The sequence below is a fragment of the Nelumbo nucifera genome, chromosome 2, assembly GCF_055504915.1.
Source record: "Nelumbo nucifera cultivar China Antique chromosome 2, China Antique-T2T, whole genome shotgun sequence".
NCBI classification, from domain to species: domain Eukaryota; kingdom Viridiplantae; phylum Streptophyta; class Magnoliopsida; order Proteales; family Nelumbonaceae; genus Nelumbo; species Nelumbo nucifera.
Genome location: NC_142650.1, coordinates 64,376,828 through 64,448,916, shown reverse-complemented (window position 1 = coordinate 64,448,916; position 72,089 = coordinate 64,376,828). Strand labels below are relative to the sequence as shown.

At 37.3% G+C, this 72,089-nt stretch overlaps 2 protein-coding genes and 2 long non-coding RNA genes across 4 annotated transcripts; 3 read left to right on the top strand and 1 right to left on the bottom strand.

Moving 5' to 3' along the window:
* The first annotated feature begins 29,590 nt into the window (after nucleotides 1-29,590).
* On the top strand, nucleotides 29,591-33,143 carry LOC148802281 (small ribosomal subunit protein eS21). The gene is made up of 4 exons (XM_088897078.1): nucleotides 29,591-29,715; nucleotides 30,123-30,216; nucleotides 30,343-30,475; nucleotides 32,850-33,143. The coding sequence occupies exons 2-4, from the start codon at nucleotides 30,167-30,169 to the stop codon at nucleotides 32,913-32,915; spliced, it is 249 nt and encodes an 82-aa protein (XP_088753204.1). The 5' UTR covers nucleotides 29,591-29,715; nucleotides 30,123-30,166; the 3' UTR covers nucleotides 32,916-33,143.
* A 13,021-nt stretch (nucleotides 33,144-46,164) lies between these two features.
* LOC148802280 (uncharacterized) lies at nucleotides 46,165-47,234 on the top strand. Its single transcript, XR_016082185.1, has 2 exons — nucleotides 46,165-46,289; nucleotides 46,696-47,234. It is a non-coding gene; the product is annotated as an uncharacterized LOC148802280 (long non-coding RNA).
* Nucleotides 47,235-49,699: 2,465 nt separating this feature from the next.
* Nucleotides 49,700-51,411, top strand: LOC148802279 (uncharacterized). The gene is made up of 2 exons (XR_016082893.1): nucleotides 49,700-50,693; nucleotides 50,828-51,411. It is a non-coding gene; the product is annotated as an uncharacterized LOC148802279 (long non-coding RNA).
* A 3,879-nt stretch (nucleotides 51,412-55,290) lies between these two features.
* Nucleotides 55,291-55,734, bottom strand: LOC104607732 (uncharacterized). The gene has a single exon (XM_010273433.1). It carries the CDS (start codon nucleotides 55,732-55,734, stop codon nucleotides 55,291-55,293), a length of 444 nt encoding a protein of 147 aa, XP_010271735.1.
* Between the last annotated feature and the right edge of the window lie 16,355 nt (nucleotides 55,735-72,089).

Here is a 72,089-nt window from a genome sequence, read left to right as displayed (position 1 = left end):
ATCCCAATCACTGTCCATGAGACTGGGTCCTGAATTACATAGAAGGAAGGAAAGAAAATAACAATGCACTAGAGCTGTTTTTGTTAGTCTTTTAACTAAAATAAGGTTGCAATGAAAGGGAGGCATATATAACACATTGTGAATATGAAGTTTAGGACCAAGAACCACAGTTCCATGTTGAATTGCATAAGTGATGGTTCCATTTGGCAAGTAAATTGTCTTAGTGGTTTCCAATGAATAGGAGCTATTGTAAGCATTCTGAGTGGAGATCTTATGATCAGATGCTCCACTATCAATAATCCAATCAAGGTGTGAGCCAAATAGCTTACCAGATACATTGGTCGCAGTAGGGGATGTCTAATTCTTTGCTGAGCAAGAAGCTGGACGTATTGATGAGAATTCAGACCAGCAATTGGTGAGGGGCTTGTGGTGGCTAGTGATTCAGCATTTGCACACATGTAGTGGACCATTATATTGTCCAAATCTGGATTGATTCCCACGATTTGTTTCGTCTTTGATATTGGGGTAGCCGACCAACTCATAACAGCGATCTCTAGTGTGTCCTTGCTTTTTGCAGTGGTCACAAAAATATTTACTTCTATTTGTTGATTGCGTAGTGGTTGGTTTTGATGTCGTAGCCAATGCCGTTGCTTCTGGTGCAATTGGCCCACGAAGAGAAGCATTAAGTAAATGACATTCTTCTTGGGTTATCAAAGCAAATGCTCTATTCAGGCTTGGGAGTGGTTCAGAACCAAGAACACAAGATCTTATGGCATTATAAAAGTCGTTGAGACCCATCAAGAACTGATGAAGCTTATCTTTTTCTCTTTCAGCAATGAAAAGCTTCATGGCTCCGCCACAATTCCAATTGGGAAGGGTTGTGAGAGAACCAAATTCATCCCACAGGGCCTTCAACTTTGTGAAATATCCGGTTATAGAGAGGTTACCTCGTTGGAGCATGGATAGATCTTGTTTCAATTGATGCAAGCGAGGGATGTTACTTTGCGAATAGTGTTCTTCCCATTCATGCCAGATTTCTGATGTTGTTTCAATAAATCCCACGCTTTCATGTAGTTCCTTGGTCAGGGAGTTTATCAACCAAGAAATCACCATTGCATTAAATTGAAACCAATTTCTTTCTCTAGTGTTGACTTTGCTAGTCGTAGAAGAGAGCCATCGACAAAGATGTACTTGTTCTTCACCATTAATGCATTTTTCTTGGCCCTTTGCCACATCGGAAAATTTTCTCTAGTGAGAGGAGATGAAACAAGGATCGAACTAGGATTGTCTGAAGGATAAAGATAGAACGACGATTCTGGATCTATCTCCGTTCCAGTTCCAGTAGTCGGAAGACGCGAATTTGATTGCATCACAATGATCGATACCTTTTAGGAGAAAGGAGGAACAATGACGCAGAGCCTGCACTCTGATACCATGTAAACAAAAAGAACAACTGAATGGCAGAAGAGAAAAGTACATTTCATTTAGGAATGTTTGATATTTATAGATACAGTGAGAAACTAAATTAAACATTTGGCTATGTATTGCCAGCTGGAAGACTTCTACAATTCTTGAATTTGTTATAGCCGTTTGAAATGGAATGTTCTAGACTATCAGACATTCGCTGTCTAGCTTTGCCCTTTGCCCTTTCTCAGAGAATCTTTTTCATCTGATATTTTTGCTCAAGAACAAGGTTCAAACACTGAGGATACTTCTTCCGATTGAGACGAAGCAAGGCTACTTCTTTCGAATGGTATCTATACTAGGAATACTTATTGCCATGGGAAGATGGGTGGAATCCATCCAAAGTTGAGTAAAACCAATATAATCAATAATTTTATGGTGTTTTTTGTTGTGCTTGTTTCCTTTCTGGGCTAATCATCCCAATCATACTGCTTTGTTTTTCTTTTACGGGTCTTTGGCGCTATCACTCAATGCCACGACACCCACCCCACATGGATACTAGACTCTTGAGGTAGCATTTTTTGGATGAACTAGACAAGGAGTTTGACCCTGGTTTTAAAAAATGACCCAAAAATGAACTGTTCTAGCCATTAATTTTTGGGTTGATGGTTCGACCATCTGGTTTGAATGGATAGCCCGTTCTACCAACACAAATTAAAAAATAAAAAAACGGCCAAAAATTGTTGAATGGGTCGACGGTTTGACCGCCCAAGTCAATGGGTCGTTGACCGATTCAACAGTTTTTTGCCAGGGATTGGATTTGGGGTAAAACAGAACCAGTTGTCTGGACAGTTCTCGAGCCGAACAATCCGACCGTCCAGGTCAATGACAGTTCGAAAATCATGAGCTTGATACATTTCCAGCAACCCAAAGTGCTAAGATTGTACGAATGAGGTATGACTAGATGAGGAGTGTGGCTGGGAGAATACAAACAGTTGCGGCATTGTGGGTGATTTGGAAATTCAAGGCGAACTCTTCCGCCAGCCACTTCCAACTAGTAATAGAGGTGGTGCTCATTTCCGAGTAGACATTACTGAAAACACTCTAGCACCGAAAAAGGTTTTAACGATAAATCAATAACTTGTAATGAAAAGGATATTATTGCCATTTTCTCATAATATAACAAACACATGGTGTGGCATGTGAGCAGATTGTGACAAAGTGTGACAAACCCTAACGACTAGGGAATAATTAATCAATTGTTAAAAATAATAAAGATACCTTAAGACTATATAAACAGTAACAATAGATTTTGCAAATTATCTAATAACAATAAGGATAGTTTAAGAAATTTTTCCTTTTAAATATTTTAGAAGAAAAACTAATACCTTGTTCTGGGTCCATATTTCTACCATTATACTAACAATTAACAAACCCCTACAATTTTGTGGCCAAACCGGGTATAAGTTAGGTATCAGGGTGGATGTGTCTTTTCCACATGTGCGCTATGTACAATCTTGACCCTATGTCAGACCTAGCGCCAGCCCACGGTTCTAATCTTCCAACGCAACTCCTTACCATGGTGCAATGATGCATATTAATTGGATAATGCAATGTTGTAAATTCGGATAAATCACAATCCTAAAAATGCTACTGAATCATAGATCAAAATGGTCTGACCGAGGTTAAAATATCAATACGATCGATACATCACAAAGTGTATTAAGCATGATTTTAGAGACACCGATACCCACGGAGTATGATATGTATTGCATTGTATTGTATCATATAGATGAATTGAATATGTATTGATAGAAATGGATAAGGGTAAGTGGATACTATGAATCAGATTGCAGAATCTGCATGTAACTTTGGACTTTTTAGATTTTTGTCTATTCAATGTTTGTCCTAATATGAGTTGGAACTATTCTTTCATTCAACATAAGAAGTTATATTCTTCATTCCTAAGTCTCAACCGGTAAAACAAAGTGACAAGAGTAGTTTATGAGGTGAGAGCTAGACCTATGAAGTTTTAGGCTTTATTGGTAAGTTTATGGGTATTTCCAAAAAAATTATAAAAATAGTTTATTTTATGCCTTAATTAAATTAATGATTTTCATGGTAATAAAAAACTATAAGATGAAAGCTCAAACATTGTTATTAATTTGCTATATTAATAGTTTGTACAATATGATATCTACATATTCTATATTCCTGATACAATTAAGGTGTATATTTCTTATATGTTTATATCTTATTCATAGTTATTTTAACCTTAAATTTGACATTATTGATGTACTTGCGGGATTTATAAGATTTCCCTAATCTATACTATATATAAAAGTGAAAATGCAATGTGAAACTTTTTTGGATTAAAATTACCCTCTACTTCTTTATTTGAGAAAGGTATAAATGACATTTATTATAGCTTTAGTGCTTTGATTACTACTAAAATGCCCATAATTTTGTACTTAGTCCATCTCTAATGGTAAGGGTTGAAAATGTAAATTCAATTATTACTTCCCACCTCATTTAATCATCTCTCATTAAGTCTTATACTTATGTATTAATTCTCATTTTCTTTTACTAAATCCTATATTTAAGTTATCTTCACTAATAAATACTATTAATTAGCACCCGAGAGGTCGAACTGTCGACCCGAACAACAGTTTTTGGCCATTTTTATTATTTTTTATTTTTTTGTTAGAACCGGTTATTCATTCAAACCATTCGACCCAAGAACCAGCCCCTAGAACGGTTCCCTATCCAATCTGATTTTAAAAACCTTGTTAATTAGATCTATGTCAATATTTTTAACAATATAAACCCATATATTTTAAAACTAACTAAAAAATAAAAATCATTCTTTATTCAAGTGGTGGCTAAGAAATTCAACCATCCATATCAAAGTGATCAACCTATGAAGTCATATTTAGGCTAAGCAATAATCGTTGATTGGGCTCATCTCTTGCTAGCATGGCCAGCCCACCCCAAGCTGCAAAACTAGTGTAATGTAAGCTTTAACATTAATGAAATGTTACTGAACTGCCCTTGTAATAATGGGGAGTAGATATAGAGCACTCATTATGACCCCATTGTTTTCTAATCTCTTGTTCTATGGTTATTATGTAGAATCTAGGTAATTATTCTTTTTGATTCCCTACTGATTGAGATTAAGCCTAGGTTTATGTGGCCATAGACTTTACATTTAAACAGAAAATGTGAAATATAAAGTGTAGACAAACTTATAACTTTTTGGACAATTTTCCATTAATTTATTTCAAGTCTTTGGATACTTTTCTATGCACTCAGTCACCCACCAAAAGCAATTCAATTTTCTTTGGTGTATTTTTTTTTTTTTTGTTAATTTGATGGTGAACCTTTGATGGATTAGTTTTCTATGTCATGTTCTGCTAATTTAGAAGAATTGGGGAATGAATTTTGATTGATTTTTGTTTTTTTTTTCAAAGTGATTGACTGATTATTTATTTTTCAAATGTATTTCTGTTGTATTCTTTTCAAAAGTTAAAGTTAGAATTTACTCTGATCTATCCCCTATAAGTGGAATTTCCCTCTTATTTTGCTAATAAGATACTGAAATTATTTTTCTCTACCTTTGTTTTTGTTGAGGTTGTCTAGATTTTCAAATTATTGGAGAAAAACTAATAATTAGGATTACTTTTCTCTTGGGTTCTTAACAGATATGCTTCAATTCAAGCCATGGAGAATGGTTTGAAGCCAAATAATCGATAATGTTTCACATATTGGATTCTGTTTTCTCTTATTACACTCTTGGAAATTACACTTGCAGGAACTCTCAAGAGGTAATTGTTTCTTTCTTAACACTAAGATAAATTGATTGTTCTTTATACAGAATCCTATGTTTCACTTTTTCACCTTAATTAGAATCTGGCAATTCAAATTGTAGTTTATTATGTGAGATTTTTTGCTTTTGAAACAGAATGTCAGTTGGAACAGAATATATGTATGAATAAATTAGAGGTGGAGATATTCCTGGTTAATGATAAAGTATTTAAATGATTGGGTCTCTTCATTTTGAGAAAAAAAAATTAAATGGTTTCTCTTGGACTAGGTGGGCTGCTCCGTGATCACAAGGGTAACCCCATTTGTGCCTATCTCACCAAGGCCCCCAGAGATGGGATTTTCTCATTGGAACTGCTGACCATTTGGAGGGGCCTCGTTCTTGCTATGGGTTGGGGTGGATTCGAGCTGAGCCAAATAGTACCAGGTTCGAGATTATTCTACAAGGTTCGAGCTCGAGTTCGGCTCAAGTCAAGAGTTCATAAGCTTGAGCTTGGCTCGGCTCGGCTCAGCTCGACTCGTTTTATATTTTATTATATTTTATAAATATTTTATTATAAAAATAAAAATTATATATAATTTTTTATTTTATATTTAAAAAAATAAGAATTATAATAATTAATAATTATAATATTTTTATTATATATATATATATTATTTTATATAATTTTATTATATATATATATATATATATATATATATATATATTCGAACCGGCTCACAAACCTCACAAGTCGAGCTCTAGTAGGCTCGAACTCGGCTCGTTTAATAATCGAGCCACTGAATTGGGCTCGTGCTCAACTAAAACCGAGCCAAACCGACTTAAACAACTCGTAAAAAACTCGGTTCATTGCCACCCCTAACTGTAGGTTAGGGAATACAAGCTATCTGGATTGATTTTGATTAATTGAGTGTTGTGAGTGCCTGTACCACTACGCCATCCTTCTCTTCAGTGATTGGGATACCAAAAATCAACCAAAGAAAGGAATTCAACTCTCTTGGTTTTGGTTTATAGTGCTTACTCTATGTAGGGCTATATCAATAGCCGATACACAGGGTCTAGCATGAGCTTGAAATATGCAATCAACATATGTATAGTACCAAGTAACGCCTATTTTATTTCTGACTACCTTATTTAGAAAAGTTGATTGACGTATTAGATAACTAGTTTATCTTAGAAAAATGCACCATAATACATTGATCATTGCCTAAGATTGAGCCTGAGTGGGCCCATTTTAATATTTTGTGTAGCTGATACATTTTTCTATTAATATTTCATTTATTTTATATTTTCTAACAATTTATATGTTATTAACTGCAGGTTTGACCATTATGTTAAGTGGATTTACATTAGAAGATGTGCTATATTATTCGACAAATTGATTTTTTTTGAAGTCCTTGTAATTTTTATGCCAATTGAATATTGTATTTGAATAATTTGTTTTTGATATAATAAAAATTGATTAATTTTGTTTTAAATTACATTTTTATTTGAGTTGTTTTTGTATATCAATTGTCATGAGATTTGTAATAAGTAGGTATTAAAGTGATGAATTAATAAAAGTGCAGTTGCAAAAAGATGCTAGTATTAACCCGGTATAAATAAAAATAGAAAAAAAAAATCTAAGGCAGCAATCATATATTATCTAAGTCGGCGGTTCAGACCGCCACTTTAGAATACAAGAGAGTTTGGAAGAAATTGACAGTGGCGGTCTTTTGGTACCTAAGCTGATGGTCATAACCACTGCCTTATTAGTTCTAAGACGGCAGTTCTGATTGACCACCTCTTTACAGGAATGCAACCCACAAAGGTATAGTAGCCATTGATAGACTTTCTGTCATCCAATTATCTTGCACAATATGCATTAGTATACACTTCAACTTTCAAATGTTCGTACTTTTGGAACAATAAACCGGCGCTTGGAAATTTCATGCTTGAGGGCATGCATGAATTGACTAAGAACACCCACTACATAAACAATGTCTGGCCGAGTCATGGAGAGATATAGACATCTTCTACAAGCCTCTGAAATTGCTTCACATCTTTGATGAATTCACCTGGACAATCACTTAATTTATGGTTAGGATCAATAGGAGAATCAACGGGTTTCACTCCTAATTTTCCTATATCCTATAACAGATATAGGACATACTTTCTCTGAGAAATGAAGATACCCTTTTGTTAGCGGGCAACTTCAATTCCAAGGAAGCATTTCGAAGGACCTAGATCTTTTAGATCAAGCTTAGTAGCAACAAATCCCTTCAATCTTTGAATTTCATCTTTCCAGTCACTAGTGATAACTATATCATCAACGTACACTACTAGGGTTGCAAGTTTCCCTTCCCCTCTTTTCACAAACAATGTATGATCAGATTGACATTACTTGTATCATTTTTGTTGTATAGCTACCTAGAATCTACTGAACCAAGCTCTTGGCGATTATTTTAAACTAACTATTTTAACATGCATACCTTTTGTTCATTTCCTTGAACCCGAAAACTAGGGGGTTCTACAAATTACACTTCTTCTTCAAGATCACCATTTAGAAATACATTCTTGATATCCAATTGGTGAAGGTCCCAATCGAAGTTAGCAGATAAAGAGAAGAGGACCCTAATAGAGTTCATCTTAGCAGCTGGTGCAAAAGTTTCTGCATAATCCACCCCATACATTTGAGTGAACCCTTTTTCCACTAGACGGGATTTATACCTTTCTACTGTACCATCTGCCCTATGTTTCACTATAAATAACCATTTACATCCAACTGGTTCCTTTCCCTCAGGAAGATCCACCAATTTCCTTGTACCATTTTTAAGTGATGCATTAATTTCTTTCTTCATTAAATCTATCCATTCAGGCACTGGGAGAGCTTCTGCCACATTCATAAGAATATGAACACTATTAATAGAATAGAGGAATGCCCGAAAGGAAGGTGAAAGGTTTTCATAGGAAACAAAATGAGAAATGTGGTGCTTAGTGGTGCAAGACCTAACACCCTTCCAGTGAGCAATAGGAAGGTCAAGATCATCAGCATTGGAGGTATCAATAGCAATAGGGTTAGGAATATCAATGGGAACTAAGGTACTTGACTGGATAGGATTTGTCATTGGAGAATTTGATGGCATTAGTGGTATTTGTCCTCATGCCTACACTCCCTTGAGGAGAAACATGAAAGAAAGGTTTACTCTCAAAAAAGGAGGCATCCATGGAAACATGATATTTTCATGAGATGGGATCAAAGCATTGGTACCACTTCTGATTTGTAGGGTACTCCAAGAACAATTTCCCACCAGTGGGTGATAGGTTTTGAACAAAGTAACGATAACCAAAAATACAGAGACGAATAGACGAAAAAGGTGCTTTGGGAAACAGAATGTGATGTGGGTCTTTTTACTCTAACCATCAAGAGGGCATGAAGTTAATGAGATAAGCATAACAAAGGGTAGCTTCAAGCCAAAAACGTTTAGGGACATTCATATGAATCGATAATCCCCAAGCTACTTCAAGAATATGGTAGTTCTTTCTTTAAGCAGCACCTTTTTGTTGTGGTGTTCGAGTATAGGAGTTATGGTGGAGTGATCAACGTGAAGCAAAGAACTCCATAAGATCATTATGGAAATATTCTTTGGCATTATCAGATTGAAAGATTTGCATTTCGGTTTAAAATTGGGTGAAAATCATTCTTTGGAAATCTTGGATAATTTTTGCTACTTCATCCCTAGTTCGCCTGGGATATATCTATGTGTACCTGGAATTGTCTTTAATAAAGGTAATAAAATACTTCTAGCCACTTTCAGATGGTAAAGTAACTGGGCCCTAAAGTGAACAATATGAAAAGGGAAATTCAGATTTATTATTCTTTAAAAATGATGAGTTCTTTAATGTTTACTCAACTAACAAGTTTGACATATCAACTCTGAAATTAACACTAACTTAAACAACTTTGGAAACACAGTCTTTGAAGAATCAAAGGATAAATGACCAAGACGACTATGTCATAAATAGACCTGACTCTTACTATATTGACTCTTAGACTCTGTGACTGCAAGACCAGCCTTATTCTTCAGCAAGTAAACACCACACACCATACGCCCTGTACCAATCATCTTCCCTGAGGCCAAATCTTGAATCACACAATAGGAAGGGAAGACGATTACTGAATAGTATAAAAAATTGGTTATACTACTAATAGAAAACAAATTAATAGAGAATTAAGGAACATGTAAAATATTAGAAAGGGTAGGACCAAAAGGAAGAGAAATGGTTATGGTAGAGAGTGAACCATCAGCCAATTTCACTTTGTCTCTTCCAGAGAGGAGATGATAGGTCTGAAAGTTGGTAGACTTACTAGTCATATGTTTTGACGCTCTAGAATAATTATTTAAGAAGAGTCAAAGGAATGAGACGATACATGGAGAGTTGTGGCAAAATTACCTGATGTAGACACATATGAAGTTGATGGAGGATGAGCATCCATCTGACAAATAGCCCTACCATAAAGTTCTAAATGATCATGGAAAGAATTAATAATATCTTCCCTAGGGTCAGAACCAGAGGTGTATATCTAAACTATAGTTGTAGTCATGTTTGTTGTAGTGAATTTTCTTGAATCTTCTGCCCTAACTTCTTATTTAGATCTAAACCCTATTTCTTACTAAATTCCTGAGCCCATTTCAGCTTCCCATGAAGGTCTCAACATGTGTTATGAGTGTGTCGAGGCTTCTGACAATGGGTGCATTATAATTTTCCTTTGTCATCCACCCTTTTTTGAGAGTCTCCCTTCTTAAAGGGATTTCCCCCACTTGTAACAACACTTCCTTCTGCTGCCAAGATAATTACATCTCCCCCAGAATTATTCATCAGATTTCTTCTACTTTCTTGTAACTACACTAGAGCATATACCTCTTGGACAGATGGGAGATCCTTGAAGCAAGGATATGTACTCTAATGGATTCATATGTAGGGTTCAGGCCAAGGAAGAAGGCATATTCTCAGCTTTGAAACAAGAGACTTATACGCTTTGGCATCTTCATAACACTTCTAATCTCCACTCTGATAGTGATCCAACTCTTTCCAGATGGAAGACAAGTCTGAGTAGTACACAGAGAGACTCCTCTTCCCCATGTTTGCAGGTAGATGATTATGCCTGTAACTGATAGATTTTTGATAGTGTCCCAATTTAGAATAGGTTGACTTGGCTTGTTCCCAAATCTCATAAGTTGTTTCAGCCCTCATAAAATTTCTTCTCACATGAGGTTGCATAGACACCAAGAGCCATGACATTACCATGTTCTCTCGGTTCCATCTATCATGCTCAACACTCTCAGAATTAGGTTCTTTAATTCTTCCATTTATATACCCTATCTTTCCTCTTGCAGTAATGTATAACCTAATCCCCTTCAACCATTCTGCATTGAGGAAATACTAAAAGTGGCTAAATCTTCACTAAAAAGAACACAGTTCGACCTGTTTCCCCTTTCGCACACTATATTATTTTTGAAAAAAATCCGCACAAGGAAACTATAGGCAGCCACCTTCTAGATCTACCACAGTACTTCAGTCGCCAAAAAAAAAAATTACTACTGTTACACCAGCTACGTAGAGGTCGTCACCGACCTACAAACTACCCATTGCACTACTGTCACAACACACCGGTCATCTCTGACTTACAAGCACTCCACAAAGCTGTTGTCGCAGCACATACAGGTCACCTCTGACCTACAACCACCACAAGGATCACTCGATCCTACAAAAAAAGGAAGGCATTGGTGTTGATCACCTCACATCAATTGATTTATCCCTATCTTTTTGCGTTTGTCTTGATACATGATTAGGAAAAAAAATAAAAAAAGGGAGAAAGAAGCTTTTGAGATCAGTCCAAAGATCTACCTTGGTTCTTCAAAGAAAAAAAATCAGTAGCACGATGGGGGAGAAGACAAAGGGGGCCTTTCTCGATCTCCTTTTAGATCGAATGAACCTACTATGATACAATCTTGCCAGAAGCTGAAGTGAAGAGAAGAGAAAAGAGAGAAAGAGAAAGGAGAAAAGAGAGATATGAGAGCAACTTATATTAGGGTGATCAAAACATATCATAAAGAGAGGGGAATTACAATAGTACCCTTGCAACACTAACATATCATAAAGAGAGGGGAATTACAATAGTACCCCTGCAACACTAACAAAAATAAAAACAAAGAAAACAACTTATAAACAACCTTTTAACATTATTCTTTCTTTGGTTCTACCCACTTGCTCATAGGGCTAGAAATTTTGACCCCAACCTATTTGAACCACTCAACCTACCCACCTTGGAACCCATCCATACCCAGCCAATCTATTAGCGGGTCAATATGGGTCGATAGGGCTGTTCATAAGAAGGCCCAACCCAACCAAACCGACCAACCCGGACCGACCCAACCCGAGTCGTCTGGGTTTTCATCAGCACGCAATTTCGGGTTGTGCAAATTTCTAAACCGATGATTTGGGTCGGTTTCGGTTTTCTTGTGTGAAAATCGAAACCGACCCGAACCGAACCGACTTAGTTCGTAGTTCAAACATGAAGTTCCAAAGCCCATTAGGCCACCTAGATTTTGAATGGTTGCAAGAAACTTTGGATTAGTGAATAGTGATTAATGAACAACTTTTATGATTAACTTTTCATTTAAATTTTATCATAGGAGATGGTTGAAATGATGTTCAATTTATGACTGTTTTTAAAATTAGCAAGATTTTATCACAGGGATGAACTTAGAACCAAAACCGACCCAACCCGACTCACACAGATCAGATCGGTTTTGCTTAACACTGGGTCGATTTCGGTTTCTATGTCAGGCAACCCGACCAGGTCAAGTCGGTTGGAAAAACCGCAGTAAACCGACCCAACCCGACCCGTGAATAGCCCTATGGGTCGAGTAACCCATTAGGGTCAGTGGAAAAGAGTTAGGGTGGGTTGGGTCGAGGGTACCCATTAGGGTCAGGTTGGGTTGGAACGCACGGGTTAGGATATGTTGGGTCAAAGTTAGCTATCTATCCTCGCCAAATCTCAAAAACAGCAGCAGTTGAAGTGATTCAAACTCAACCTCCTAACGCGTCTATTTCTCAAATTTAACTATTAATTTAGTTGAAATTATGAATGTTCACAGGTTATTTAGGTTGTACATTGTTGGCCATCCAAATTGGCTTGGTCAGGTTGGGGGAGTTGTCACCTGAAACCGACTGACCGACCATTAGTGAAAACTGGTCAATTCGGGTTGTATCAATTTAGGTCGGTTTCTGGTTTGGTTGGTCAATTCAAAAGATTTAAACTTAAAAAATTTAATCGGTCTGGATTTGAAAACCATGCCCACAATGGTGTTTTGTAGGCGTGGACTGGTCAAGTCCACACCACATTTTTTGATTTCATGTATCTCATATGTAGTTTATGAAGTAATCTACCTAATCAATCATAAATAGCTAATTTTTACAATTTATATGATAAATAAATTGGAAAAAAGGCATTGGCAATTGAATATTAACTAAAAAATGTTAATTTCAACAAAAATGGTAATAAAATCATTTTAAAAAATAAAAATTATTATTTTATTGATAAAAATATTAAAAAATAATATTTAATCAAATGAAATATCAAATTATTGCAAGACAAGCATAGCATTAAAATATTTATGCAAAATAATAATCCATTGGATCTCGTACTAGTTGGTGGAAAAAACCACCTATATTACAACTAGTATTTAAATAGAAATAACAAAACCAATATTGTAAAACAAGCATAGCATCAAAATATTGGTCCACTAGTTTCTTGAACTCCTTGATAGGATCATGAAGTGCAGTGACCAAAGAGAAAAGTCGTTCTTACTATAACTTTTGGGTTCCTTTTTTGCCCAAAAATATTGGAATTTCTTTCAAACTATTGCCAAAGGCACAACTTATTAGGAGCTTTTAATTTTCTTGTTCAAACCAAAAACAAAGAGAGAAAAAAAAAGAAAATCTAAATGCGCAAAGATTTTTTCAATATATGGTTCAGAAACACTTAACTCAATAGGCAATTAGGCATGATATAATCTGTGCAACTGAGCTATTTATACAAGTGATTTGTTGATTTTCTCTTGGTATCTGTAAATGTTGTGGCTTATCCTATCCATTCCAGTTAATAATTCTATTATATTTTCTTACTTTTTGTCATGGTGATTTTACTCTTGTGCTTTAAACATTAATATAAAATGGTTCAGTTGCTCAGTTGCTCTTTTATCTTCTCAAGTTGGCGACAAACTGGGGACTTTTCTATCTTCTTCTACACATTTGTACTATCTGTTGCCTTACTCAATTTCTTTACACCCATTTTGTGTTGTTATATCTTTTCGTTCTTTATTTGTTTTGATGAGATTAACATTTTCTTAACATGTAGGTTCAAGCAATGGGTGTAAATGGTCGAGGAGAAAACACATTCAAACAGTAATCACTGAAAAGTGTTCTCTTCAAGGGTTTTAGCTCTTGCAGCAATGGAGGTTTAAGGGAAGAACGAAGGTTGGAATTAACGAAACAGAACACATTCAAATGAAAACACACATATACACACAAATCCGAAGGGAGAACTTCATCAGAGAAGTGATAGTTTAAGCTGCAGTCCCGATGACTGAATTAAACCACGATAAAAAAGTATTGACGAGATATTTAACCGCGGATGGGGCTGGTCCACGATATATTGTGGACCAGTCCTGTTCACACCAAACCGAGCTCTCTATTTCTTTCATGGCATGATCTGAAATGGTCCATCCATAAGATAAACACTCTTCCAAGTGCCACCTAATTGAAGGGAGTATTTGTCTCTTTTTTTCAAAAAGTTAAGGGAGGTTTTTGTTAAATTCAAAACACAAGGGAAGTTTATATATTTGTCAGAAAACCCAAGGGAGGATTTTATATTTTTGTGGAGTACATCAGAAAAAAAAATATATCTCTTGAAAATGAGTTAATAGTGGCAACAACTTTTGAGACACTTTACAATGAATGCAACCTCAATGCAATGTGAACATGCCAAAATTTTAAACCAAACTTCTCTGCTATCACAATCGTCACAGGGAAATGCTTGTGGCCCATCACTGGTGTCACTTCATCATTTAAAGTGGGGCCACAGCAATCAATATTTGAATTTGCGGTTTTAATGGAGTTAAAATTATGTCATATATATATATCGGATTTCGTCTTCACAAACTGTGCTCAGAGTCCCTTCAACCATGGTTTTTAAAAAACGAACCGGTGATTGAACCGGTCAGGGGTTCAGTTATCGGTTTGAACGGTCTGACTGTTTGATTCGAATGGCTGATCTGTTTTGACAAAAAAATTAGAAAATTGTCAAAACTGTTTAAACAGTTCGAACAGTTAACCAACTGATTCAGTGGTTTGTTAACCAAAATCAACGGTTTTTTAAAAAAAAAAAAGCGGTTTTAGAAAATGGAATCGGTCATATGACCAGTTCTCGGTTTTTCCGGTCGGTTTTAAAAACAATGACTTCAACCTTACATTCGGAATATCTTTCCATCAGATGGAGTAGATGGACACTCCCGCTCAAAAATCGATTAATCCCTGTGGAATAGAGCTGGGCTAAAAACTGTGAAAGCCCAACGCTAGGCTACAAATAAGTTGGATCCTATCCAATTCCAATCCGAAATTGATTCGGTAAGAGCCAGATTTAACCCTTGATTTTAATAAATCGAATTGGATTGAAAAAGTAGATGGTTTAGTTAATGGATCGAATTCAAATATACCCCGATCAAATTCGTTAATGACCTGGTCGGATCTATTAGTATCTCAAATTCAAGTATCTCAAACCCTCACCTCTGCTATATTACCTCTTCAATTGTGAATTTGTGATGAATTGCCCCTACTGTCATTGTTCCCAGTTTATACAAATTCATATAATTTATGAGATGAATAGAAGAATAAAAGCCCTTATATTTATATATGTATTTTATATTACTTATATATTTAAATAAAATATGATAAGATATTTGAATTTAAATTCGAATTCTAATCATACTTTTGAAAATCAAATAGATTCTTATCTAATTGGAATCAATCAGATTTCTAATGGCATCGGGTCAAATATACCTTTTTTGTCGAATCCGATCCAATCCATTTTGCAGTCCTAGCCCAACGAGCGTTATTTCTTCTAGACACTCCTCTCCCGTACTGATGTAATCATTTAATCATTTAACACGAATTGTCCACTTCTATTACGGCTGTTCATAAGAATGTCCAACTTGACTAAATCGACCAATCTGGACCGATCCAATTCGAGTCGGCTGGGTTTTCATTAGTACCGGTCGGTTTCGGGTTGGACAAATATATAAACCGATATATCGGGTCGGTTTCAGTTTTCTTATGTGAAAACCGAAACCAACCTGACCCGAATCGAACTAGTCTTCTACTAGTTTGGCAGTTCCTAGTTTGAATAGTTTCCTACTTAACTATAACTAATCTTCTACTAAAACTAGAAGGCCCATTAGGCAATTACAATTAGAATAGACAATCTATCATAATTTATAACTTTCTATAATCTTTTACACCAAATAAGCAACCTATTAGGCAATTACAATTAGAATTCAATTAAGTGTCCTTTTGTACAGGAGCAAAACCGAAACCGACCCAACCCGACTCAAACTGACCAGGTCAATTTGGCTTATCAGTGGATCGGTTTCGGTTTCCACCTCAGGTAATCCGACCAGGTCGGGTTGGTTGGAAAAACCCCAATAAACCGACCCAACCCAACCCGTAAACACCCCTGACTTCTATAGAGAGTTGATTATATAAAATCGGAGTCATCTATATACCATTGTGCAGAACTAGAGGCCAAGGTTTTCAAACCGCCGTTGATCTGGATGGTCGGACCGTTTGACTTGGGAATCATTCAAACAACTAATTCTGTTTCACCCCAAACTTGATTTTTGGCCAAAAACCGTTGAAAAAGTTAATAATTCATTAATTCGGACGGTTAAACTGTCGATCTATTTAACGATTTTGACCGTTTTTATTTTTAATTATTTTTTTATTTTTTAATTTGTATGTCAAAATGACCGATCCATTTGAACCGAACGATCGAACCATTAACCCGAAAACTAATGACGAGAACGATTCTATTTACATGTCGTTTTTTAAAACGTTGCTGGAGGCTTTTTTAAAACGATTCATTAATTCGGACTCTGCTGTTTGTGAAGGCTGGTGGCTTTTTGTCTATGATAGTTATGACGGACTGTGATGGTAGCGGCTTTATCTGCTGATTGTTGGAACCTTTCTTAGCAATGTTTGTTTTTGGTGGATAAAATCATTTTGCTTCTTAAAACTTTTCAATTTGCTAAAGTTATGCTTGTAACTATTCCTGCTCATAGGGAGGCTAAATTTTTTAATAGGAGGTCACTCCCCCTAACTTTTTGGTAGTTGTGAATATTATTTTATAACGATAATGTTTATTTAGTGATAAAAAAGATCTATTTACTTTTATAAATATTAAGTATGAAATTCTGTCAAACGATCAAATCTTCGTTTGATATACTTTAAATCTAAAATAATATTCAGCCTAGAACCAAATCCTACCAGTTGGATTTTATGTTGATTAGACTCAGATTGAACTCGGGTATTTTATATTTTTAAAATATATGAACAATGACCTGAATTAATGTTGTTAAAAGTTTTTTGTCCACTCAATCCTCCCTCTCCGACCTTGATGTAGGTGGGAATCAATCCCAAGTCTCCATTACAACCAGTAAGAGATGTTAGCAAGTGGCCAGTTCACACATTGTATTCTTTTAAATACTAGTTGAGTACACGTGAGTGGTGCAAGAAAAGAAACTAAGAGAGAGAGAGAGTAACTTGGGTTGGCCCATATTGACATTTTATACTATTTCGGGCTCAGGCCTTCAGGTTGGGTCTATTCATTCAAATTTTGACAAAATCCCAACTTAAACCTGCACAAGTTGCACCCCTAGAGAGAGATGGACACACTGTTGGAGATAATAAAATAAATGGAGAGGGGGATATGAAAATAAATGGATTAGATTTTTCACATGGTGGTCTGGATGTAAAGACAAGGCAAGTATTGTCATTATTTGGTAAAGAAGTATATAAAAAAAGGCAAAAGCCAAAAGAACATACCAATTAAATGGTGTCAATAAATGGGTTTCAGCCCTCTATCCACCACATACACACTTAAGGTTGTGCTTGGTTTTATAAAAAATAGAAAAGAAATAGAAAGTTAAGAAAATGTTATTAGAAAGTTCATAAACTTTGTTAAAGAACTAATATCCCACAATTTTCTCTCTCTCTCTCTTCAAACCAAATGCAGCTGGTTTAAGGGAACATAAAATGTGACCTTGACCTTTTTAGTTTATCCTCAACTAGTTTCTTAAGAATTTCTTTTCTCTATCCAAAATTTGTGAGATTATCAATAGGTCTGTCAATAGGCTCCAAAAAATCCCATACCTAATCGCATTTGATTTGATTATCTTGGATTAGAAGATCTATCTGCATAATTCGGACTTGGGTTTTACGATTTTCATCTAATTAAATAATTGGATTGGATGTAGGTTTAACTAAAGGAAGGTTAGGATCCATCATATGGATGGCTAGGCGAAATTTTAAAAAGTTTCTTTAACCTTATGGGAATCGTATTCCCTGTTTTTTGAAAAACTGCATTTTTTCTAGGATCAATCTTGCATTAAAATCGGATCAAATTTGAAACCAAACAAGAGGGAAATGTATACCTAATACAGATTCTACAAATGTAGCTCCCAAGGTGGTAGTTCATGCCCAAATCAGTCCCTAAAACTCGCTTCCACTAAAGATGGCGCAGCTTGAAGTGAAGTCAATTCAGCAACGTAGTTTTTAGCAAAATTGCAATCCAACACCTTGGATTGAACTGGGGAGGTGAGCACGATTTTCCTCTATATTTTTCTTGCAAAAATCAGAGAAAGAACTGATCAAGATCAGTCCCAAAAGGTGAGATTGAATTGGGGTTTCTTGGGCAACAAGAGGAGAAGAGAGAATGCTGAATTGCAGAGTGATTTGGAGCAATTCGATCTCTTCTTCTTTTGTCTTTTATGGAGCACCTCTCCTAATCGAATTAAGAGGTTTATTCAAATCTTTATTTGGATCTAGACTCTATCAAGAGATAAGTCTTATCCTCTTAAGAGAATGGGTGCTCCATACCTATATCCAAACCCAAGTTCGTCCATGTCACATGACAACTTAAGCAGTCATGCGACATCTTGATTAATCATATTAATCATGGGCTTTAGGCCCATTAGTTATATGGCTCACGACCCAAGAGTGTTGCTGGCTTATTTAGGTTTGATTTGTATGGCGTGGGACCCCACAATGACGTCACAAAAACCCACATGGGTTAGGCCCAGCCTCTGTGAAAGGGCCTAGACGAATTCACTACCAAATGCAGTAAACCCCTGAGCTCATCACTATAGGCTCAAAATGGGCCCAACATTTATAGTTAAATGACTCTTGAATCCAGCCATCCTGTGAAGACCCAAGGATAATGAGCTTAAGTAAGATATAGCCCATTAGGTAATCAGTTCTGGTCTCTTACACTTAACCTCTTAGCCCGTAATGATCAAACACTGCCCGACAGGGAAATACCTCTCCCCTAACTGCAAGGTGCAGTGTCACACTCTCTGCTCGTATGGATCCCGGGAATTAAAACATTTTGCAAACACTTTTCTTAAAACATAATAATATATATATATATCATATAAATATATTTTGCAAAACCAAATCTCAAACACATTTGAAATCCATTGCTGGTAGTTTAGATTTCCATCAGAAAGTGTAGTCCTAATCATTCACTTTGTCCGACAAAGGGGTCGATCCTATCACTATGATCACCAACTTAAGTGAATTATCAGATTGCCCCAACATACCTGGGTTTTGACCCACAAAGGATCTCATTGATTGGCATATCAAAAACAACTTGATCCGACACCCAATGCAGTACCATAATCAAGTCTAAGGGTTATGAGTAACTTTCTAGTTTTGCCCATCAATCTCCAAGGTCTAGGGCATAACTGAAAAATGGTTCGGATTCAATGTTTCAATCAAACACACACTACATGTGCTTCGGGTCTAACCCTAGCAGCTGAGACAAATTGCTCCAACTTCTTTGGTAGCACATCAGTGTCAACCTTGGCAGGATAAAACTCCCCAAGTCTATCCAACGGTTGAGAACATTATAAACTAATACAAGTCTCATAAGTGTCCAGTTTAAGGGGTAATTTCACAGAAGCACACCAATAACAACATGAAACAATAATGTACTTTTATTCATTTACAACAAATGTATATGTACATCAATACAATTGGAGTTAAGGGCATACACTATCTAACATTAACGCCATCTGATTCCATTGAAATACAAGCCTGGTTATTTTATAATACATATTAATTTAATATATAAAATCCATATAATTATATATAAATATAAAAATATATAATTTTATTATTATATACTATGTATAAATTAATAATAGTTTTCTTCATTTTTTTGTGTTCTTTGTAATTCTAGCTATATTTTTGCATTTTTAATTATCTTCCATATTTATATTCTCCTTATTTTTTTGCATGTTCTATGTTTTCTAATTTCTATATTTTCTACAACTTATGCTTGTATTGTTTAATAAGTAAAAGATTGATGGGTTGGGTTAAGGTGGGTTTGGGTTCAACCCAATCCATTTAGTTTTACATAAATGGGTCATTAATGGGTTGGCGGGTTAGATGGGTTGGTTTGAAGCTTGACCCAAACCCAACCCACCCAAAATGCCAGTTTACATGGAGGCGATTTACCCAAAATTCTATTGGATAAAATTGTTTATTAATGCCCAACTATTTATTTATTGTTGAGCTTATGTGACACCTAATGGCCTCTAATGACACCTAATTATCAAACAACACCAAATAAACGTTTATTAACTACTTTCTCATTTTTCAACATAAAAATAGCACAAAACTTTTATTAAATAAACGCCCATAGTACTAAACAGCCACATTGTTACATATAATTATTTAGGGTAAATTGCTGAAACCTCCCCCGAACTTTCTGACCAGTGCTGAAACCTCCCCTAAAGTTTGATAATTGCAATCACCTCCCCTGAAACTTTGTGAAATAGTTGGAAGTAGACCCCCTTTTGTTAATAAAATCTTTTAAAAATAAGCATCAAAATGTCCAAAAATACCCATGTAGTTACTTTTCATCAAAATGTTTGCTTGCAAATATGTCCAAAGTTTAGGGAAGGTGATTGCAATTATCAAACTTCATGGGAGGTTTCAACAATGGTCAGAAAGTCAAAGTGAGGTTTCAGCAATTTACCCAATTATTTAATATCATGTTCCATATATTATATAGTTTCAATACCATAAAATATGTTTTTGTTTTAAAAAACCATTGTTTAGGTTGTTTAAAAAATATGTATTGCTTTTTCTTAAATAAAGTGTAATTTATTTTCTCTTTTCCAGACAGAAAACACGATTCAATGATGTGTTTTTGTTTTGTTGCTGATGCCACAATTTAAAAAACAAATGAAAACAAAAAATATTGGGAAAATCAATGGTAACGGAAAGACATGATATTAAAAGAGCTTTGACCAATCAAAGCATACCATGAATTTTGATTAATACCACCTGATTGGTCATGATACCAGTTGATTGGCTGTGGGTTTTTCAGATATAATGCCTTTCTGGTATCATAGTCGTACCCAAAAACAGTTATGTAAAACACCTGATAAATTTTGTTTTCATGCTGTTTTAAGAAGGAAAAGAAGCAAATGGGTATTTTCCTACTATACAGATTTGTTCTTGAAACAATGACAGATAAAATTTGTTATTGGTTGTATGTGTTTTCTCAAAAACGAAACAAAATTGTATTCTCAAATTTCTGATTTAAAAAACATGTTTTCAATTTGCAGGCTTCATATCAAGTCTTATTCATCATATAGCAAAAAGCAAAATCCAACTTATTTTTGGTACAGTTCAATAATGCTTTTCAGTTTTGTTGCTTATGTGTAAATTTTAAAAACATCAAACAAAAATATTCAAAATTATAGGTAAAGTTGTTCATGGGCCGGATTTGGATTTGGCTTTTGACAAAAATTGAATGCACCCAGCCTGAAGGCCGAGATGGAAATAGTGTCAAATGATCATGGGCCGAAACTGAAGCCCGGCCTATGAAGGCCTAGGCCGAGCTTTTAGGGCAAGAACAGGGCCCATTGTAAACCAGGTCAAGGGCCAGATTGTCATTAAAATAAGATGGAAGGGTATTTGTGTCTTTGAAATCTTTTCAGAACAACCCTATTCTTTCGAAGAAATTAAGGTTTTGCTGAATGCTTTTAAAGGCTCCCTTGGAATCTCGTTCCTTCTTCTCAACTCTCGCAGTACTCTTTGGAAGTAGACCCCCTTTTGTTAATAAAATCTTTTAAAAATAAGCATCAAAATGTTCAAAATACCCATATAGTTACTTTTCACCAAAATGTTTGCTTGCAAATATGTCCAAAGTTTAGGGAAGGTGATTGCAATTATCAAACTTCATGGGAGGTTTCAACAATGGTCAAAAAGTCAAGGTGAGGTTTCAGCAATTTACCCAATTATTTAATATCATGTTCCGTATATTATATAGTTTCAATACCATAAAATATGTTTTTGTTTTAAAAGACCATTGTTTAGGTTGTTTAAAAAATATGTATTGCTTTTTCTTAAATAAAGTGTAATTTATTTTCTCTTTTCCAAACAGAAAACACGATTCAAGGATGTGTTTTTGTTTTGTTGCTGATGCCACAATTTAAAAAACAAATGAAAACAATGGGAAAATCAATGATAACCGAAAGACATGATATTAAAAGAGCTTTGACCAATCAAAGCATACCATGAATTTTGATTAATACCACCTGATCCAAAAACAGTTATATAAAACACCTGATAAATTTTGTTTTCATGCTGTTTTAAGAAGGAAAAGAAGCAAATGGGTATTTTCCTACTATACAGATTTGTTCTTGAAACAATGACAGATAAAATTTGTTATTGGTTGTATGTGTTTTCTCAAAAAACGAAACAAAATTGTATTCTCAAATTTCTGATTTAAAAAACATGTTTTCAATTTGGGGGCTTCATATCATGTCTTATTGATCATATAGAAAAAAGCAATTCAATAATGCTTTTCAGTTTTGTTGCTTAGGCTCCATTTGGAAAGAGTACAAATACAAATATGTAGAGCGCAAAACCTTTTATTTTGTATGTATTTGTACTGTGCATATTTGTATTTGTACTCCCTCCAAACTGAGCCTTATGTGTCAATTTTAAAAACATCAAACAAAAACATTCAAAATCACAGGTAAACCTGTTCATGGGCCGGATTTGGACTTGGCTTTTGACAAAAATTGAATGGACCCAGCCTGTAGGTGTGCTCACGGTTCGGTTTCGGTTAACCGAACCGTGGGGTAATTTTTTGAACCGAACCAACATGTTCGGTTTTTAAACTAACTGAACCGAAACTGAACCGATAACCGATTAACCACGGTTTGGTTTTTCGGTTTTTTTATGCACTCAAAATAAAAAAAAAAGGGAAAAAACCTTCCCTCTTGCAGAATTTGTTCAAGGGAAGCCTGTAAGCCTTGAGGTTGCAAAGAACACAGACTCTCCAGTTCTGCCCATGGATAATATTGGTGTTTACTCATAGATGATTAAAATGAGAAAGTATTGAAAGGATCGAAACAATATAGAAACAAAAGGTAGAATTTTGACTAATGCCAGTATCAAGGTGAAAAGGAGAACAAAAGAACCTGCATTTCTTCAAGAGGAATGTATTTGACAAAGCCACTAACAACAGTTCTTGGTGATCCTTCACCCACATCAATCTCTTTCACATAAAGGGAATCAACATTTGGATGTTTCTGAACCTTTTTTATGAGGCCAACACGGATATCAAGCCTACTGATGGAAGTTTCTACTTCAGCAGTTGCCTTTGGTTTGGCTACAACTGTAGATTTGTTTGGTCTTTTCTTGTCATCACCATCTGTTAGAAAAACGTTGAAACTTCATCCAAGTACCCAAAATAAAAGCTGAAAACAAACTGTCAAAGCTTTTTTCCCAGAGGAAGTTTCTGTATTTATGTATGTGGCTGCTCATTACATGTACCTTAAACATCTACCACATATACTGATTAATAACGGTTGTCATGAAACAAACTATTAGAGTAGAAATTTTAGCCTTATTGGCTTATTGCAGGGATATTTGGAGTAGTGTAGTCATTGGCCTCTGGGGGCCCGAAACAGGAGATTTACAGTGAATAGTTCGAGGTGAAATCAGCTACTCCTGTGGTTTTAGCCCAAGGCTACGCTAATGGGCATAGTGGATTTTTCTTGCAATGGTTCTTTCACTTGGATCAGGTCTGTTATTAAAATTTGGTATGGATAGAACAGAGTTATAACATCCAATCCATGGTTTCTTATGTATTTTTAAAGGATTTAATTTTTCAGGGTAGTAGTTTTTTTTTTCTACAATGATTGGGGTTTAGGTCTACAGAAGGGGTCATGTTTGTGTTTTAACATTATTTCACTTTTCTTGATCAAGAAAGTTTTTTATACTGATTTGAAAAAAAAAATCATTGTCTTTGTTGTCCTACTTAATATATAGCATGGATCTTTTTTTATCAATAACAAAAATTTTATGAAGAAAGAACAATAATAACAACATCCAAGAGGAGAGGTAAACTCTCTTAGCCCTCCCCAAAGACAAGAGCACAAAAGATTACAAACAAGCCCACATAGATTGAACCCTTCCAACCCCCTGTTTGGTTAACCCATAAATCTCACTTCCATGCCTCTAGAAAACCATTTTAATTTTTTCCTTTCATTTGCAAATTCCCAGTCCATTATCTTCTTTTTCTAACCAGCCAATAGCTAACTAGGAATTCCCTTCAATGATCAGTTTGTGACTATTTAATTCTTTTGCTCTTTTTAACCTTTCCAAAGCAGCCAAAATTTTATCTTTGAGAGAATTTCCTACATCAATTGACTCAAAGGATAGAGCCAAGACCTGTCCTTCCTGATTCCTGGATACACTTCCCATACTTAGAAGGCCTAGGGTTGCCTTCACTGCTTCATCAAAGTTTAATTTTGTGAACTCTTCAGCTGGTGGAGACCACATTGGATTAGTGACAGATTACTGAAGGCCATTACTATTCATGCATGTCAATATAATACATAGCTCTCACTATTCTGCCCATGCATTGCCTTCTTTTACATAAAGAACTAGTTCAAATCATGAAATTTGAACTGGTTCAAATCCCTTTTACTCGCTCATCCTAGATCCTTTACTTCTGTAATATGTTTGTGAATAACTATGCTCTTTTCTAATTTTAGGCATGAAACCTAATGTATCACTAAATCTTCTAATGATGTAATCATTATGCAGAAAATAATTTTCAAACATTGCAAATACACGATATTTCAACATGGGTATCCGTATCTGGTCACATTGTAAGATTATCAGATCCTAATGGAAAGCATGCAATGTTAATTAACACCTAGAGCTTACCTAGAACATGATAAGATCATCTGGAAAAGAACCTAACCAGAAAGATCTATTAATCTTAGATTCTTAGGTGTAGAACCTAACCAGAAAGCACATACAAGAAATGGTTAAGTGAGATGGTGTTTTCAAATCAATTTCTTGAAAAAAAAAAGAACACAAGAAAAAGCCAGCAGGTCATCAGATCAAATTCCCCTATTCTTTCCAAAGCTACCAAATAGTCATGATCATCAACATTGAGCCTGAGTAGTTAAGTAAATGGCCTTACATTCAGATTGAGATGTAATGGCATAACTGAGAACTAAGAAGCTGAGTGGTGTAATTTTTAATGGCCCTAGTTACACACCTTCTGCTCCCTTCTCTCCATTTTCATACTTGCAGTCTCCTCTCTTGAACATTGTCACCAACATTGTCAAATTGAGATGGTCATTCCGCATCAAAACTAGCAAGCCATGACAGAGTATATAACAGAGTCAATAACAAAACAGTCAAATATTAATATTAAAAATAAAGAAACAAATCATAGATGAAATAAACCAAGGTTGCTACAAGTTATACCTAAATTTGACATGGTCTGACCATGAGTACAAAGACTTCTACAAGTGATACTAATTTCTTCACCTGTCATGTTCTCACTAATTAAAAGCAAAAAGCAACTTAATCATTCCATGGAGCAGCATAGTAATACCTTTGAAGCCTACTATTCGCCTGTTTCAAGCCCTTCCCTCTCCATCTCTCATCAAAATTTCTTAGCTAATGGTTCTAACTTTGGAGGGAAAAACTTAATAGAGCTAGAACCAAGCACAAGTATAGCTGTCAAAGAATTAAAATAAATAAACAAACTTGTATAGCTGATTGGTTGTCAAATAATTAACCAAGACAACAAGTCCATAACCACAAAAACCACAACTACAAGTCCATAAGCATAATCCATAAAAACCACAACCACAACAATGCAATTTGCATCATAAGAACCACAACTACAAGTCTATAACCATAAAATAATTAAAAAAACCACAAGGTTCACAACCACAAGCCTACAATGACCACAACTATAAAAAAACAAATTCATAGTTTCACACTTCACAACCACAAACACAAGTTCTACAACCACTCAACCACTTAATCATCAATGTTGACAAGCTCCTTGATTAAGGATATCATTTCTGCAATAAAAAGACAAATGCAAATTAGAATTACTATAACAAAATAAACATGAACAATAAAAACAAAATTGAAAAACACAAACTTTACCTGATTCCATATTTTCGAGCTCATTTAAGCTCTCCTCTATATAAAGATAACCATGTGACATTCGTAATCAATCTTGTCCACAAATGATAGCTTTTATCATTCTCAGAGTTAGAGAACTACGAAATGAATCAAGTACACGACCTCCGGGGCTAAAAGCCGACTCAAATGCAACTGTAGACACATGCATAGCTAATAAATCCCGAGCCATCAAAGAAAGCACTCGATATTTAGAGGAACTAGTTTTCCACTAAGGCAATATGTCAAATGATTTACTTTTAGGATCTTCACATTCCTCTCCTAAAAATTTATCCAATTCTATTTTGTTTTCTACACTTCCTTGACCCGCTTTTTGCTTGTTAAATAATGAATTCATGAAATCAGCAACATCCTCCACATTCTTAACTCCCATATCATTTGGATCCTAAAATTGATTACTTGAGTGAATATTAGGAGATGACTAGGTTGAATTATAAATCTCATACATAAAAGTCAAAACTTGTTTCACCTTTTCTTTTAGCACTTTAGCAGTATTAACATCATATAACTCACTAATAACCCAATCCAATACTCCAATTTACATCGGGGATCAAGAATAACTGCAATGAATAACATGGTGTTGATATTATTGACATTTCCCCAATACTTGTCACACTTCCTCTCCATCTTGTAAGCCATAAAACTAATAGAGGAATCATCACTCTTACACCTCCAAGAAAAGAACAATTCCAATACCATAAATATCTTTCATGTATTCATTTCTAGTTACATAAAGTGAGCTAGACAATTTCAATGTAGTTTCATAGAAAATTTTAAGAAAATGTAGCAAACCACAAGCATATTCCCAATCTCCATCAGTAAGCAAACCTTGTTTTTAACATGAGTAAGATCATTTGCATACCTACTATCAACACTCCAGCAAATCAAATGCCTTTTGAAATTTCAAAGCAGATTTCAGCATTAAATAAGTAGAGTTCCACCTAGTTTCAACATCTAGGCAAACAAGACCCCCACTTACTATCTTTTCTTTCTCCACACAATCCTTAAATCTTTGCAACCTTGTTGGTGAAGATCCTACATATTTCACTACAAAACGAATCTTGAAAATAGAATCATCTACCTTTGACAACCCTTCTTTGACAATTAAGCTCAAAATATGTGCTCCACATCTCATGTGCAAGAACTCACTTTTTAAGACACTTTCATTCCAATTATTTTGTCTTTTTTCCAAATATCGAATCCCTACATCATTTGAACTTGCATTGTCCACCGTCACAGTGAATACTCTTTCACTGCAAAACGAATCTTGAAAATAGAACCATCTACCTTTGACAACCCTTCTTTAACAATTAAGCTCAAAATATGTGCACCACATCTCATGTGCAAGAACTTATTTTTAAAGACACTTCCCTTCCAATTATTATGTCTTTTCATCAAATATTGAATCCTTACATCATTTGAACTTGCATTGTCCACTGTTACAGTTAACACTCTTTCAATGGCCCAATTAAGTAAACACCTCTCAATGGCCTTGCCAATTATCTCTCTTGGATGACCAGAAATTAGACAAAAATTTATTTATTTTTTGTGCAATTTTCACTCATCATCAATGAAATGAACAGTGAGACACATGTAACTAAGGTTTTGAGATGATGTCCATGTGTCTGTAGTGAGGCAAACCCTTGATGATAGTTTTTTAAAAAATTGTTATAACATTTTCTTCTCCTCCACATGAAAACTATAACAATCTCTAGCTATTATGTGACGTAAAGGAACTACAAATCTTGGTTGCATCTTACCACAAGCCACAAAACCCCTCTCGTTCCACATGCTTAAAAGGTAATTGATCTATAATAATCATCCTAGCAAGTTCTTTTTCTACATTCATCTTGATTAAACTTATAAGGCATAAGTGATGGTGTGGTGCTCCCCTCTTTAGAACTTTGAAGTGAAGTTTCCAAAGCCTTTTGCCACTTGTCTATATTATTAAGGGGATATTGTTTACATCTAGACAAGTGATTACTTAAGGAACTAGTATCACTTGCAGATGGACAAACAAGGCCTTACCACAATAATTACACTCTACCCTTTGTTCACTTTCGTCCTTACAGTCAAGTTTAGTAAAATGAACCCACTCCCAAAGAGTTTATTCAAATATATTAATGGATTCGTTGGTTTTGCAAGTCTAGAATAGAAGATCTAGTAGAGCGGTTTATAAGTAGGTTTTCATTAACTTTGTAGTTTGTACCAAATAATGGGCCTACACAATCTGTTGGAGATTTGCTACTTGTCATAAGCTTTGTTGTTTGTGTATTTGCAGTTTTTGTTTTGAAATCATTCGCATTTCTTCAAATCAGAATTAATGGACATGGGTCTTTATACACACCTTAGTACATTAGCTGTGTGCCTTGATGGAAATTCACCTCCAAACACAGAAAGCCTCTGGCCTGTGGTAACATCCCACAAAACACACGTTTGATCACCAGAATTGGTTATTAAGTGAGTATCTTCATCTGGAACATACTGACATGAAGATACATAACCCTTATGCATGCCGCTTAACATCCTTGATATTGGTAAATTCCCATCCTTGTCAACTGAAGAGTTCAGATTGATCAACATTACCACATGCACCAGATTGATCATTTGGAGAATGGGTTTTCTGGCTTGTTAGAGCTAGCATTTCACACAATTAACCTCCGAATCTTGTCATGCAATGACAATTCAATTCTTTTCAGGAGTCCAACCCAATGAATAAACTTGGCAGATTTACCAAGAAATTAGTCTTACTATCAAATGGAGAGTCTGTCATGGCATGAAGGAACACGGGAAAGGGGAGGAAAGATGAATAGTTCGAAGTATATAAAAAGTTAAGTGATTTCATAAATTAAAAAAAAAGGGTTGTTTGGGTATTTAAAAATTTTAAAACAGTGGGACATTAATCTTTTTCAAAGTTAATTCACCGAATGCGGAAAGAAGAGGGTCTTTGTCAAACGGCTAAAGTTCAGGGGTGTCTTTATTGCAAAGAAAAGTAAAAGTACAGGAGGTCTTTATCACTGACCCTATAGTACAAGGGGGGTTTTTGTAATTTATCCTATAATATATAACATATATATATATATATATATATATATATATATATATTATAAGTATATACCAGTTGGTTTGATTAACTGCCGATTTTTTAATAAATTAATCGAAACCAAACCGAAATTAATGGTTTTTAATAATATTAAACCAAAACCGAACCGACCAATTCGGTTAACCATTTTTCGGTTCGGATTCGGTCCGCTTTTCGGTCAATTCGGTTTTTAGGTTCCTTTTGCTCACTCGTACCAGCCTGAAGACCGAGATGAAAATAGTGTCAAATGGTCATGGGCCGAAATTGAATCCCGGTCTGTGAACATGTGCCTAATTGTGGGCCTCCAGGCCTGTACTACGTCAAGGCCTAGGACGAGCTTTTGGAGCAAGAACAGGGCCCGTTGTAAACCAGGTCAAGGGCCAGATTGTCATTAAAGCAAGATGGAAGGGTATTTATGGCATTGACATCTTTTCAGCGAAATCCTATTCTTTCGAAGAAATTAGGGTTATAGGGTTTTGCTGAACGCTTTTAAAGGCTCCCTCGTTCCGTCTTCTCAACATTCGCAGGACTCTCATTGCCTCTGGTACGCTCTCTAACTTGGATGAATCGATATTCCCTATCATCTTGCTTGGAAATCTCTGCTTTTTCTTAGGCTTTATTGCGTTTTTCTTTAATGTTCTGTTGCGATTGATGAGATTGAAATCGGATATCTGTATTGCGGGTTTTATGGGAATTTCATTTTTAACTATTGTTTTCTTTTTATCGATTAATTAATTGGTCATTGATCTTTTCTCTTACCTCTGGATGGTGTTTGTTTCGAATCAACTGTCCGTTTTATTAGGGTTTGTTAAACTACCGAATACGGTTTCTTTGAGATCTCAATTGTAAACTTAAACTGAACGTGTCCCCAAATTGTACCTTCTCAATTGTATTTTCCTTTATAATACAAAAATTGTATCCATAATTACTCAACGCATTTGCTTTATTCAGTTCTGTCAGTCTGGTTTCTCCGAGCCGTTGAAACAACCACCAAAATGCAGAACGAAGAGGGTCAAAACATGGATCTGTACATCCCCAGGAAATGGTATATACAACCGTGTCTCATATTTTCTATCACCCTTAAGAGCTTGCTTATTCTTGCTGTTTTCGTCTATGTTAATTAGATTTTGAAGTTTTTATTTATTTACTACCTATGGTTTATGATTTGCAGCTCTGCCACAAATAGGCTTATTACTTCGAAGGACCATGCATCTGTCCAGATAAATATTGGGCATGTGGATGAGAATGGCATATATACTGGCCACTTTACCACCTTTGCTCTGTGTGGTTTTGTCCGAGCTCAGGTTCATCTTCTGTTCACTTTATTCGTTATAAGAACCCCTCTTCTAAATTTAAATGTTTACAGTTATGCTGACCTTAGGGATAGTGCTCGTCCATGCTGTAATTGTACAATAATTCGTTATAATTTATTATTGAAGAACTTGGATTACTACAACATAGGCACAGAAAATTTGAAAATAATAATTGTACAATAAGGCAGAGCACTTGTATCGGTGGGTCTCAAAATACCATGTGCTTTGTGGTGTGACTGAACTGGTTTGAGAAAAAACTAAAGAAACAGAAAGCATCTCAGGGTAAAGACCGAGATGCCCCATCCAGTGTATTGGTCTGTATGGATATTTAGAATCTTGGGTTTAACTTTATTGTTCTCTGTATTTAAAAAGTTGAACTTGGACCTTTGTTGTCTCAGAATGGTATCTGGTCCTGGGCTCTGCCCTGGCTAGCCATTTTTGACATATCTCACCATCATCAATATTGCTCCAGCTTGTTGGGGTTTTGTCTATCTGCATCTTATTTCATCATTTTATGGTTAGTTACCCTGCTAAAGAATGGGCTGCCAAATATAGTTGTCATGATCTCAAGCTTTAAGTTCTGGCCCTTGAGTTTTGCTTTCCTCAATTTTGCATCCAAACAGTTCCCAATATTGTTGGCTATTGCCATTGGTTTTCTAATGACACTACTATACCATCTCCATTGATCCAATGTAATGTATGTTGTTGTTATGTAATAGCATGTAATAGCTAGAGGTAGACATTGTTTAGTCTGCATGAAGTGACTTTGGTGAAGAGCAATTAAGGTGTCTGTCATTTGATGATGCTATGTGCTTCTGATTTCCACAGTTTGATGAGCCTATGTGCATTTGAGATTAAGTAACATAATAAACATACTAAGTACTAACAAGTCTCTAGGAACACTTTAATCACACTATTTGGTCTGTAGGCTGTAGAATGTTCAAAATGCCATTTGAAATCTTAAATAGATGGTTTTGTTAAGGTTGTAAATGCAACCTTTTGTGTTGAATTCTGCCATGTATTATTTCTTGCTATAAGCATGATTTTTGTTGTACTGTTGAGTATAACCACCTTTTATTAAAACAAATAAATTTGCCATGTATTATTTCTAGTGATTTAAAAAGGCACTCCTAGGCGCACAGGCAAGGCGCATACCCTAAAATGCGCCTCGCCCTGGTCCTAGGTGCACCCCTTGCAAAAGCTGCATGCCTGGTGTGCCTTGCGCCTCAGCCTCAAAAGATGCAGCCCTTATTTGCTGATGTTGTTTGTCATTCATTGCAATAAGATATCTTCTTAAAAGGCAATGGAAGCTATAAAATCATTATTTTTTATATGAGAAATAAGAATTTCAGACCCTAACATAGACTTGTTCGGGCTTGCCTCGAGAGGCGTGGCACAAAGGCGACTCATAGAATCAAGAGTGAAATATGTTTTACATCACATTAGCCACTTGAAGCAATGCAATTAAGGAAAAAAAAGAGATTGTGGGTTTTACATGCTTGAAAATGCTTTATATGTTTGCTTTTATTTTTAAATTTTCATTTGAATACGCTTTACATTTTATGTTTATCTATTTAAAATTTAGATAATAGGTTTTTTAAAAACATTTATTTTAAAATTTAAGTTTATATTTTTATTAACATTTTGTTTAATATTTTTTGCATTTTTTAAAAATTTTTGGCATTTGTTTGAATTTTCTGACATTTTTTTTTATTTTTAGCTTTTTTTTTGTAATTTTGCACCTTGCTTAAAAAGGTGTGCACCTCGCCTTGTGCTTTGCGCCTCAGGCACAAATTGGCCCTTGCGCTTTGCGTTTTTAAAACACTGTTTATTTCTTGGAAGAATGGGTTACTAAAGCAAATAAATTTCAGCCCCCTGTTGGCTAGTTCGCAATCATTGGTTGTGTTCACTTCTACTCTTGAAAATGTTCTTTAGCACCATTGTTTTCCTCAACTTTTGTAGATCATTCCATTTGGGTATCTTCCGAGGATGTTTCCATAGTACCACTGGTAACCATAGACACATTTTACACTTCTCATGGGAAGGTTATCGGCATTGTCTCATCCATTGTATAATGCACACTTGAAAGGTTTATGGAGGATGAAATTAGGTGAGAGTCGTAACATCATATATTTTCCTCCAAAATAATCAAGCAAAGTTATTGTTTGGATAGTGCCATTTATTCTTGAGTGATCTGTTGTTGAAAAGGGTCACAAACGCATGTATGAACTAATGTATTTATGGTTTGCTCGAATCCTTGTGTGGTACTTCCATCTTTTTTGTGCTGTTTCTTGACTGAGGTTTTCTTGTTGCTATACACTGCAACCCTATCTAAGCTGATGAAAGAAAACCAATGGTTTTGCAGGGAGATGCTGACAGTGCACTGGATCGTCTCTGGCAAAAGAAGAAAGTCGAAGTTCGACAGCAGTAAGCAGAGATGATTGGCTGATTGCTGCTGGTGTTTTGCTCTGGTTTGGAGACTTTGATAATAGAGCCATTGAACATTTTACCAAAGGATTGAGTATGAGTTAGTTCAGTAGTTGATCTTTTTTTTTTCAGTTAATCAGTGACGTGGATTAGATGTTACTTGTTGACAAATCTGTTTGTGGAATGATGAAGAATGGTCTAGTGGTTATAGAAGACATCTATTCTTGAGTAATTTTGAGTATGACCTTTGCATTTTTTTTTGTGGTGCATGATACTCTGCTTTCTATCCTTCCTCGGGCTCCATACAAAGGTAATGTGACGATCCCACGTGACATTTTGCTGGTTAAGGTCATTTAACATGTCCTAGATAGATAGAACTCCATCCCTATCGTTGGTGAGTCCGGATCTTCTGACCAGAGACCCCGTGGATTGGTGAATGTCAAGCTCTTTCTTTGGCTTTATGGAAAATGGAATCACTAGGGAAGCAGGATTCATGTAGCTTATCCCATATAGCTAGAACAGAGCTTATCGAAGACTACTTTTTTCTTTTCATATATACATAGGAAGGCCGATATGGTAATCTAATTTACCCAAATTCATCTGCAGCCTTAGAAACTTGTTCCTATTAAAAGCAACAATTTTATTAGTTCAGCCTTTTTCAGATGTTATTGAACTGTCCCGAGTTTTATTGAATTGTCTTGAGTTTTTATATGCTTACTAGCGGGTACCTGTGCAATGCATAGGATTTATCAAAGAAAAGTGAGATAATAGAAATTAATAATTTTAGTAATTTGTTATAAAAATAATTTTGTAATTTAGATTTAATTATATTAACATTTTTTAATAAGAATAGTAAATTACTATTAATTACTTAATAATTAATTATTTTTTCATATTATCTATTAGTATTTTATTTTATTTATTTTAATTTATTAATGATTAAATGTTATAATCAAATTGATCTATAGATTAACTTTTCTATTCATAATTAAATTAATCTAAGCCTAAGCTCAAGATTTAATATTTTAGATTGGATTCCGGTTAATCTTCAACCTGACCCAACTCCCAAATGTCACCCTAAAGAGCAATGTGAAATTCGTAATTAGACTGAACCAAAATTAAGCACAACCCATGCATGCATTATTTTTGGATTTTTAACTTCTTTTAAATAAAATTTATTAATATTGAACCCGAAGGATCTATGGGGGATGAGTTACCCTCATTGTGTAGCATAATGAACCAAAAACATAAAAGATCCAAGGCTAGATTTTGATAGTGTATTAACAATTTTATAGGTTGTGTAGTTGAACCCTACCCATACTAGCATAATAATATTTGTTTGGACTTGGGATAGGCATAGGCTTGCTCGTGTTAATTATAAAACTATGACAAGTGGGCGGGGGGGGTTCACGGTGGGGACCATATTCCTTGTCCCTGATCTCGACTTTGAAACAAATCACCATCCTTGACCTTGATCTCCTCTATGGATTCTTTATCAGGAACACGGATCCTTAAAATTTTAAATTGAAATTAGGGTAAAATACAAAAAATTTCCCTTAAAGTTTCTAACAATCATAAAAACCTTCCCTATAGTTTCATTTTAAAAAATATCTCCCTTGAACTTTTGAGAAACTCAACAAAAACCTCCCTTCCTTCACCTTCCCAAACGGAAAATGTTAGATTGATGCACCCATTTTTTCTAAATACCCATTCTACCCTTTTATAAATTATTTTACATACAAAATTACTAAAATAGCCATATTTTAATTTGACAAAAACCTCCTTTAACGGTCATCTTCTAAAATTTTTGTTGAGTTAAAACAGGGCTATTTTAGTAATTTTGTAGTTAAAATAATGTATAAAAGGGTAGAATAGGCATTTGGAAAAATTGGTGCATCCGTTTAACGTTTTCCGTATGGGAAGGTGATGTAAGGGAGGTTTTTGTTGAGTTTCTCAAAAGTTTAGGGGAGGTATTTGTTAAAAAGAAATTATAGGGGAAGTTTTTATGATTGTCAAGGTTTTTGTATTTTACCCTTAAAATTATTTTTATAAAATATATTTACTTAAAATGAGGAAATTTTTTAAAATATAAAAATATTTTAAATATATTTTGATATATATATAATTGGGGTTAGGACGGGGCGATTAATTCACTCCCCCATCTTCATCCCCATCCTCGATTGGGTATCATTATCAATCATTGTCCCTGCCAGGGCAATCCCATCCCTGACCTGATATTGAGTACCCAACAAGGCGGGGAACATTGCCATCCCTATTCATATTCAAATCTTATTAATTCATTAATTGTCAGAAAACTATAATTTAAAACCTAATTACTGAAATTAATAAAAATATTAAATTTTAACAAATTTTAACTAGCAACTACTAAAAATTAAGAAATTAATAAAATTAGTAAGTCATAAATTAAAAATTAACTTGCATTTGAATTTTATCCTATAAGACATGGTTTTTAATAACAAACTGGTGACAGAACTGGTTAGGGATCCGGTTACAGGCTCGAATGGTCCAACCGTTCAACTCGAACGGCCAGCCCATTCTAACAAAAAAAATTAAAAATTTGGAAAACTATCAAAACCGTTCGAACGGTTCGAACGATTAACTAGCCGGTTCAGCGGTTTGCTGACCAAAATCAATAGTTTTGGGGGAAAAAGCAATTTTGGAGGAAAACGGAACCGGTCGGGTGACTGGTTCCTGGTTTTTCCGATTCGACCGTTCGGTCTGGTCCGGTTTTGAAAACAGTGCTATAAGATGCATCTCTAAACCACCGAAGCTAAGGAATGGCTGGGCCAATAAAAAATCATGTTCTGCCTTGTAGCAACCCAAAGAGCTCAATAACTTTTCTTACTATTTTTCTACTGGTTGTACTTTACACTCAAAGCGGCGGGTACACCTCTCCTTCCAGATCTCTGAAAGAATTAGGGCTGGAACAATTCTTTAATCAGGATTTCGATCTTCGACTATGATAGATAGGATAGGAATTTTTTTCTGTAAGGAATCAAATCTATTAGACACAATATAGTAAGTACAATCAATAAGCTCTTGTAAATATTCTAACAACTATGAAAAGTGGATTTTAATTTTTACACTGGAAGTATTTTAAGGGGCATGTGTCAAAAAATATTTTAGATATTCATTGAAGGTGCTTACAATGTTGTACCTACCTAATACCGACAGATAATAAAGAGGCTAGGAAAGAGAGGGTCTTTCACTCTTCCATTATTAATCCCAACTGAAAATCAACAATTTGTGAAAGTTTTCCTGATTAGGTCAATCCGTTGCTAACAAAAGCCAAATTTCTCCAACATAAAAGAAATAAAATCCCAGTGCAAGCGGATATAAGCTTTTATCATGTCAAGTTTAAGAAGCACATTACCTCCTTTTACTTTTCTATTGATCTCGCGTGCTAGATAATTTTTGGTGAGATGGATCCGAACCTCAAAGTGATCAATTTCTAGATAATTTTGTGATGCAAGTTGCATAAGCTAATAGGATGGAGATCTGAGAAGTCAAATCAGCCCCCCATAACACCCCACACAGCACATCCCCGTTGTGTATTATTGGGAACATCTCCCGATGTTGATATTATCATTGGGAGATGTTCCCAATACACGTGTGGTGGGGATATGCTGTGGGACGTTGTGGGGGGCAATCTTGAGGGAGGCTGATTTGATCTAGTTAGTCATTTTTGAGGTGTAACTTCTAGGCAACGTCGCACCTGTAATGAATGCTTTTAACTGCCTAAAAGACATCTTCTTTTATGATTTCCCAACACCCCAAAATGAAATAACACTCAACCCATCAGGCCCATAACACTATCCACAAGGATCGATTTACCATAACCCATACCTCCTCCTTTTACAGCAGTCTCGGTAAGGCCTCGTTGTCTTTTTCCCTAATGAGATGAGGGATAAAAGACAACAAGGAATCATGGACAACATTTGGTTCACTACTCAAAACATTTTCAAAATACCTTATTGCCTCCACCAAGATCTTGTTATTACCTTCCACTCAGTTACTATTAATTATCATATTTTATTCAACACTACTCCCCATTCTCTTTTTTTTTTTTTATCTCGAAAAGAAAAAGATGAAAAACAAAGGTTGCATTTGGTGTCATTGCCACTTATAACGTTTTATGTTGGTTAATACAAATTTTTGAGAAATTGTCTTGTCATATTATATCAGATAATCACTTCCACAAAAAAAAATATAAACATCACACTGGGTGTCAGCATTTATTGTAGAAACACCAAATGAAACAACAATAGTATCAAATGTTATATTGATAACTCAAAGCATTTGTTATAGAAAAATATATTCTCATAAATTTTGTATTCATTGACCTAAAACATTGCAAATAGAAGTGGCAATGGTACCAAACACAACCTTAGTGTTGGAGTCACCTACTCCTAGCCATTTCACCTGGGATTTTGTTTGAGAGAAAAGAACTCAAGGCATTATGGTGAGGAGGATCACCATCCTTGGGGTTTGTGTCAAGGGAGGCTCTTGTCGGCCATATTGTCATAAAAGAAAGAGGGGGGAAAATTAGAGTAATCCTTAAAAACAAGAGTTGTATCTCACTTAGTTATACACAAGTTTTCCATGATATAGATTAACATATTATAATGTATAATATTGTTATATTTATATAATAATATAAATTTTATATATTAAAAAATAATTGGGCTATGATTTTTATCTGATCAAATTGGATTAATCGTAATCTAATATGAGCATGTAAACACATCTTCCTAATCTGAGATAATCATATAGGATTTTGGATTGGGTTTTAGGTTTTGGAGGTCTTGACAACCCTATATCAATCCTGCAACCTCCTCACAATAATAAATACAAGTACAGTAGATGCTCCTAATGTGCAACAAAGACATGCTGTGAGGAGCGCTAGATTCCATTCCATTACATGGCTGATGGGCCTCACATGCCAATCCAGATTTAGCATGTGTTTGGTTCTGTTAGCGTTTAAAGATGGGATGTTTATTGCTTTAGGGGATGTTTGGAAACGTGACACCATTTTTTTGTAGGATCGAGTGATCCTTGTGGTAATTGTAGGTCAGAGGTGACTTGTATGTGCTACGACAACAGCTTTGTGGAGTGCTTGTAAGTCAGAGATGACCGGTGTGTTGTGACAGTAGTGCAATGGGTAGTTTGTAGGTCGGTGACGACCTCTACATAGGTGGAGTAACAGTAGTAATTTCTTTTCTGGGCGACTGAAGTACTGTGGTAGATTTAGAAGGTGGCTGCCTATAGTTTCCTAGTGCGGATTTTTTTTATCAGAAATAATATTGTGTGCGAAAGGGGAAATAGGTCGAACTGTGTTCTTTTTAGTGAAGATTTAGCCACTTCTAGTATTTCCTCAATGCAGAATGGATTGAGTGGGGTATGGATTTTTCCTTTCCTATAGCTGTCATACCTCTTAATGGTCTCAATTACTTAGAATGGTTGAAGGGGATTAGGTTATACATTACTGCAAGAGGAAATATAGGATATATAAATGGAAGAATTAAAGAACCTAATTCTGAGAGTGCTGAGCATGACAGATGGAACAGGGAGAACATGGTAATGTCATGGCTCTTGGTGTCTATGCAACCTCATGTGAGAAGAAATTTTATGAGGGCTGAGACAACTTATGAGATTTGGGAACAAGCCAAGTCAACCTATTCTAAATTGTGACACTATGCAAAAATCTATCAGTTATAGGCAAAATCCTCTACTTGCAAACATGGGAGAGAAGTGTCTCTCTGTGTACTACTCAGACTTGTCTTCCATCTGGAAAGAGTTGGATCACTATCAGAGTAAAGATTAGAAGTGTGATGAAGATGCCAAAGCGTATAAGTCTCTTGTTTCAAAGCTGAGAATATGCCTTCTTCCTTGGCCTGAACCCTACATATGAATCTATTAGAGTACATATCATTGCTTCAAGGATCTCCCATCTGTCCAAGAGGTATATGCTCTAGTGTAGTCACAAGAAAGTAGAAGAAATCTGATGAATAATTCTGGGGGAGATGCAATTGTCTTGGCAACAGAAGGAAGTGTTGTCACAAGTGGGGGAAATTCCTTTAAGAAGGGAGACTTTCAAAAAAGGGTGGATGACAAAGGAAAATTATGATGCACCCATTGTTAGAAGCCTCGACACACTCATAACACATGTTGGGACCTTCATGGGAAGCTGAAATGGGCTCAGGAATTTAATAAGAAATAGGGTTTAGATCTAAATAAGAAGTTAGGGCAGAAGATTCAAGAAAATTCACTACAACAAACATGACTACTACTATAGTTCAGATATACACCTCTAGTTCTTACCCTAGGGAAGATATTATTAATTCTTTCCATGATCATTTAGAACTTTATGGTAGGGCTATTTGTCAGATGGATGTTCATCCTCCATCAACTTCATATGCGTCTACATCAGGTAATTTTGCCACAACTCTCCATGTATCGTCTCGTTCCTTTGACTCTTCTTAAATAATTGTTGTAAAGCGTCAAAAGATATGACTAGTAAGTCAACCTACTTTCAGACCTATACTTTCCTCTCTGGAAGAGATAAAGTGAGACTGACTGATGGTTCATTCTCTACCATAACCATTTCTCTTCCTTTTGGTCCTACCCTTTCTAATATTTTACATGTTCCTTAATTATCTATTAATTTGTTTTCTATTAAAGTATAACAAATTTTTTATACTATTCAATAATCGCCTTCCCTTCCTATTGTGTGATTCAAGATTTGGCCTCGGGGAAGATGATTGGTACAGGGCGTATGGTGGGTGGTGTTTACTTGCAGGATAATAAGGCTGGTCTTGCAGTCATAGAGTCTAAGAATCAATATAGTAAGAGTCAAGCCTATTTATGACAGAGTCATCTTGGTCATTTATCCTTTGATTCCTTAAAATTGTGTTTCCAAAGTTGTTTAAGTCAGTGCCAGTTTCAGAATTGATATGTCAAACTTGTTAGTTGAGTAAACAATAAAGAACTCATCTTTTTAAAAAAATAATAAATCTGAATTTCCCTTTTCATATTGTTCACTCTGATGTTTAGGGCCCAGTTGCTTTACCATTTGAAATTGGCTAGAAGTATTTTATTACCTTTATTAATTACTATTCCAAGTACACATAGATATATCCCAAGCGAACTAGGGATGAAGTAGCAAAAATTATCCAAAATTTCCAAAAAATGATTTTCACCCAATTTTAAACCGAAATGAAAATCTTCCAATCTGATAATGCCAAAGAATACTTTCATAATGATCTTATGGAGTTATTTGCTTCACGTTGATCACTCCACCATAGCTCCTATACTCGAACACCACAACAAAATGGTGTTGTTAAAAGAAAGAACTACCATATTCTTGAAAAGCTTGGGGATTATCGATTCATATGAATGTCCCTAAACGTTTTTGGCCTGAAGCTACCCTTTGTGATGCTTATCTCATTAACTTCATGCCCTCTTGATGGTTAGAGTAAAAAGACCCACATCACATTCTGTTTCCCAAAGCTCCTCTTTTGTCTATTCATCTCTGTGTTTTTGGTTATTGTTACTTTGTTCAAAACCTATCACCCACTGGTGGGAAATTGTTCTTGGGGTACCCTACAAATCAGAAGGGGTACCAATGCTTTGATCCCGTCTCATGAAAATATCATGTTTCCATGGATGCCTCCTTTTTTGAAAGTAAACCATTCTTTCATGTTTCTCCTCAGGGGAGTGTAGGCATGAGGACAAATAGGTTCAGAATCCTCCTCTACCTCAGATTCAGCTCCCTCCTCTACTTGATCCTCCTCTCTTCCGTGTTTTCTATCGTCATCATAAAGTCCAACCAAGTTCAAGAGCTATGGAACATCTAGAAGTTATACCACCAATGCCAACAAATTCTCCAATAATAGATCCTATCCAGTCAGGTACCTTAGTTCCCATTGATATTCCTAACCCTATTGCAATTGATACCTCCAATGCCTATGATCTTAACCTTCCTATTGCTCACTGGAAGGGTGTTAGGTCTTGCACCACTAAGCACCACATTTCGCATTTTGTTTCCTATGAAAACCTTTCACTTTCCTTTCGGGCATTCCTCTCTTCTATTGATAATGTTCCTATTGCTAAGAATGTGGCAGAAATTCTCTCAGTGCCTGAATGGATAGATTTAATGAAGGAAGAAGTTAATGCATCACTTAAAAATGGTACAAGGGAATTGGTGGATCTTCCTGAGGGAAAGGAACATGTTGGATGTAAATGGTTATTTATAGTGAAACATATGGCTGATGGTACAGTGGAAAGGTATAAATCCCGTCTAGTGGCAAAAGGGTTCACTCAAATGTATGGGGTGGATTATGCAGAAACTTTTGCACCAGTTACTAAGATGAACTCCATTAGGGTCCTCTTCTCTTTATCTGCTAACTTCGATTAGGACCTTCACCAATTGGATATCAAGAATGTATTTCTAAATGGTGATCTTGAAGAAGAAGTGTAATTTGTACAACCCCCTAGTTTCGGCCTCAGGGAAATGAACAAAAGGTATGCATGTTAAAATAGTCATTATATAGCCCAAAACAATCACCAAGAGCTTAGTTCAGTAGATTCTAGGTAGCTATACAACAAAAATGATACAAGCAATGTCAATCTGATCATACATTGTTTGTGAGAAGAGGGGAAGGGAAACATGCAACCCTAGTAGTGTACGTTGATGATGTAGTTATCACTAGTGACTAGAAAGATGAAATTCAAAGATTGAAGGGATTTATTGCTACTAAGCTTGATCTAAAAGATCTAGGTCCTTCGAAATACTTCCTTAGAATTGAAGTTGCCCGCTAACAAAGGGGTATCTTCATTTCTCAGAGAAAGTATGTCCTATATCTGTTATAGGATACAGGAAAATTGGGAGTGAAACCTTAAATTATGTTCTATAGCATTGCTGGTGGCCGAGGTCTTAGACTGTTTTGGCCAGGCTCATCCAATCTGATATTAATTACTAATGAAATCTTAAATTTGAATCCAATCTAAAAATCCAAATGGATCGGATTGGAATTCTTTCAAAATTGATTGGGTTCAATTTTAATCTAACTATTTTTCATATTTTTTAAATAATAAATAGTTAAAATAAAAATAATTATATTCCCAAACTTTACTCCAATCGGCGGCCACCTCAAACTTTTAATAACCATTGTCAAAAATGAAATTAAAACTTACAGGGTGGACATAACCCTTGGATGGCCCAAACCAAAGGTGGGGCTATTTTATCCATTTCATTCCGATCCAAAGCACTCCACCTAGTTTATCCTATAAGACATGGTTTTTAAAAACAAACCGGTGACCGAACTGGTCAGGGGTCCGGTTACCGGCTCGAACGGTTCGACCGTTCGACCTGAATGGCCGGCCCGTTTTGACAAAAAAAATTTTTAAATTGGAAAACGATCAATACTATTCGAACGGTTCGAACGATTAACCGGCCGGTTCAGCGGTTTGTTGACCAAAATCAACGGTTTTGGGGGAAAATGCGGTTTTGGAGGAAAACGACCGTCCAGTCTAGTCCGGTTTTGAAAATGGTGCTATATGATGCATCTCTAAACCACCAAAGCTAAGGAATGGCTGGGCCAATAAAAAAACATGTTCGGCCTTGTAGCAACCCAAAGAGCTCAATAACTTTTCTTACTACTTTTCTATTGGCTGTACTTTACACTCAAAGCGGCGGGTACACCTCTCCTTCCAGATCTCGGAAAGGATTAGGGCTGGAACAATTCTTTAATCAGGACTTCGATCTTCGGTTATGATAGATAGGATTGGAATTTTTTTCTATAAGGAATCAAATCTATTGGACACAATATAGTAAGTACATTCAATAAGCTCTTGTAAATATTATAACAAATATCAAAAGTGGATTTTAATTTTTTTCAAGGGTACACTGGAAGTATTTTAAGGGACATGTGTCAAAAAATATTTTAGGTATTCATTGAAGGTGCTTACAATGTTGTACCTACCTAATCCCAACTGATAATAAAGAGGCTATGAGAGAGGGTCTTTCACTCTTCCATTATTAATCCCAACTGAAAATCAACAATTTGTGAAAGTTTTCCTGATTAGGTCAATCCATTGCTAACAAAAGCTTAATTTCTCCAACATAAAAAACATAAAATTCCAGTCCAAGCGGCCACAAGCATTTATCATGTCAAGTATAAGAAGCACATTTCCTCCTTTTACTTTTTTATTGATCTCGCGTGCTAGATAATTTTTGGTGAGATGGATCCGAACCTCAAAGTGATCAACTTCTAGATAACTTTGTGCTGCAAGTTGCATAAACTAATAGGATGAAAATCACATTACCAAACAGCATAGTGTTGCTCACTGCCTACGTGGCAGAAGCGTTTTTTGTTTTTTTTTTTTGCGAAAAACGGGTCTTGGAAGCATGGGCGTTTTTTCTTGAAAATCAGTCCCAAAAAGTGCCCACGCTTCCAAATACCGTATTAAACATTTATTTGAAAATTACTATTTTAAATGTTTATTGCTTTTGTTGTTTGGTTGGGTGTTTCAGGAGCGTTTCAGGTAACACTCCATAAAATTACTTTCCACCTCATATTAATATCTCATAAAGTATGCCACATAAGCATTTCATTTCAACAAACATTGGGGCATTGGGGAAAATGAGAATTTAAAATTTCCCCTCAATGCCTCTTACACACAAATCTAATTAAACATTTTTATTTTTCAATATTTATCTAATAAGCATTGAAATCAAGCTATGATTTTATGCACAATGCATGTATGGTGCTGATAAGTCGATGTTTTTTCAATAAATGTCCACAAAACCAAACATAATCTTAACCTCATAAAATTAGTCCTCACACCAATCTCACAACATTTTAATCGTGCATTGGGAATGTCTTACTGTGAAACTGTGAATGAGAACATACAAGGGTGAAAATACTGCCTATAATACTACACCGCTGCAAGTATTATGAGGACAGTGTGAGGACGAAATCCAATCTCCTCACATGCACCCTGCCCCACCAACTTGCACTGGCGACACTATTATAATGCCAAAAAAGGAATCAAATTGATGGGAACTTATTAGTTGGGAGATTTTTAAAACATTGGAGAATACAGTTAGTGCTGATAATGAGGTTAGTTGGGAGTTGGGACCAGGTCAGAATTGATCCGGTCTTAGCCCTATAAATTGTGCTGAAAATATGCTTGAATTTTCTAATAAAAGAAAAAGAAAGTGATGTGTTCAGTTGGTTTTATGTCAGTGGGGACTTTGAGGCTGACCACTTCCAACAATTATTTTCAAAATAAAACCAGTAATTAAAATTGGGCACACCTATAGTCTTTAATGAAAAGGAGATGATCTATTTTATCAAAAGCCAAAGTGCCCATATCAAAAGGCTTGTTATTTTAACATTTTTGAAAAACAAAATATTGTATGACAAATGAGAAGTAAAAGAAGTGCGATTGAGCAATGTTTAGATGGTCGTAGCATGCATTACTTCTAGCTACATCTTAGTAAAACACTAGTGTTAGGAAATAATTCTCTATGTTAGCATATATACAAAGCCCAAAGGCACCACATAACTAAGTTGCTTATGGGGGTATATCCAGCTGTACATGGGGAATATCTTCTGTCCATATTTTAAATTCATGGAGAGATATTCTCAATATGTGACTGAATTCCCATGCTTTTACAATATATGCAGCGTTTTGTTTGTAGGGAATCTCATCCCTCCTAAAATTAATCCTAAGCTATTTCTCTCACCTAAAATTCCTCATAAAATACCTCTTAATTTATCTTACATATCCAATTTATCCACATGGCACCACTATCCCCTATTTTCTCATAAATTATCTCTTATTATGTCTAATTCCTATTTAGCATCTCCCCTACTTTTCATCTATGTCTACTTAAAGAAGCTTTGAATTAAAATGTTTAATAATTATTAAAATATTATAACAAAATTATGTAATAACTTTAAAACACTTATTAAAAACAAAAGAAATAATTATAATAGATTTAATTATGTTTACATTATTTATTTATTTATTATATTTTTGTTATAAATTTATTTTCAATAATTGTGTATTTTCGCTATAAATTCTCAATAATTATTGGAGATTAAAGTATTGTTATTTATTAGAAATTTAACTATTAGTTTAGTTGAAATTATGAATGTTCACAAGTTAGTTAGGTTGTATATTGTTGGCCATCCAAATTGACTTGGTCAGTTTGGGGAGTTGGTCACCTGAAACCGACCGACCGACCGACCATTAGTGAAAACTGGTCAATTCGGGTTGTATCAATTTAGGTCGGTTTCTGGGTTTGGTTGGTCAGTTCAAAAGATTTAAACTTAAAAAATTTACATTTAAAAAATTACAGTAGTACTATTGAAAAAATAAATTAAAAAAATTTAAGTTTACAATATAAAATATTTTAGAATCAGAAATATGGGAGTTTTGCACTTTCTCATATTATATAGAAAAACTAAATTTAAAAAATATTATATTAACATATATCTATGGTCGGTCAGTTTGATTTTGGTCAGTTTACAAATAGCCAAACCAAAATTGACCCAACCTAATCGAGTTGGAAAATTACTGAATCAAAGCGGACCAGAAATATTAGAAAGCCGACCAATCCACTCGGATTTGGTCAGTTTGGTCAGTTTGGTCGATTCTATGAATAACCCTAACTGAAATTAATTATTATTATTTTTGTATTACAAAAAATATTAAAATTACTATATAAAATATAAATAATTATTAATTCTTTAAAAAATTACAATATAAAACAATTGCCTACTCGTATATGTTTCATTAAAAATTTACAATATAAAATATATATACTTGATATAAACCTAATTTTACATTTCAGCATCCATTAGTTTCATCAATTAAATTAGTATATACTCTATCATCAACAAAGAAATTATCACTACACATCCAAAAGCGCCATCTACTAAGATTATTGGAGATGCTGATGAAATTCCACAACAAAGGATCAAAACAACCTCCATTTATTGTTCTTGCCAAAACGAGTAACAAAAATCAGGAGTGCCCTTATCAGTTATGAAAGCTATGATGGAATATTAACACAAAAGAATCTATCCAGACATATGTGGAATGACTTGGTCAGAGTACTCTTCATATATACCAGTACTGTCTTTATAGACTGACCTACCATGCATGCATTACTCCCCTCCCGCTTCTGATATAAATACACATCATCAATGGCGATGGATAAAGATAACAAAACAAGTCAGAGAGTTCAGGAGAGCGAAAGAGATGGGATTTTCATTGATGCATTTTCTCTGCATTCTTTGTCTACTAATAGCTTCTTCAACTTTACACAAAACTTTGGTTTCGGGCATTCATCTTTTCTTTCTTTTCTTATTTTCCTCTCGTTTCAGTTCAAAGTTATCATAGCCTGCGTTTTGTTTTTGGTTTAAATATGTATCGATGTAAAAGTACATCGACGGAATTCAACACCCATCAATTTAAATGAGTGAACTGTTGTAATTTTGAAAAGTTTGATTATCCATGTAAGTATTTACAGCATCGATTTATTATATGTTGTATTTACATTGATTATTAATGTAAAACTGTACTTCCAGTGGAGTTTACATTGATTTTCGATGTAAAACTACATTCCATCCAAACAACGAACAAAAGAGACCGGAAATAAAATTTTACATCAATCCGTATTTATACCAAAAACAGATACAACCATAATTTTATTTTTGTATAAAAGTGACACTTGACTGTTATTGTAGCCTGTGAAAAGCAACCTAGTGAGGATGATGAAAGGATGCACGGCCAAGGAAATGCACGTCTTCTTTTGGCAAGTGATGATATGCCTAAAAGAAGATCAACCATTCCAATTACAGGTCTTGGTGGCGCTGCTGGTGACTTAGCCAGAGGCGGATTTGGAACGGCAACAGCTGCCGGTGCCGGTGTTGGTGCTACGGCTGCTGCCAATCATCACAGTGATGGTTCTCGCAATGGAAGCTACATTGAGCTTGCTACAACGCTGGTGGCTACCATGCTGGTCTCGCTTCTTTTACATTTGCATGGTGGTAGGATGTAAAAATTTCTCCACTCATCACCAACAGTTTGTAATAATCTACTTTCAGCAATAATCTCATCGTTAGTGTGAGTTCTTTGGAATTTCTTCCATCTAAAACCATTGGTAACAGACGTAATTTCTTTGTTTGTAATAATTTACATTCAGCAACAATCTCATCCTTAGTGTGAGTTTTTTGGAATTTCTTGCTTCTAAAGCCATTAATAACAGACATAATTTCTGTATTAATTTTTCTTAGTGCTGCAAGTGGATGGGATTGAAGATCAATAAATAGATCACATTTTGAAAAAGTAGAAATGCAAATTAGGAGAAAAAAGGTATTGGTGATATGTTATCATTAATGCACAGAAAATTTCTGACCAGAATCATGATTTGAGTCAACCCCTATCAATGTCACAGATGTTGATCCCCATGGTTGAACTCTTGACGCAGTTGATCCATTAAGTGGGTTGTCGGATTTTTTATTATTTTTACTTTTAAATTGTTTAGATTGGTCACATCATGGATTTATCTATTGACTCTAACAGTTGAACTGCTGTTCGCACAAGCCTACTGAATTATCTTAGGATCTGTCTCAGTGGATCCAATTGATCTTAGATGAAGCAAAAAGAAAAAACAAACGCATATCAAAGTGCAAATCTATATAGTCTAAGGCTATATCCAAGAGGAGATCATCTTACCATCCACTTTCCAGGATAAATTCTTACCATATAGAGTTACTATCAGGAACGGCATGACTAAATTCCTTACTAACATGGAAAGAAAGAGAGACCTATATATACAAAAGTATGGCTTACAAACATGTGGATTCCATCTAACATCTTTAACCTGACAAAAATAATGTAAAAGAAGGAAATCCTTGTGTGCTAACATGTCAAGAGCCAAGATGTCGAGGCTTCAATAAAACTTTCTGGGGGGAGATAAGATTGAACGTCTCATGAAGAGTGGAGTTTGCAATATAGAACAAACTAGTTGTAAACAAGAATGGTTTGGTGGTACTTCACTCCAGAACCTTAATTTGTCATTATATATTAGTATGAGAAGAGTTTGAGTATAATAATAAGTAGGAGACTTAAATCAGATTACAATTAATTAGATAGGATTGGAGGTTCGAAAGGATTAGAATTATCCTGCTGGAGAGACGAAGTTGTAATCCTTGTAATCTTGGTTATACATGTCAATCTTATCCTTAATACGACCCCTCAAGCAAATGGGCATAGGAATCACATGAAGCTTGTAAATCAGTGAAGAAAATCATGGTGATGGCAAGGGCTTAGTAAAAACATCCAAGATTTTAAAAACCGACCCGGAAATGGAACCGTTCTAGTTATCGGTTTCCAGGTCAGCGGTTCAACCATCCAGGTCGAACGGTTTGGACGGTTTGCATATTAGGGCAAATCTTTATATGAGATTTACCCTAATATGTAAACCTCATGTAAGAAAGAAGATGTCGGCGGAGAAAAGCCAGGTTCGACTGAGAAAGAAAAAAAGAAAGAAGAAGGAAAGAGAGGAGGGAAGGAGAGGAGGGAAGAAGAAAAATGAGGAAGAGGATTCGCTGCTCACAGGCGACAATAGCGGCGATGGCAACCGCGACGGCAATAGATGCAGATCTAAATTCTAAACACCTATAGTTCTTCTTCTTCTTCTTCTCCTTCTTGGATCGCAGATCTGAGTTCGTGCGGATCTCAGATCTGAGTTCTACAACATTATATAGAGAACCGTTGGCCGGGTCAAATGAGTCAACGGTTCGATGACCTGGGTCAATGGTTTTCTAACGAAGTCAACGGTTTTTGACCCAAGAACGGGTTAGGGGTGAAACGGAACCAGTTACTTGGACGGTTTCCGGGCCGAACAGTCCAACCGTCTGGACCAACGATGGTTCAAAAACATTGAAAACATCTGCAAGTTGATCAACTGACAAGGTGTACTGTATGTGAAGCGTCCCGAAAAAAGTGAAAATCAACTTCTATATGGCAAGTACGTGCGTTGAAGACCAGATGTGAGGCAAGAGAATGGAATTAACTTTGTAGTGGTATTGGCAAGAGAATGGAATTCAGATCTGAGAGTTTATGTTAAATTAATAAAAAAACTGAGAAAAATCTAATAACCAATGGAAAGGAGAAATGGCTTCTTTAGACTTTTATATAAGAAGAAATTTGGTTCACCCCATGTATTAGTGGGCAAATTTTGATTTCGATATTAGTTTGGGTCAAAGCTAGAGTTTATATTTAGATTGACCATTAACCTAAACTAATCCATCTAATAAACACGCCTATCACTAGCTCAGGGACTTAAAAGGACTGAAAGAGCCAAGAAGGATTATGGGCCTATCACCAGCTCAAGGTTCTTCAATCCCAACTCCCAAACGACTAAGCCTAGATCAAAGCATATATAATTATACAGTCGATCACATAGAAAGCTGATCGGCCCACCCATTTGCAGAGTTCAAATCAGCCCCCCACAACGTCCCACAGCACATCTCTACCATGTATTGGAAACATCTCCCAATGATAATATCAGGAATGATGATGTCATCATTGGAAGATGTTCCCAATATAAGGCAGAGATGTGCTGTGGGACGTTGTGGGGGGCAGTCTTGTGGGGAGCTGATTCGATCTCCCATTTGCAACCATATTCGAACTTAATATTTTGTTTGCCTTTAATGAAGCAGAATAAAGATAACTGAAGCGCTTCTGAGCTCCTTTTTTGCAGCAGAAAATAAAAATAGCATCCACTGGTTTTACATCTCCCATTATTATTCCATCAAGATTCCATGTGGTGCAAGTTCTGAGAAAAACTAAATAGATATACTTTTGTTTAAAATAATTTATAGGTGTAATGTATGTGAGTCTCAATTTAGTTTTAAAAGAGAGAGATTTGGAAAAGTCTCTCCACGTATCAGTCCTCGTCGCCCGCCGGTAAGGAGTTTGGTAGGGGTGACTCCTCCCCCTCCCCCCCCCCCCCCTCCCTTTTTCTTTCTTTCTCTGTCAAGGGAGGCTCTCTCTCTAGATCTCTCGATGTTCTTTTCCTTTTCGTTCTGTTTAAATTCTCTTTTCGCTCTGTTCGTTTGTTCTCTGTTTAGTTTCTTTTTTCGATCTGTTCATTTGTTTTCTGTTTAGTTTCTCTTTCAAATCTCTCGAGATCTCTCTTTTTCATTTGTTCTCTTTTCGATCTGTTTCGTTTGTTCAAGAGAGGCTATCTCTCTTTGTTCTCTGTTCGATCTATTAGTTTGTTCTCTCGAGGTTCGATCTGTTTGTTTGTTTTCTGTTCATTCTGTTCGTTTGTTCACTCTGTTCTCTGTTCATCTGTTCTCCATTTTGTTCTCCCCTGTTCCCTTTTGTTCTCCCATGTTTCCCATTTGTTAGTTTCTTCTCACCTGTTTTTTTTTTTTTTTCTGTCCGATATATCTGCGGGCATTTTGATTGGGAGTTTCTTCTCTAGAAATCTTTCTGCGTTAACCACCGATGGAAGTTGCCACTTGCATTTGCCGTCTCCAGCGTTTTTGGAAGACAGTTACAGTTATCCGGCGTTCGGGACAGCAGTTACAGTTCTCCGGAAATTTGGATGGCAGTTACAATTTTCCCGTGTTGTAGATGGACGTTTCAGTTCTCCGGCATCACAGTGGACAGTTATCCGGTGTGCTGGATGGCAGTTGCAGATCTTGCATCTTTTGCGGATTGGTTCGAAGTGGGTGGAAGTTACAGATAAATTTTTTGGCTTTGGAAACCTCCCTTGTCCGTTTTGCTCGCCAGTTATGGTGGTTTGGACATGTACTTATCCACTTCTGTTGATGATTTTAAGTCACCTTGCTTTGGTTGCAGAATGCTTGTGCGGTGGTCGCGTTGGCCGAGCTGCAGGCTGCTGGGGAGAGATCGGCCGCTCTTGAGAGGGAGGTAGCTGAGCTAAAGGTATAGCTGGTCGAGCAGGCCAGCCTTGTCCGGGAGCTGAAACGAGAGATCACCAAGCTTAAGGCAGAGCGAGACAGGTTGAGGCAAGAGGCTGCCGAGGAGGCAGTCAACTAGTACAAGGCATCGGAGGAGATGCAACTGCAAATGGACGAATACGTCGAAGCTTCCTTTACGGCTGGGTTCAACCTCTTTCGTCGAAGGATCCTTTGCCGCCATCTGGAGTTGGCCGATGAATCGCAGTGCTGGGGTGCTTTCGATCCGGATTATCTGCAAGGATCCGCCGAGGGAGCTGATGTTGAGGTCGAAGCCGTTGATGGTGCTGTTGACTCTACTGCCGAGGATTGAACGGCAGCCTTCTCTCTCTTTTTTTCTATTTTTTTTCTCTTGGGCTCGGTATGTCGAGCCTTAAGCGATGTAATGAACGATTTTGAGTTGAATATTTAGTGTTTCTTTTGTCTGCCAATATATTGCTATCCTAGTGCCTTTTTCTTTTCCCAGCTAAGGCATGTCTGGTCGGGCTATTGTGTGTGTCAAGCTGGGCTATGCCACGTTATCTTATTGTACAATTTTTGTTAGCCTTATTGTACCATTTTCTATTGGCGGGGGTGTGGCCGGCCGGGTTATGCCACGGCATCCCCGGTCTTGTGCCGACCGAGGTGTAGTCGCCTGAGATCTTTTGATTCCCGAGTTCTCAGCCATGGGACGCTCAGTTTCCGATCTCGGGAGCTTTTGGGGCCCTTGTAGGGCTAGCCGTTTCCCAGCTAGCTCAACCGTTAAGCCGGCGGTTGTGCGAAGTTCCTCGACCGCCCTCGGGCCTTGGTGGGCAGGGGCGTTTTTCCTCAACGTTTAGGCTCAACCATTGTCAACTGAGCCAGGTAGCTTAGTCGGCGATACGTTGCCGAGCTGGGTGTAATGGGCTCAGCCGTTCAGGGATCGGTGGAGTCAACTCGGTTGGCGGTGCGGCTCAGCATGTGTATGTGCGGTGTGTGCGATGGGCGTATGCACACCTTGGGGTCAGAGATATAGCTTAAAAGAAAGGAAACTTTTAATGCTTGCAAGTCTAAGGGTAGTACATCCTGAGATTTCCCGAGTTCCAACTCCTCAATATTAGTCGGCCATCTAGGTCTTCGAGCCTGTAGGTGCCTGAGCCAAGGACCTTGGTGACTTTATACAGTCCTTCCTAATTCGGTCCGAGCTTTCCTTCTCCAAGTGCGGGTACTATGACTTTGTGGAGGACGAGGTCGCCAGTCTTGAATTCGTGTCTTCTGACTTTAGTTTCGTAGTACATCGCCATCCTCTGATGTTGTGCTACCATCCTTACATATGCTCGGTCCCAGGCTTCCTCAATCAAGTCTAACTCTGCACGGAGGTCCTCGTCGTTCTAGTCGTCATCGAAGAGATCGATCCGGAGGGTTGGGGAGCCAATCTCTACAGGAACCATAGCCTCAGCGTGCTAAGGTTCGGCTTCTACCCATTTGGTGAATCCACCGCCACTAGGAGGAACTTCTTCTGAGCAACCGTAGTGGGAAAGGGGCTAAGGATGTCTGTCCCCATTGTGCGAACTGCCATGGGCTGGTGATTGGCTTCAAGGGGACTATAGGCTGGTGGTGGAGATTGGAGTGTCACTGGCAACTGTCGCATCTTCAAACCAACAGGGCTGCGTCCTGTTTCATCGTCAGCCAGAAATAACCTTGCCGAAGTGCCTTCTGTGCCAGCGTGCGTGCGCTAGGATGGTCTCCGCAAATGCCTTCGTGAATCTCCCTAAGGACGTAGTCTGCCTTGGATGGGGAGAGACATTTCAAGTAGGGAAGAGTATGTGAGCGGCAGTAGAGTTGACCATGGATAAGGCAATATCAGGCTGATCTGTGCTGGAGCTTCTTTGCTTCCGTCCGATCTTCTGGAAGTGTGCCTTCGCGGAGGTACTGTGTTTTAGGGTCCATCCAGGAGGGGTCATGTTGTACCAGGAGGACGAGGAGAGTTGTTTGTGTGATGCTCGGCTGGGCTACAGTGTCCAACCATGTTGTATTGCCGAGGTCGGTTCTCGGGGAGCTGGCTAACATGGATAGTGTGTTGGCTCTTACGTTCTCGGCTCAAGGAATTTGCTGGATGTTGAAGCGCTCAAGTCAATGGATGAGCTCCTACACCTTCTGTATGTAACTTGCCATTGTGGGCGTTCTTGTCTCAAATTGTCCGTGGATCTGGTTGACTACCAGCTAAGAGACACTGAAGGCTTCTATTCTCCGAGCTCTCAGGTCTAGGGCGAGGCGTAGCCTGGCAATCAAAGCCTCATACCCAACCTCATTATTGGACGCTTTAAACTTGGACTTGAGGGCATGCTCTAACACCGTGTCATCCAAGCCGAGGAGAATATGATCCGCTCCGTTGCCTTGCTGATTGGATGAGCCATTTACATGTAGGGTTCAAATTTGTGGCGGCGGGGCAGGATCCTCGGTGGTGAACGTGCATTCGACAATGAAGTCGGCTAGGGGCTGAGCTTTGATCGTAGGCCGGGGTGCATACTCGATGTCGAACTCACTTAACTCCATGCTCCATTTGATCAAGCGGCCAGATGCTTCCGGCCTTTGGAGGACTTGCCTAAGCGACTGGTCGGTGAGCACTCGAATAGTGTGGGTCTGAAAGTGCGGTCTAAGCTTTTTGGCCGAGGTGACCAAAGCCAGAGCCATTTTCTCCAAGTTGGAGTACCGGGTTTCTGCGCTGCCAAGGACTTTACTGGTATAGTAAATCGGCCTCTGAACCCGGTCTTCCTCCTTGACTAGTACTAAGTTGACGATCTCATCCCTGGTTGAGAGGTAAAGCAATAGCTCATCCCCTGGGCTCGACTTGGTGAGGAGAGGCGGCGAACTTAGGTACCGCTTTAGTTATTGAAAAGACCGTTCACATTCCTCGGACCATTGGAAGTCCTTCGGTCATTTGAGGGCTTTGAAGAAGGGCAGACACCGGTCCACAAATTTGGACATGAACCTTCTTTGGGCAGCTATTCTACCGGTGAGCCGTTGTACATCTTTGTGGGTTCGGGGGGATTGCATGTCGAGGATGGCCTGTATTTTCTCTGGGTTTGCCTCAATCCCCCTTTGCGTCACCATGAACCCCATGAATTTACCCGAGCCGACCCTGAAAGCACATTTGGTCAGGTTCAGCTTCATCTTATAATTCCTGAGGGTATTCAAGACTTCCTTTAGGTCGTCAAGGTGTTGTTCGGCCTTCTTTCTCTTCACTAGCATGTCATCGACGTATGTCTCTACGTTTCGACTGAGCTGATCTTTGAACACCTCATTCACCAGTCATTAGTAAGTGCCGTCAGCATTCTTGAGGCCAAAGGGCATGACCTTGTAGTAGTACAAGCTGCGGTCGGTGATAAAGGCTATTTTCTCCTAGTCATCGGGATGCATTCATATCTCATTGTACCCTGAGAAGGCATCCATAAATCTCAGGAGTTCATGGCCCGCCATTGCATCGACAAGTTGGTCGATCCTTGGTAGAGGAAAGCTGTCTTTGGGGCAGGCCTTGTTTAGGTCGGTGAAGTCGACGCATATTCCCACTTCCTGTTGACTTTTTTCACCATTACTACATTGGTCATCCAGTCGGGATATTTGACCTCCCGAATGAACTCGGCGTCGAGTAGCTTTTGTACTTCGTCTGCAATCACCTGCCATCGTTCTATTGCGAAACTCCTCTTCCTCTGCTTGACAGGTCAGTAGCGGGGGTCGGTGTTCAAATGGTGTGTGATGACTTCGGGGTTGATCCCCGGAATATCTGCTGCTAACCAGGCAAATACATCAGCGTGGTCTCTCAATAGTTGTACAAGCTCTTCCCAAAGGTGGTGATTTAAGAGAGCTGACCTGGACTATCCTCTCGGGGTCTCCTTCGTTAAGCGGTACCTAGATGAGGTCTTCGATAGGTTGGTTGCGCTGTGTCCTCACCTCATCTCGGAAGTCATAAGCTTCTGTCATTAGTGCTTCTACGGCCAACTGTGGTCATTGGCAGGAGAGTAGGTAGCACTGTCGTGCAGTTCTTTGATCTCCACGTGCAACCCCTATACCATATTCGGTGGGGAACTTCATAGCAAGATGGAATGTGGAGACTGCAGCTTGCAGAGCATTAAGGGCTAGCCTACCAAAGATGGCGTTGTACGAAGAGGAGCAACGAACCACAATGAAGTCCACCATGGTCGTCGCAGTAACGTCACTGTCTCCAATCAGTAGGGGAAGAGTTATTCTCCCAGTGGGCAGGAGGGACTCCACAAAGAAGCCCATTAGGGGAGTGTTGAAAAGGGTGAGGCGCTCTTTGTCGATGCCGAGCTTTTCAAACGCGTCCTCGAAGAGTACATTGGCGGAGCTACCCGTGTCAACTAGGATCTATCTTATCTCGAGGTTGACCACCTTGGCCGTGATGACCAAGGCATCGTCATGCGGGATTTGAACCCCCCGGAGGTCATCGTCGGTGAATGTGATGGTCTGGTCGCGCTTCCTCTTGTGCCCCCAGTTGTCGATCTCGCACAGTCGCGCATACTTCTTACGCCCCAAGCTACTCTCCCCTCTTGCGGCGATTCCACCTGATATGACATGGATCACAGCAGCAGGAGGAGCCGGGGGCGGCGGTCGAGCATCCTCCGTGTGTTGTTCTTCCTGTGCCGGCTTCTCGCTCTTGATGAATCCGCCGAGGTATCCATGCCTGATTAGGTCTTCAATGTGGTTGCGCAGGTCGAAGCAGTTCTCCATGTCGTGGCCATGATCTCTATGGAACTCGCAATATTTGTCGTGATTTCTCTTGTTGCTTTGCGTTTTCATCTTCTCGGTCATGGATTTGCATCAGGACTTCAGATCGCGGCATATTGAGCGGCGTGAAGTTCCGATAGGTCAGCGGGGGTGTCTGTGGTCTATGGTCGGGTCGGCGGTCTTGCCTCTTATGGTCCCGATCTGATCTTTCTGACTTTCGCTCCTCAATATCTCTCCTCCTCTTGTCAGGCCTCTCTTCCTCAACCCGTAGTTGTGTCTGCGCTTCTTCTGCATTGGTATACTTCTACGCATGGCTCATCAGCGCAGCTAGGGTTTGCGGAGGGTTTTCGGAGATGGAAAAGTTGAATGGGGATGGGCGGAGGCCATGCTGGATAGCGGTGACAGCCACAGACTGGTTCAGGTTTCTGACCAGTAGTGTTTCCTTGTTGAATTTGGCCAGGTAGTCCCTGAGGGACTCGTTTTTCCTCTGTTGCATCTGCATGAGGCTGGCCACCAATGCTTTTGACTCACTGTGAACTGAGCGTGGAACTGGGTCTCCAGCTGCTCCCACGACGCTATTGAGTGTGGAGGCAGAGAGGATTACCAGGTTAGGGCTGGACCTGCGAGAGTGGCCACTAAGGTTTTGCACATCAAGCCCTCAGAGGATCCGTGCAACATTAACTGAGACTTTAATGCTTCGATATAGTCAACGGGATCAGTGTTTCCACCGTACTTGTCAAGCTGGGGTGCCCGCCATCTTGTGGGAGGTACCTCGTCCACAATTTCCTGGGTGAAGGGTGGCTCCTTGGCCATGGGCCCGAGTCGATCTTCAGGTGGCGTCGTGCTTCTCTAGCTGTGCTTTAACTCTTTTAAGTGTTGGCGGAGTTCTTGAATCTCGACATCCCTTTGGTCCAAAGCTGTAGTGTGCATCGCCGTTTCCTTCTTGGGGCGCACTGCGCAGTCCTTCACGAAGCTAGACTCGGCGACGGAGACCACGTGAGGTGGCATCCGTCTGCCAAGCCTCTCTTTGGCTTGGATCCACGTGGTTTAGTGTGTCCTCCTACGAGAGCGGACAGAGGGGGCTGACCTTCTTGTTGTATCCTGCTTTTCTTGGTTGGACCGCGCTATGCCCTTGTCTGCTCGACACGCTTTGGGGTCCTTGAGACGAGGATCATCCTTCGTGCGCGTCGATGCGTAAGGGGGGACGATCTTGCTAGGCGGTGCTACGGGTCCTAAGTTCTGCATCATTTCGAAGATCTTGTCGACTTTTTCTTGCATTGCTCAGAATTGCTCAGGATCAACCGCAGTTGGGGGCAATGGAATTTCTTGATGCGGAGAACTGCGGTGGTGAGACTCCCGAGACGGGGATCGGCCTGTTGAACGCTCGGACTGGTTCTTGGGCATCTTGGTCGCTTTCTTGATTGCGCAATAAGGAAAGATCTTCGGGGTGGCTTTTTGCGCATTCCCACAGACGGCGCCAATCTGATGTTGCTCAATCCGAGGTGGTGCACAAACTGAGGAGAGCAACCAGATAGTCCTTGCTAACAGGGCGAGGATGAGGCCGCACTTCAAGACCTGTGATCAAGAAAGAAGTCAGAGGCCCTTGGAGTTATCCCCAGGTAAGTAATCCGGCGCTCAAGTCAGTAAGAGGTGGTGGGTGGTCGGGCCGAGCTATGAGGATGCTAGTCCGATATAAGTAGTAGTACTGGTCTCAAAAGTTGGATCCCTTACCTCGAGCATGGAGTGCCTTTTTATAGCCGAAGATCTGTGTCCTGGTCGGATTGGGCTTCTAGGGTTGTCGAGATGAGGTTAGCTGCCGAGGTACTCGGGATAGAGTTCCATTCCCCAACAGAGTTGTCTTTCCTTACTCCTCCTTATCTGTAGTTGTGCTCATTCGCATGATGTGTAGTTGGTATGGTTGGAAGGATAGGACGAGGGGCCACAATAATAGTATAGTTCGGCCGAGCTAGGATAATGTGGTGGGGCGATAGTTGGGCTGCCACATGCCTCGCAGAACCAGCTCAGCCATGACCCGAACACTGAGCTTTAGGTGCACAACCACTAATGACGAGTGTGGAATAAAATTACAAAAAAATACGGACATATCCAATACAAATTTCTGAATCCAATGCAGATCTATAAACATTCAAAATATCAAAAACCCCTCACTCCATACACTACCTATCAATTTCGAGCTGGCACCAGGCCTTAAAATTCTAACACTAGGGTGAACCGCCATTCTCCCATAAAATTATTGGTCCACAGCCATTAAAGCAACTATCAAATTCGGACAATTTGATGTGAGAAAATCTTATTGAATCAAAATATTAGAAAATTCACAGAATTTTTTATTTTCCTAAGAAACTTAAATTGAATTGTCAGTCCTCCATTTTATGAGTTCACATCTGGGGCCCCACAATGCCTCACAGCACATCTCCACCTTTGGAAATACGGGAGATGATGTGACGTCACCGCTAATATTCCCAATACAAAGTGAGGATGTGCTGTGGGGTCAGATGTGAACACCCATTTTATTGGAGATGAGAGGAAACTTCGCAAACGCAAAGCATATATCTTAACCCCATTTCAAGTTTGAAAGACCCCACTCCAACACTCAAAGGGATGAGATCAAGAGAGAGATAAAAGCTGCAAGAGGAACAACAACTCACTACTGAACCAGGAATGTGAAAGAAAGAAATGGGATGGTTAGCGTTGCTCTTCTTCTTCTACCTTCTTTGTCTACCATCATCTTCTTCTTTAAGCGATACCTCAGTTTCAGGTATGTATTCACCCTTTCCCCTTTTATATATATATATATATATATATCCTTCTTTTAGTTTGAAACTCTACACGATATATTGATTTCATTTCGATGTTTTTATTTAGTCATAGACAAGCAAATCATTACAATTTTCACTGTAGGAGAGTTAAAAGACAGTTAATTAAGGTTGCTTTTGGATAAGTTTCAAATTTTGTGTCTTTAAAGCCCAAAGCCCAAAATCCCAATTTTAGGCTTTGTGTTTTTGGATTTAAAATTGATTTCTCTTTATATGTGTGTCTACACTTAGAACACACTTTTTGTCAAATTTTATTTATATTACAGCCCAAAGCTCAAAAACAGAAAGTTATCCAAACATAACCTAATTTATTAATAAATCATCCATGACCTCAACGCAGAAACTAGATCTTCAACTATTCCTTGGTGTATGATTGATTATATAGAGAGGGAGAGAAAAGAAGAATCGACCAATTATTGTATTAACTTTGTTTTTCTTTTTTTTTTTAAACGTCACAAAGAATATGGCCATGTTTAAATACATCTTGTTACATTTGGATTAGAACTTGCAGTGGTACCAAACAAGTCTTGCATTATATAATCACACTCATGTTATTTTTTAGCTTGTGTGCAGCAACATTTTGTAGGGAAAAATGAGACAATGTCAACAAAGAAAGAACCAGCTTGCTATACATCGGTCAGCCGGCGTGGTGGTCACAGTGGACAAGGTGGTGAAAGGAGTCACGGCCCCATTTAAGGGGCAATAGTGGTGATGGTGGTAATTTGAATGATGAGAGATCAAAATTTCCGATATTTGTGATAGCTGGCGCGACCACAGCCAACAACCACCGTAATTCCAATTATAACGCCGGAACTAGCAAAAGCAGCTACTACTCTGGGCTAACAATATGGGTGGCCGCCTTATTGTCCTCACTTGTTTTACAGTTAAATGGCTACGGGATGTAATGACTGATTTCTTAGATGAACATTAGCATTAAGAGATTGCACAAATTAAAAGAAGCGAAACTGTTTTCAGATCGATAATCAGTGAAAAAACAAAAAATCTACAACTAAACCGGGATTAACATTCCCATAATAGGGAATCAAGCATATGACTCTTCATATGGTTATCGTATCGATGTTTTTTATGTTTTATTTTTTTTTTAAGTCGATTCAAGAGAGTCGGTTTAAATTCCAATTACCCTTTGAACCATGGTCAGACCCAATATAAGGACATATTAAGTCTCAAAGTGATACGTATTAACCAATACAAGCCGATATATAACGAAATTTTGATCCTTGATTTTAATTAGACTCCAATATCCTTCTCCCATCATTTGGAGGGGGTCTATCACTTGGCTCCCTATGCTATATTTTTTGGTGTTAAATGTCAACTGTTAATAATCAATGGGAAATTACAAAATTGCCTATTCATTGTCTATACGTGACCGATATTTTCACCAATGCAAGTCATTCATGTAACTTTTCTTTTTTTAATCTATCCTATAAAATATAGTTTCAATAGATCAATCAATAAATTTCTGGGCCTCCTTCAGAAAAGCAACCAATTAACTCAATTAATTTCAACTACCCAAATGTTTACTAAGATTTTATCCCATCCAGCATATCGAAATGATGCAGTCAATCATCGTATATATCTAGACCATAGAAATGTAGGAAAGGCCTCTTAAAATCAATTAGGTTATGTTTGGTTTGAAGGAAAAAGTAGAAAAAGGAAAGGAAATGAAAGGAAATCTTTACAAATTTTGTATAGGTTTACCTACATTTCCCTTCCTTTCCCTACCTTTTCCTTCAAACCAAACATAGCCTTAATGAATCTCTACTGTTAAAAAATGATGCATCACAATTTTATCTAATATAACCTATCTAAATGGTGTACTGCCAAGGGCACACAAGTAAACTGTGAAAGTCTCTAAAATATAGGCAATGTAAGATAATGTGTCAAATAAGACCTAAGACCTGGACTGCTGCAGCCCAGGATGGCAGTGCCAAGTTACTTAGAGTTGCAATGCAGAAGAATGGTAACACATATATACAAGGAAATCCCAGCACACGATAGAAGCTACAATAAAAGAAAGACTGGCAATAAACGCAATTTGAGCAAATTTGATTGTCTCTTTGTGCCAACCACCTCTTTTGCTTAGATATTTTGGGATACTAGTTGGGCACCAAAATTGTATTGTTTTCCTTCTCTCTCAACATTCTATAAGTTTAATCGGGCTTTGTATTAGATAGTTCTCTTGATCAATTTGAAATAGAGTTTTGTGTTTTCCTTTGGTTCCAAAGTTAGTTCTTCTTCCTTTGCTCTAGTTGGACTAGTTTCAGAGCTATTGAGATAAAACCTTCGACCATCTACTTCGGCAGAGGTCGAAGCTGTTGAACTTTGATGGTTTGCAAAATTGGAGGTCCAGTGTTGTTGTTGCTGGCCATCTCTATGAGTTTCTCCAAGTTTAGAGAGTGTAGGTTGCACCATCTGGTAATAGAGATTTCATGGCTTCTGGTCATAGAGAACACTTCATCGAAGAAAGCTATATTCAAGATATGCAAAAGAATTCCCCCATCACTGCAGAACCTTAAAAACAGAATAACCAACACCAATCAGCGACTTGACCACACCTCGGCTCAAGTCCAACAACTTCTAATCTAGCCCTTGAGATCTGAGATAGGAGAGCTTCCAAGAGTAGCCTCTAATCCCCTACATCTATTCCTAGATCTCCTTGTCGGATAGAGTTAAAAGAACTCAAAGTTAATTTAGTATCTTTTTTAGGAGAGTCACCTGAACATGGCCAATGCCTCCATTGGCCATCGGATGGTGATACTACGGCCCTGTTCGCTTTTTGGTAAGTTACTTATCCGGGTAAATGCAATTACCTGGGTAAGTTTTTCTTGGGAAAGACATATCTACCCATGTTCTTTTATTTCCCAAGTAAAAAAGGAAATGACCATTTTAACCATAAAAATTCATTATTAAAAGGGACATTTTTGTTCCATTCAAGTGTTGGAAACTTTCTCCCCAAGTGGGAAAGTTATTTATCCACCTAGGAGATGAGCATCACTTACCCCGGTAAGTGAACCCAGGAAAATAAACTTTCCCTGATCCCCACATTAATCTAAAAAAAGAATATGAGATTCTTGGTCAATGGGAACCAAAATCCCATTGACCAACTTTCCCCCTCTCAAAATCCGAAAAAAGAACTCCCCCTAAGTGTGAGAAGTCTTTCGACCACAAGTTGGTTCATGAGGAGAAGAAGATTCCCCTCATCACTACCCTCGGCACTAGGATGGTGGTACTAAGTGTGAGATAGTTGAGTTTGTAGGAACTGTTCACCCAGAAGATTTTATGGGTTGAATAAGTAGTGTAGAGTAGTCTTTTAACTATAAGCTAGTTCCTAAGGAGAAGAAGATTCCCCTCCCCACTGCCCTCAACATTGGGATGGCGGTACTAAGTGTAAGATAGTTGATTTTGCAAAACTATTCACCCAAAATATTTTATGGATTGGATGAGCATTATAGAAAAGCCTTTTGACTACATGCTAGTTCCAGAGGATAAGAAGATTCTCCTCAACGCTGCCCTCAACACTGGGAGTGTGGTAATAAGTGTAAGATAGTTGAGTTTGCAAGAACTGTTCACCAAAAATATTTTATGGATTTGATGAGCAGTGTAGAGAAGTCTTTTGAATACAAGATGGTTCCAGAATAGAAGAAGATTCCCCTTATTGTCGCCCTCAAGTTACAAGGCCACACGTTGGCTTGGTGGGACAGCCTCTACCAAACCTGCCGCCATAAAGGCAAACACAAAATCAAAATGTGGGAGGTCATGAAGGCCAAGATGAAAGAGAGTTCCTCTCACTTAACTACCAACAAAGCCTCTTCATCCAATTGCAGTCCTTGCACCAAAAGAGTAGAACCGTAGATGAGTACACCTTCAAGTTTCATCCATTGTTGGTACGAATGAGTATCCAGGAACCAAAGGATATTACCTCCACTAAGTACATCCAAGCACTCAAATTAGCCCTATGACAACAACTTTTGGTTGCATCATACCTCTACTTCATCTCTGACACTCAACAAGTTGTGTGGATAGCCAATAATTTGTGGTTGCAACCCTAGTTGTAACGCACCATCAAGCCCTTTGTCATCCTTAACACAATGCCCGCATCGTAAAACCCCAAACCCACGATAAACCCATCATTTCCCAATGCATCATCTTCATCCCGACCATTAGTGTGATCAAACACCCCAAGGAACATCCATTTCTTTAGGTGACATGAGGTAGGGAACATTGCCAACAACTATAAGTTCAAGTGTGAGATGTTCAATGAAACAAATCCCCAAAAATATGATTCACAGTTTGATAAGGATGAGTACACTGAATTTATGGATGGTGATTTTTAGGGTGAGGCCCTTGTTGTTTGTAGGAGTTTGTTGGCTCCCAAAAAGGGAGAAGACTAGTTCTGCACCAACATCTTCCTCTATACTTGTCTTATTACTGAGAAGGTATGTATTGTCGCCATTTATAGTGGCAGTTTTGAAAACAGTCTTAAAGGAGGAGAGAGAGAGAGAGAGAGGACACATGTCACAATTAAAAGTGATACATATCAAATAGACAAGAACTGCCATTATAACCCGTTCTTTATAAAACTATACATACATTAGGCCTAGCACCAGCCCAATGTTCTACTCTTCAATCCCAATTCCCAAGCAGCAAAGCATATATAATTATACACTCAATCAAATATAATAGCTGACTTGCCCACCCATTTACAAAAATATTTGTACTTATTCCTCTGTTTGGCTTTTATGAATCAAAATAAAGACAAAGAAGCAATATCACCTAGGCTTATGAGCTCCTTTCTTGTAGAAAGAATAGCATTCATTGGTATAGCATTCTCCATTTTTATTCCATAAAGATGAAAAGTTATTCCTTGTGGTGCAAGTTATGAGAAAAACTAATTAATAGATAAATTTTTGTTTAAAATATTATTTATAGACATAAAATATGTGGGTCCCAATCTAGCTTTAAAACGATGTTATTTTATAGTTGATATTTGATGTTTAGTTAATGGGTTCAACTATGATATGGAAAAGTTATGATATCTGAAAAATAATTGATCAATAAACTAGAATCTTAAAAGTAATAGCGAATAAGGTGTAATTTATCAAAATTCATGGGTGAGATTTGATTGGTCAAAACTTTTTCCATACCATATCTTTCCCGCATCATAGATTTTTCTTATTTAAACCGGGGGCATGGGTTGTAAATAAGCAAAACTGGTAACCCTTATGTGCAATAACGAAGGTGCATTGTTTATCCATGGATGAAACATGGCACCTCATGCTTGTGCCAATGCTTTTTAAAACTAGCTTTGGGGCTAAGGAACTTCACTCTTTTTAATAGCCTATTTTTTTCTCTTCTTCTAGTAATGAAGAGGACTTAGGGATTCTATTGCAATGGATGCTAGCGACTAAAGGATGAGGGAAGAGGGTGTTCTTGCTATGGTCAGTTCTAATGAAGAGAGTCTAGCAGTCATTCCTAGAGATAGTAGGGAGGAGGTGATAGTCTCCTCTAGTAATGAAGAATTCGACAGTGTTGGAGGTAGTAGCATCGAGCTTGTCTCTAGGGTTGTGGTTAGAGAAAAAGTTGCAAATCAAGAGGCTACTGCTAGTGTTTCACCCAATGCAATGCAACAAGGTCGAATGAGTATTGAGTTATTGCGATTGTCATGCCCAAGGGAAAGAAAATGGCATCGTGCCCTTATGCTAAGAAGGTAAATTTTCAACTTCTAAATTTGAGAATGTTAATAGTTTAAATTGTGTTGTGAACGTACTGTTGGTTATGTGCACTTGTATGATGACCTGTAATATGTGTCAAATAATCTGTTCTCTTGGCTCAAGATTGGCTCAAGCAAAAGGAGTTGTCACCCATTTTTTAAAGGAAATGGACCCTCACTTTAGTTTTGAAAACTCAACTTTATTTATTTGATAGTGATTCCATTTCTCCACGAGAAGAGCACTTAATCGAGAGATTTTGGATTCCAATGATTAGGAGAGGGAATGTGTTAAATACCACTCTCTTTAAGTTGTTGTAGCATCCTAGTACGGGAGTGGTTTAGGCTCAAAAAGCAGTAAAAAGATTTCTATAATTGTTGAAATCTAAAGAAAAATGCTCCCAACTTCTCCTAAGACTGATTTTGAGGTGATATTATTAGGGGCCTTAGGTAATAACTTCCCTAAGACCTTCACATTTCTATCTCTTTTTCTTAGTTTAGAAGAAGCGAAGAATGCAAGTTCTCCAAGGTCTCAGAACTTTAAACAACCCAAAACTAAACTACAAAAAAAAATCAAATCTAAATACAATGAAGCTTGAATGGCCTACTGAGTTGAGTACTTCTGGTTGCAAATCTTCAATCTGAGAACAGAGTGGCAGATTTAGGAGTTTCAGGTTCAAAGGCTTGGAGTTTTTTCATGAATGGGCACCTGTAGGGTTAGAAATGCTTCTTGGCCCTCTCTTATGTTTCTCCCATCTAAGGATCCACCTTAGAGCCTAAACTAGGCCTCTATTTATATTGAAAAGGAGGGGATTAGGTATGAAATTCACCCAACCATAGAGCTTAGGCTTCAAGGGAGATTTTTCAAGGAAAATGTAAAGATTTTTCAAAGAAAAAGGTAGTCAATTAACCTTTTCTTGTTCGTGAAAAGATTATCTTCAATTTAGGGTTGATTTTTATAGGTTTTGTGCATCCAATGAGAGCTTGGGGTGTATTTCTCATTGTAGTCTCACAATTGGGGGGTTGTTAGTGGCATAAAATGTAAATTTGACTTACCCATAAATGTTACTTTGCCTTTTCTTAACTCTAAGTGGGGTATCTTTGGGTTGTCGGACTTTTTAAGTCTATTAGGCCTAATTTTATTGGTTCAGGTGTTTAGACAATTCAAGCAAGGGGCTCACATAATCCCTCCACCCTTTTGGGGGTCTTAGATTGGGACAATTAAAGGGGTGATTTAATCTGGTGCATTAAAATGGAATATTTCTAATTTAATAGTCAAACAAGTGAATTAAATTGTAAAAGTGGACATGTTGGGGTTTTTTGGGTCTCTAAACACAATAGTGAGGTTTGATTGGCCAAATAAGGCTAGGAAGAAGGAGATCTATGGCTAGTATATTTCAATTTAACGAGATTTGTTGAAATAGAATCTTGGCTCAATAGAGGGTCAACTAAGGGAATCTTGGGGTAAAACTTGGTGGATAAGCACTTTTGGGTGTCTTGAATCTGATGGAAGCAATGGATCTTTTATTAAAGGTATGAATTAAAGGATTTGATTCAAATTAAGGCTTATCAACTATTGAGAAAGCCTAAAGCTAAATCTTGCTTGTTTTGGGAGGAAATGAAGGAATTTAAGGCTAAATCCAATGAGTGGTATATTTTAGGATTTTGGACTTGAGATACGACTTTTGCGTGGTTTAACCATAAACGTCAAATTGGAATCTTTACCAATCAGTGTGGACATGGATTAAGAAGAGGAACAAGTAGATGGTTTTGGTCTAGGAAGGGATTGGTTGGTCTTAGTTATCTCACTCTATTCATTCAGGGTTATCGAAATGGAATCTTGGCATTTCTTAGGTTTATAATGAATGTGTTGTATTTGATTTTGTAGAGTCAAGGTTTGAACATCGTGTAGACCAGGACTATTAGAAAGGTGGGTATAATTGTGGGGTTTCACTTAAAAGGGAAACTTTTAGGTTTTGACAAGTCTCAAGTTGGTTTTATTTTGTTTTCAAGTTTTGAAGTCTAAAAGGTGAAGAGACCAAGCAAAAATTGGGTGCTAACAATTAGAATAACTGTTGTTGCTGCAATTCTGGTGATTGATTATGTCACAACTGCAACCTTTCAGTAGTCACAACTGCACATTAAGCATACTTCCAGGTCTCAATGTTACCAAGCACGAGGTTGGCATGCCATCGTATAGGGACCATTGCTGAAGTGGATGGTAGCCACTAGGTAGGCCTTGTGTAGGATTTGATAAGATTGAGGTTTTTGAAGGATGGAAGAAGTCTTGGCCTTCTAATAACTAGTCTCAATCAGATACTACACATACTTGTGTACCTGGTTGACATGCGCCTCCAAAGATCCTCCAGCCTTCTCAGTCATTACAACTAACAACAGCGGTGCTGAAACTGCAATAGGGATGGTCCCACTGGTGAAGTACGCTAATTTATAGGTTTTGGTATTTAGAACACCAGGTTGGATATCTTTGATAAAGGGGCTTGGGGTTTGATTCTGATATCATGGCTACATCTGTTGGTAAACATCTATTGATGGTTGGGTTAGGAATGGTGGTTGGGTTGCAGGCGGGGATTGCAACTAGGGGTTTTAACTGTTCAGTCCACCCTTAGAAATCGTAGCTCCTCCCTAGGGGTGGAATGAATCCTAACTGTGAATTGATGCCAAATCCATGGGCAGGATGTTGTTTATAGGGGGGCTACTAGTAGACTAGGAGGTGGCTGTAATTTCATATTTCTGAGGGGGAGTACAGTCTATTTATCCCTTGCAACTATTGAGATTGGGACTCTTGAGGCTGAATCTAGGGGCATTGAATCAATTGTGCAAGTACCTCTCTGATTTCATTTTAGAGTCTAGTTGTGATGATGTCCAAACGGCTCTCTACAATCACGATATGGTCAGCAAGGTCATATGCTTTCTCGACCAAAATTTCCAGTTCATTGCCATCCTCAAACTCCCACTGTTCTTCGATAGCTAGTCATTGGTTACCATCCATCAAGTCTTCAGGAATAGGTGACAAGTTTGTCCTTCTTGCTGCCATCTTTATGATCAAGGAATCAACTGGAGATTCTTAATGTAGGTAGTGACGTATGGCATTAGGTTGTCCACCTAACGGATGGTAGACGACAATGGTATTGTCTTTAGTGTAAACAGATTGAGTTTGAATCAAATCAAGTAATATCCAAAGTCAAATCCAATTATAAAATTTGATATCCAACATATATTGAAAATCAATGTGCAAATTCAAATTCAATTATATATTTGATTTGATTCAAATTGACCAATTAATCATTTTAGGCAATTAATCAATCTTTTATTTATATAAAGTATATAAATATATAATTTATATAATTTAAATAGTATATATATATATAAAGTATATACAATATTTAAATATTTTATTTATTATATACAAGAATTAAATAATTAGTCGAATTCAGATGTTTATCAAATTGAATAAGGTATTATGCAAATTCAATTAGATTATGTTGAATCTTGAATTCAAAATTGGATTTTTCGAATGCCATTGACACCCCAAATTGCAAAAGGGTAGAACTTACAAAGGGTGTTTGTAATGAATCCTTGTTAGGTTCTTCGGGATTCCCTTATTTATAGAGTTTTCTCCGGGGAATGAAGCTTTTCTCCTTTTCGAAAGGAAATCCCAAGTATATCATACGCAGAACTAGTAAGTAAATTAGGATTTCACCATGTGTCCATATGGATATGCCTCTCCTTCTAGAAACCTAACAACCCTACACAACGCCAAAGGCATGCATTCCCCTAAAAACATCCAAGTGTTGATGAGAATTATATCGCAATGTCGTTGGGGCTTGCGATGAGAAACCTATAGAATGCAGTGCAACTCATATGAACTTGTCGTGAGAATGCACTGAAAAACTGTGGCATATATAATACTGTTTTGTTGTGGAATTTATGTTGGGATTTGAGAAAGGCAGCGTATATATATCCACAACTGCTCCATCTCAAAGACTCGTGGGGTGTTATTATTGGTTAAACGTACAGCCACTAATACATCCCTTAAGTGCAGCTAATCCGGATGGCAGGTGTGGAGCAAAATGATTACTCCCATAGCCAAATAACAGTACTTTATCAAATTCAGTTGATCCCATCTCCATCTAATGGGGTGAGATGATCTTATTGAGTCAGATGGCACCAGTATTTAGTCAGGAAATGAGCTCGTCAGTGTGGCATACAATTCATAGAATTTTGATTCCAAGGAAACTTGAGTCGTCAGTCATCCACTTTATTGCATATGAAAGGAAGCTTCATATGGGAATATGGGATGTTATAACATTACGTTCAAACGCAAAGCATATATCTGAAACTCCACTTCAAGTTTGAAACATATCAGAGAGAAAGAACTGTTTTTGTGAGATAAAGCTGTTAGAGGAACAAGGAAGGAATGGGAATGAAAGAAATTGGATGGTTAGCGTTGCTCTTATTCTACCTTCTTTGTCTATCATCATCTTCTTCTTTACGTGATATAGGTATTCACCCTTCTCCCCTTTTATCCTTCATTTCATTTAGTTTGAAACTCTGTACAATATTGAATTCAATATTTCGATTTGATGTTTTTATCTTTAGATTATGTTTTTGGGCTTAAAATTGTTTTGCCTTTAGATTATGTTTTTAAAAGAAATACATACAATACACTTAATTATAACACTTCGTTAATTTTTACAGCCCAAAGCAGTTCAAAAGCAGAAATTTATCCAAGCATAGCCTAATTTATTAATAAATTATCCATGACCTCAAGGCTGAAACTCTTCAATTATTCCTTGGGTGTATGATTATATAACGAAGGAAGAGAGAAGAAGGCGTTGAGCCGATTATTATATTAACTTTGCTTTTATCTTACTTTTCTTCTTTTATTAAACGCCAGAAATACATGAGCCGGTTTGATTATAGGATATTGGAAAAACTTGTAATCATCAATTAACCCATTTCATAAAATTGATAACTAATCAGATGATTTTTTATCAAATTCACATCGGTGGAGGTTGATGGGTCAAAATTCTTCCATAAAATTATTTATTTTCAGCTATACATATATATATATAGATATTTCTAGTTGATGTTAATATTTCATCATCTGGATTTTATCATATCCGTAGAAATTGAGTTTTAAGTGGTTGGGGAAGCTAATGTTAGAATGCTCTTTGTATAATCACTAATTAATCAACAATGAAGATCATGATTTTTAAAAACGAACCGGTGACCGAACTGGTCAGGGGTCCGGTTACCAGTTCGAACCTAAACAGTCAGCCCGTTCTAATAAAAATTTTAAAAAAATTAAAAAATTGGAAAACGGTCAAAACCGCTCGAACAGTTTGAACGGTTAACCAGTCGGTTCAACGGTTTACTGACCAAAATCAATAATTTTGGGGGAAAAAGCGATTTTGGAAGAAAACGAAACCGTCTGATTTTTCCAGTCCGGTCCTGTTTTGAAAACAGTGATGAAGACACTATTGGTACCAGCTAATGGATGTCCCTTGAGTTTTGAATATCTTCCTTGGTGCCATGCCCTCATCTCGTTACATTTGGATTTGGACTTCAAACAAGCCTTGCATTAATCAATAATCACATATTCACACCCATGTTATTTCTTCAGCTTGTGTGCAGGAATACTTTGCAGGAGATAAGGGGATAAACGAGACAATGTCAAAAAGAGCAGAACCCGCATGCTATACATTGGTCAGCAGGCGTGGTGGTGGTGGTCATGGTGCGCATGATTATCATGGCGCCGTTGAAGGCGGCAATAGTGGTGGTAGTGGTCGTGGTGGTGGTAATCTGAATGATGAGAGATCAAAATTTCCGTTAATTGTGATAGCTGGTAGCACCGCAGCCAACCACCACCGTAACTCCAATGGCAATGCCGGAACTGACAAAAGTAGCTATCCTATGCTAACAATGTTGGTGGCTGCCTTCTTGTCCTCGTTTGTTTTATAGTTACATGGCTTTGGGATCTAGTGACTGATTTCTAATTAAGATGAATATTAAGATAATATACAAAGAAAAAGTTTGTATATATATATCACCTCTCTCCCATAGCTCTTTATACTGTTTTTTTTTTTTTTGTGTGTGTGTATATTTGATGCCCTCTCAAGTTAATGTTGCTGAAAAAAATACTGTAATATGCTATATCAAAGGCAAGTAATCAATACAAAAACAAAAGACTTTATACATACCAATTTTTAATAATAGCTAGGTAGGAAATTACAAAATTATCCATTCATTATCTATATGTGTGAATCAAGGTTCAAAGTATGGATACGTATCAGTCTGTATTGACCGATACATCTCGTGCCGATGGCTTCACGATGCACCCCTACAGGGAGTGTATCAGGGTTTTGACTAGTTCAAGGGGTGCAGGAGCCTTAAACGGTTCCCCTCAACTGATTTTGAAAAAAAAAACACTATTATATCACTCAATACGCCCCTACCGGCGTATCAAGCGTATTGTTATTTTGAACCTTAGTGTAAATCACCATATGATTTTCACCAATCCTAAGTCATACATTTATCTCTTTTAAGAACCTTATAAAATACAGTCAAATAAAATGAAGTACCAAATCATATCTAAAATCTGTGCTGCCTTCACAATAGAACCCTAAGATCAGTCAATTAATTTCAACTATCCAAATATTTACCAAGGTTTCATCCAATCTGGCCCATCCGAATGGTTCATCCAATATCATCCCATTTGTCCAGATCGTAGAAATGCTTTCCTAAGATTGATGAATTAATTACAACAATTCAAATAATATAAAATATGGTTTGGATTAATCTCAAGGCATTCAAGTAATTAATGCATGCATTAAAATCTCTAAGAAAGTCTGGGCCATGCAAAGTAACATGTCAAGTAATCTAGCCCTTCAAAAATTTGAAGGCCTCTTAAAATCAGTTAACGAATCTCATCCATCAAAATAGCGCATCAAAATTTCGTCTATTCTAGAGTATCTGAATGATGTACCATATGCATACAAGTAAAGCATGATAATCCTTATTAAATCTAGCCACCGTAAGGTAACATGTCTAGTGAAACCTGAGACCTAGCTAGATCATCAAAAATGCCTCCTGGAATCATTTAATAAATCTCAACAATTCAAATGGTATATTAAAATTTCATCTAATCATAACCCTTATAAATTATGTATCAAGACATCATCTAATCGCCTATCCAAATGATGTACCAAATCAATGCAAAGGTCTACGCAATCAAAGTGATTTCTTAATATAATATCAATGGATCAATCTCAACCATTCAAAAAATCTACCAATATTTCAAAAAAATCAAAGACATCCAAATAATGTACCGAAACATCCAAAAATCCAGGTCATCAAATTGATGTACCAACTTTTTTCCTTAATCTAACATATTCCAAAATTAAGTTGATAGTTTTATCAGATAGATTTTATGTTTCCTTTATACGCCATTTATGCGACCTTTTTCTAGAGAATTCCATGCATTGATTGAATGCAAGCTTTTTAAAATCGAAGCAGACAACGAACTGGTCAGGGGTCTGGTTTCTTAGTCGAAAGGTCTGATCGTTCAAACCGAATTGATGGCTCATTCTGACAAAAAAATAAAATGGTTTGACCATTCGAGTCAGCGGTTTGCTGATCAAATCAACGGCTTTTGGCAAAATAATGGTTTTGGGCATGGTTTTCAAAACTAGACCGGACCAGAAAACCCGGGAACCGGTCACCTGACCGGTTCCATTTTCCCCCAAAACCATTGATTTTCGTCAGCAAGCCGCTGAACCGGCCAGCTAACCATTTGAACGGTTTTGACCGTTTTTCAATTTTTTTAAATTTTTTATTTTTGCCAAAATGGG

Coding starts and splice junctions, on each gene's coding strand:
- LOC148802281 (XM_088897078.1), top strand. CDS start 30,167: ATGCAGAACGAAGAGGGTCAAAACATGGATCTGTACATCCCCAGGAAA. Junction 30,217..30,342: donor CTGTACATCCCCAGGAAATG/GTATATACAACC, acceptor TATGATTTGCAG/CTCTGCCACAAATAGGCTTA. Junction 30,476..32,849: donor GTGGTTTTGTCCGAGCTCAG/GTTCATCTTCTG, acceptor ATGGTTTTGCAG/GGAGATGCTGACAGTGCACT.
- LOC104607732 (XM_010273433.1), bottom strand. CDS start 55,734: ATGACCGAGAAGATGAAAACGCAAAGCAACAAGAGAAATCACGACAAA.